Source organism: Nomascus leucogenys, chromosome 6 (assembly GCF_006542625.1).
Source record: "Nomascus leucogenys isolate Asia chromosome 6, Asia_NLE_v1, whole genome shotgun sequence".
NCBI classification, from domain to species: domain Eukaryota; kingdom Metazoa; phylum Chordata; class Mammalia; order Primates; family Hylobatidae; genus Nomascus; species Nomascus leucogenys.
This window is the reverse complement of record NC_044386.1, coordinates 92,704,160-92,774,240: the sequence shown is the minus strand read 5'-3', so window position 1 is coordinate 92,774,240 and position 70,081 is coordinate 92,704,160. Positions and strand designations below refer to the sequence as shown.

The 70,081-nt window shown below is 53.5% G+C and overlaps 1 protein-coding gene across 1 annotated transcript; it reads left to right on the top strand.

Moving 5' to 3' along the window:
- Window positions 1-17,069: 17,069 nt before the first annotated feature.
- On the top strand, window positions 17,070-63,995 carry HCN4 (hyperpolarization activated cyclic nucleotide gated potassium channel 4). Its single transcript, XM_030813827.1, has 8 exons — window positions 17,070-18,849; window positions 42,542-42,965; window positions 54,109-54,270; window positions 56,633-56,851; window positions 60,888-61,034; window positions 61,137-61,377; window positions 62,079-62,243; window positions 62,384-63,995. Exons 1-8 carry the CDS (start codon window positions 18,062-18,064, stop codon window positions 63,850-63,852), a joined length of 3,615 nt encoding a protein of 1,204 aa, XP_030669687.1. The 5' UTR covers window positions 17,070-18,061; the 3' UTR covers window positions 63,853-63,995.
- Window positions 63,996-70,081: the final 6,086 nt, after the last annotated feature.

Sequence of the window (70,081 nt, the reverse complement as noted above, 5' to 3'; positions counted from 1 at the left end):
CTTAACCTTGGCTAAATAAACCTTTACTCGATGGAAACCTGCCTCAGTCACTTTTGGTTTACACCTTCATCTCTCCCATTTGGCCTTGGGTACAGATGGGCTGAGGATAGTTGTGTGCAGAGTCAAGAGAAGGGGGAAAGTTTAACCGATGCCATCTGGATTGAAGTCGCCAGCTCAAAGGTGATCTACAGAGCCCCAGGTGGGGAATGCAGGGCAGCTCCCCCTGGAAGTGTCCCATGGGCTACGTGCATTGCTAAATTTGGCCACGTTGTTTTTCCCTTTGGTTTACACAGTCATGAGCTATACCTGCTGAGTGCAGCTGGGGAGAGTAACCCGGGCTCAGGCACTGGCTTCTCAACAGATTCCCCCTCCCAGCTCAGCTGGGGTCCCGTTACTGCTTGGCAATCCTTTGAAAAAATGACTTTGTTATTTAACTTACTAAAAAGCCATATAAGCACCTTGTAGAAAATAAAGGTAAGTCAAAAGAAAAATCACTCATAATTCTCATAATTCCACCACCCAGAAACAACCACTGCTAACTTGCATATATTCTTACAGACTTATATCTGTCTCTATATAGATATATTACATATTCTTTTCAAAAATCTGATATTTGTTCATACTAGTTGTTCTACAAATATTCCTGAATATTTTTTTCATGTAATCAAATGTTATTTTCCAACATATTTGAATGGCTGCATACCATTCTATTATACTGAAATTGGGTTATAAATTAGACTAATATTTCATATTAACCATTTGAGCCTGGCTGAAGTAACAAGAAATCCAGTGTCTCTCTCTTAGGGGCTTCCTCCACCCTGAACTGGAGGACTTCCTGAATCCGAAGGGCTGGTTCGTCCATCCAAAGCCAGGTGAGGAGAGCGCTGGAGCCCCCAACTCACTGCAGCTTCTGCTGTCACCCCAAGATGTCACAGTAGAAACTGGCCCTGCACAGTCTGAGCATCCTTGCCCACCGAGACAGTGATGTTCTCACTGGTCCAGATTTCTACAGGGATTGTGGTCCTTCTTCAATGGAGGAAGACCCCCAACGTGCCAAAGTGCCTAGGATGGGAGAGGCTTCCAGCCCAGATACACCAGCCAGAACCCTACCAGCTTAGAGCCTGGGCCTGGCACTGAGCTTAGGCCCTGGCCAGGTCCCCACCACCAATGGCTTTCATTCAGAATCATCTCAATCCATTAGAGGGAATCGAGCCGTGTTAATTACTGAAGGAAAGGGGTTAAAGGCTTCTACTCCTTTCCTTTGGGGGCTCTTTGCTCCAAAGAGATTGTCCACCTCCTTCTCAGCAGCCATTCCTGAGAAACTATTAGTTCTCTCAAATTCCCTTTTCTGCACCTCAACTTTCCTCTGTTTGCCATGCATTCTTCTATTTCCTCTCTTATCAGGAACTGTCCTCCTCTTCCAGGCTAACCCCATGTCCTCTATACACTGCTGATCTTGCCCTTGCCCTCCTGTATCTTCTCTCTTTGTTAATTATCCCTTCTATATCTTGCATCTTCTATCTCTCCCTTTTTACTAAGTCCTTGCCCTTCCCCAGACGGACAAATCCCTCAAGCCTAGAAAACAGACAAGCAAATATACCCACCCCTTTCAACCTTGATTCCCCTCCATCTACCACCAACTCTCTCCTTATATTTTGGGCCAAACTTCTACAAAGCACAGTGTACCATCAACCCACATAACCTAGGCACCTTGGCCATCCCTCCAACGAGACCACTTTCTCAGAGGTCACCACTAACTGGGGTTACCATGTGTCTCAGTTTTCCAGGAAGAATCCTGCTTTACCCCTGTTGTCCCAGAGTCTTCTCCAACAGTCCTAGTTTAAACACTAAATATTATAACCACCTCATCGCTAATCAGCCACGACCAACACAGCCCACAGCTCCATTGCAGTCATTCTCCACAACCGCCCTGCAACACGGCACTCTATTGACTATGCTGGTCTTGAGCTTTCCTCCTCCTCTGGCTTATTTGACACCCGTCTGCTGGTGTCTCACCTCTCCCCTCTGTGTGCTTTCTCTTATCCACATTCACAGCATTCACTTTCCCCACACATGCCAACGGTCTTCCACCTTCGGTTCCTCTTGTTTAGTATTTAATCTCCTTCTGAATTTCACCCACACCCACAGCTTCACCATCATCCCTGCCTTCACCCTCAATTCAGGGCAAATCTAAAGACTCTGGGAATCGCGCTGGCTAGGATGGTCTTGATCTCTTGACCTCGTGATCCGCCTGCTTCAGCCTCCCAAAGTGCTGAGATTACAGGCATGAGCCACCTTGCCCAGCCTATAATCTTTTAAAATATGATCAAATTATTTTAATAGATAGTTAATCTGGTAAGAAACCCAGGAAAGAATTCTAAATGAGGTAAGTATCACAGGAGAGAGACTCCTCTTATTATTTAAAGATAATAGTATGTTCCAGTAATTTGGGGGGGAGCGGTCAGAGTGGTATAGGAACAGGAATAGAGAATAAAATCAATGGAACAGAGATAGAATTCAGAAATATATAACCATGTATGCATAAAAATTTAGTATGTGAGGAAAGGAGGCATTGCTAATTAATGGGGGAAAGATGGATTATATATGTATATAAACATTTATTTATAGAAAGAAAATTTAAGTGAGTATTTCTTGAGATGGGGAAGAGCTCTTTAAGTGTGATATCTAAGTCAGAGATGGTAAAAGGAAAGTTGATATACTTTACTATCAAAAGGCATTGTTTGATGGTAAAAATAATTTTTTATGGCCAGGTGCAGTGGCTCAAGCCTGTAATCCCAGCACTTTGGGAGGCTGAGGTGGGCAGATCAGGAGGTCAGGAGATTGAGAACATCCTGGCTAACACGGTGAAACCCCGTCTCTACTAAAAATACAAAAAATTAGCGGGGGGGGTGGGGGGTGGGGGGTGGTGGTGGCAGGTGCCTGTAGTCCCAGCTACTATGGAGGCTGAGGCAGGAGAATGGTGTGAACCCGGGAGGCGGAGCTTGCAGTGGGCTGAGATTGCGCCACTGCACTCCAGCCTGGGCGACAGAGCGAGACTCTGTCTCAGAAATAAATAAATAAATAAAAAATCCTTTTTTACTTTTTAGTTTTATACTTTACTATAAAAAAGAAAACTTCTGCATGGCAAACACTGCACAACAAAAGTTAAAAGAAATAAGAAACTAGGCAAAATGGGCATTTGTAGCAATACGTGATAAAGAAGGGAATACTCTCCCCAGTATAGAAAGTGCTCCTTCAACTCAATAAGAAAAAGATGGAGACTGAATGAAAACAGGGAAAGGGGATGAAAGCATTTGGACATCGTTGTTTGCTTAATCAGCCACCTATGCGAAAAGGCAGTGGGGGAGTAGCCAGCTAGAGCAGCAACATCACACAAATGTTATCAGACCCTCCCAGTCTGTGGCTATAAATAAAGCTCCATTAACATCCATAACTCAAAGTTCCTGCTGTTTCTCTTCTTGCGCCTACAGGACCTCTGCCCTCTTCCTCCTCTGCCCAAGTATTTCTGGGAGTTCCAAAAAAGGGAGCACACATATGCTCAAGCATCGCTCTGTCAGCCACGATCCCCATATGGCTTCTCTAGAATCCTTCCTCTCTGCCCCAGCTCAACGCCTACTGCCAGCAAAGCCACTGGAAGTAGCCTGAGCATGTCACTCTGACAGTGACCCATGTGTGACTACTGCTCTGAGGAGGTGTCACCTTCCAGTGTTTCCAAAGCCACCATTCACTGGAACCAGAGGATGCCGGGCCCCAAGGAGAGGTGAGGACTATCTTCTCTACCACTCAGCACCCAGCTACCCTGCTTACCCACAGCTTAATCCAACTCAAGAGGAAGTGAGGAGTGACAGAGGGGGGGGTGGAAGGGGACTGTATTAGTTTCCTATTGCTGCTGTAACAAAGTGCCACAAACTTGGTGGCATAAAAGAACACACATTTATTCTCTTATAGTTCTGGAGGTTAGAAGCCTGAAATCAGTTTCACTGGGCTGAAATCAAGGTGTTGGCAGGGCCACGCTCCCTCCAGAGGCTCCTGTGCGGAATCTGTTTCCTTGTGTCTTCCCACTTCTAGATGTGTTCCTTTGCATTCCTTGGCTCATGGCCCCTTCCTCCATCTTCAAAGCCCTCAGCGCATCATCATGCTTTCGTGGGTACTTTGTCTTCTTGTTCTGGGTCAAATCTCCCTCTGTCTCCCTCTTATAAGGACACCAGTGATTGCATAGGGCCTACCCACATAATCCAGGATAATCTTCCCATCTCAAGATCCTTAATCACCTTGGCAAACTTTTATATATTTTTTTTGTCAGGCAAAGTAACATTCATAGGTTCCAGGAATTAGGACCTGGTTATCTTTGGGGCCCGTCATTCTGCCTACCACAGGGGCAGATCATGCCTTGTGATCATCCCCCAGACAGCTTATCTCCAGTCTTCCCAGCTCCCAGCTACCTTCCCCAGCTCAGGAAAACAGCCTCCATGCATATTCATAGATGCAAATAAATGCTGGTATTGGGGAGGGATGTTGTCTGTATCAGAAGTGTAAGGGCTCCAGCCTGGCAACCAAGTGCCCTGTGTTGGGGGTCAGACCATCAGCCCTGGGTATACAGAGAAAGTTGGTGAAGGTCAGCATTTCAGAGCCAAACCTCTGAGAAGGTCAAAGCAGCCCCATCAGCTGATCACTGCTGGACTCTGCAGGACTTGGAACTAGCACCATCCGGCTGGACCTCCCAGTGGCTCCTCTCCTAGGGTCCCCAGGCAACTTTGTCTGTCTCCCCAGTGAGTGCTGATAGCAGCAGGATCTTCATGTCTATCACCATCACTGTCCCATCACCAACATGCTGGGCTCAACTCAAGGCCAGAAAGAGATGAACGCTGGACATAGGTTCAGGCTGATAACCAAGAGTCAATGTGGGAGCTGGCCAGGGCCCCAGACAGAGGGCCCTAAAACAGCCCTGGGTGGAAGTGGGTCTGAGATGGGCATGCATAATTAATGCTGCAGGAAACAGGAGTGAGGAATATTTGTTGGATGAAGTCAGCCTCCAATGATCACCTTGAAAACGTGATGGGCAGTGGTTTAAAGTTACCACCATAATCACCAACAACTAACATCTGATCGCTTCCAAGCCATGAATGACATCGCCACCATCACCACCAGCAGAAAGCCCATGGACATGCATGAGCACACAGTGCAATGGTCAGGAGGGCACTGGTTGGAGGGAAGGCTGAGGGAGCAACAGCAGCCAGACCATCGAGCTGCTTATTTGCCAGTGGAGTTTGGATTTTATCCTAAGGCCAGTGATATTTATTAGTTTTAAGCAGATATGGCTAGATTTACATTTGAAATACCACTCTGGCAGCATCATGGATAATGGATTATAGTAGAGCCAGGCTGGAGGCAGGGAGGCCAGTTAGGAGGCTGTTGCCATAGCCTAGGCAAGAAATCATCTGAAGTTGTGTCAGTGCATATGGTAAGAAGTGGACATATTTGAGAGATATTTATGAAGGAGAAATAAGACTTTTGAACTGATGGGATGTTGGGGCAGAGGAAGGAGTCAGGAATAATGCCAGTGTTTCTGGCTTCAGCCACGGGATGATGGTGGTCTCATTCATTGAGCAGGAAGAGCAGGGGTCTTTGGAGAAGAGTGTGAATGTTTAGACATTTGCAGTGTGTGCTGCTTGTAACACATCCAAGAAGCCAAATAAGCAGGTCTGGAGCCCACAGGAGAGGTCTGGGCTGAAGGTATGAATGGTAACTGAAGCCAAGGGCCTGGTGTTCAGGGAGAGAGATCCCGTGGGGGAAAAAAATAGAGCATACAATAGAGTCAGGGATATCACCCACGTGTGAGGAGCCAGTAGAAGAGAATGGGACACAAAGGATCCTGAGAACTGGCCCGAGATGTAGAAAGAAAATTAGAAGAGTCTATGTCCCTGAAGTGAAGGGAAGCGGGTGTTTCAAGAAGGGGGAGGGGGTCAGCAGCATGGCATCGTGCTCCAAGGTCAATAAGGAAAGGAAAAAAAGGTGTACTTCATACTCAGGAGGACATTTGTGGCCTTGCTGAAGACACCATGGGTAGTGAAGCCTGACTACGTGGGCTGAGGAATGAGTGGGAGTTGAGAAAGGAAGGCAAATGAAGCCCACCCTCTTGAGAGGTTTAGATGTGATGGGAAGGAGAGAAAGGGACAGTGAAGTTCAAGAATGACACTTTTTTTTTTTTGGATAGCAGAGATTTGATCAGGAGGCTGAGATTTTGGGGAGGAGTGTTAACTGGTTGCTATTGTTTGAATGTGTCCCCCTAAAGTTTGTGTGTTGGAAACTTAATTGCCATTGTATTAAAAGGTGGGCCTTTAAGAGGTGATTAGGTCATAGGAGCCACTCCCTCATGAATGGATTAATGCCATTATTGCAGGAATGGGCTCCTAATATGTTTGGTCCCCTTCCTCTCTGTTTCACATGCTTGCCTTTGCCCTCCATCCCTCCACCACAGGATGACCCTTACCAGATGCTAGTGCCATGCTCTTGGACTTCCCAGCCCCCAGAACCATGAGCCAACTAAATCTCTTTTCTTTATAAATTACCCAGTCTGTGGTATTCTGTCATAGCAGCACTGTGCAGACTCAGACACTGATGGAACAGAATGAAGACATGGCAGATAAGGAAAACACAGTCAGATTGCCAGGCATAGAGGCACATCAGAGACAATGAACAAATCTGTGTGGCTATGTGATTTTCTCTGGCTGCCTCTCAGGCCTGCTGTAGCTGGTGTGCCTGCAGAGAAGGTCAGAGCTGGAGTTTCTAGGTTGACAGACAAAAAGAACCATGAGGCAAGGAAATTGAGGACACTGGCAAGATAAGGTTGTGGTGGTAGATGTTGAGATCTAAACTGGGAAGGGAAGAGACTGAAGACGGAAGGGGCAATGCACAGAACTTGCTATTGTCAAAGGTAAACAAACCTATATACTAGTTAAAATGGTAAGGACAGATTTTATTCAATGGTAACTATTACAATAGGGAAAAGGGTTCTGCATGAACTGAACTCAACTTCTTCAAAACAAAGACCAAGAGACTTTTTTTTAAAGTGGGATGAGCCAGGCAACAGACACTGAAGGGCAAAAACAGGAGTTTGCTCTATATGACCAGGCAAGCTAGGTTTGGTGACTGGCACTTATCAAAGTTAAGTGCCCTCCCACAGAGACTGGGAGACAGGGGCCCTCGACTGGAACAAACAATAAATTCTTTTGGCCAACTTGAGCTTTCCCAGGCAGGGACTTTAAAGGGCTGGAGTCATCATCTAGTGATGCTGCTTTGAGCTGTTAGAAACGATGCTAGTGTTTATTTAAGTCTCTGGGTGCAAGGGTTCAGATGGAGTCATTATGTGCTGAGAGTTCTTTTGCAGCTCTCACTGCCCTTGATGAGCAGGTGTAAAGGGAGGGCCCGGAGAGCAGGTGGAAGGAGCAGAGGCTGAGGTCAGCCTAAATTGTAGAGGTAGAGCATCTCTAGGTTGAGGCCATGGGAGTGGATGACCATGGGAGTGGATGGGGTGAGAAGAAGGCCACTGAAATCAGAAGCCAGGGCCGAGGTTCATGGGAAGCCCCCTCCATGAAGGCAGAAATTCAGTGGGAAAGATGCCTGGGTGACAGCCATGAGGGGACCAGCTGTGGGAGCCCCTGAGGAGCAGGTGGGTGAAGAGGGATTTTTTTGTTTGTTTGATTTTTTGAGACTGAGTCTCACTCTGTCCCCCAGGCTAGAGTGCAGTGGCCAGAGTGCAGTGGCTCACTGCAACCTCCGCCTCCCAGGTTCAAGTGATTCTCCTGCCTCAGCCTCCTGAGTAGCTGGGATTACAGGTGCCCACCACCATGCCCAGCTAATTTCTGTATTTTCAGTAGAGACAAGGTTTCCCCATGTTGGCCAGGCTGGTCTTGAAGTCCTGACCTTAGGTGATCCGCCTGCCTTGGCCTCCCAAAGTGCTGGAATTACAGGCATGAGCCACTGCGCCTGGCTGGGTGAGGAGTTTTATGGGAAGATAGAAGAGTGGTGGTCTGGGAAGAGCCATGGGGTCCCCACCTCACTTCCCAACCAAGGAGCATCTGGGAGAATGAAGATCCATCCCTCAAGGACAGCAGGGGGTGAGGGCCTTCTCTGCACAGCTCAAAGTAAGATCCTGACCACAAAGTACAAAAACAACCACAGTCCTTGAAATCGTTACAGCTATTCTGTGCTCTCTTAGGGCAGAAAATCATATCCTGCTTATCCCCAACTTAGTGCCTCAGGCAGGGGCAGAGAGAAGATAGAGTTCCAGAAATACCAGAAGTGCCCACGGACTGAAGGAACGCTTCCCTGTAGGTCCCAGCCAATTCAAGTGTGAAGACCCCTTTTTCAGTGAAAACATTTTTGACTTTGAACTTCAAGTGTATCTGACACAATAGCAGTTGTGATTGAGAGAGTTGCTCATGGTGAGTGAGGATAGGAGCCCAGAGTGGGTCAGACAGAAGCGTCTTCAAACCCTGGCTCTTCCTCTAGGCTTGGGAACTTGGGCAACTTGGTCAGCCTCTTTAAGCCTCAGTTTAATCATCTGTAAAATGGGGAAAATACCACTTACCTGACAGAGCTCTAGCGAGGATTACATGAGCTAATCCACGCTAAGCATTTGGCGTGGTACCTTGCACAGAGCAAGTGCTCCATAAATGTTAGTTACTATCATGACTACGAATTCTCTTACATTTTAAAACAAATTTGTGTTTCGTTCTTCACAAGAGCACTGCACACATGGGGTAGATGGTTGTTCATATCTGTGGGAGGCGCATTACGGATTCAATCAGCTGGCTGTGCCTGGGGAGACTCTGGAGATTCAGAGACCCCTGAGAGTAACTTGGGACCCTCGGTCAGTGCACGTTTGCACTTACCACACTCTAATCTGATCTGTCCCCACGGTAAGCACTATCAAGGAAACTGAGGCCCAGAGAGGGCCAGGAACTCGCCTGCGGACACACAGACATCCGAGGCAGAGCTGGGTGGGCGCCAGCCTCACTCACCTCCCTCTCGCTGTCTTCTCGTGGCAGCTTCAGCCTGCTGGCGTCCCCACAAATGCCTGGGCCTGGCTGGGCCTCTGTGTTTGCTGTGTTGCTGCTGTCACCGCCAACTGCTCTGTCGACCGTGGGAGTGTGGGCCCGGGCTCCAGGAACTGTTGTCCCAACTCTGATTGTGGTTCCAGATTTAGTCACATTTCTGTCCCAGTCCCCATCGCAGTGCCTGTCCCTGTCCCTGTCAGAGTCTCTGTCCCAGCCTCTTTCACAGCCTCTGTCAGAGCCCCTGTCACAATTCCTGTTACAGTCCCTGTCAGAGTCTCTGTCACAGCCCTTGTCACAGCCTGTCACAGCCTCTGTTACAGCCTCTATCACAGCCTCTGTCACAGCCTCTGTCACAGCCTCTATCACAGCCTCTGTCACAGCCTCTATCACAGCCTCTTCACAGCCTCCCTCTTCACAGCCTCTTCACAGCCTCTTCACGCCTCTGTCACAGCCTCTATCACAGCCTCTGTCACAGCCTCTGTCACAGCCTCTATCACAGCCTCTGTCACAGCCTCTGTCACAGCCTCTATCACAGCCTCTTCACAGCCTCTGTCACAGCCTCTATCACAGCCTCTGTCACAGCCTCTGTCACAGCCTCTATCACAGCCTCTGTCACAGCCTCTATCACAGCCTCTGTCACAGCCTCTGTCACAGCCTCTGTCACGTCACAGCCTCTGTCACAGCCTCTATCACAGCCTCTGTCACAGCCTCTGTCCACAGCCTCTGTCACAGCCTCTGTCACAGCCTCTATCACAGCCTCTGTCACAGCCTCTGTCACAGCCTCTATCACAGCCTCTGTCACAGCCTCTGTCACAGCCTCTATCACAGCCTCTATCACAGCCTCTGTCACAGCCTCTGTCACAGCCTCTATCACAGCCTCTGTCACAGCCTCTGTCACAGCCTCTCTCACAGCCTCTGTCACAGCCTCTGTCCACAGCCTCTATCACAGTCTCTATTACAGTCTCTATCACAGCTTGTCACAGTATCTATTACAGCCCCTGTCACAGCCTCTATCACAGCCTGTCACAGTATCTATCACAGTCTCTGTCACAGCCTCTGTCACAGTCTCTATCACAGTCTCTGTCACAGTCTCTATCACAGTCCCTGTCACAGTCTCTATCATGGCCTCTGTCATAGTCCCTGTCACAGTCTCTATCGCAGACCTTGTCACGGTGTGTATCACAGTCCACACCGCAGTCTCTGTCACAGCCTCCATGACAGCCCCTGTCACCACATCTGTCATAGCTTATGTGGCAGCCTCCATTGCCCTCTCCCTGGCTCTGCCTCTTCTCTGGATCCTGCAGGGTGGCCTGGGGCACAGCTCTCATTACACAGTGGAGCTGTGTCTTTCTGGAAGGCATCCAGCAGAAGGCTCATGTAATAGCAGGTTACCCTGATGCATGGGGCTTGTGGGAGGGAGGCTGGGCTGTGGGGCCTGTACAAAGATGTGCTTTGCAGGGAACCACAGAGACAGCAGCTCTCTCAAACTCCAGCCTGGCTGTTGCTCAGTCCCTGTCCCTGTAGCAGTCAGGGGTCCAGGCCCCTGCTTCTGGCAGGATGACTTGTTTCACAGCATTACTTTCATCTCCGCCACCCCACTGTGAGCTTCCAGGGGCAGGGACTGTGTCTTGTTCTTTTCTTGCTCACTCTGAGCAGAGCTGAGCACAGCGCTGGGCTCCCAGGGCACAACCCAATGGTCCTCCCCAAAGCCTGTCTCCAGTCGCCCTCAGCATTCCCCACGGCTTCCAGAGCCACCCACCCTCGTGTCCTCGCGTTCCCCACTCCTTCACCCCCGGAACTGCGGTCTCCCAGGGTGCTCACCCACTCCAGGGCAGGGGCTTCCCTTTGCTGCTCTTCTGCTCACACTGGGCCCTGCACCTGGCGTGCCCCACCTCCCTGCCTCCACTTCTACAAGTCACACCTGCTTGCTTCAAAACTACTTCAGACAGGAGCATCTCCCCTGCTCCCTCCTCACGCTTATCCTCCTCCCCCCTCGGCTCTCTAGCCTCTTGTCCACATCACGTGCTCCTCGTCCCTGGCTTCCTTATGTGAAGTCTTGAGTCTGTCTTATCCTTGCCATAGCCTGGAGGTGCCTGGAGATTAGGGACTGGATCATATAGCATCAGATAACGGGTACTCCACACGTTGAACAGAGAAAAGGGATCATGTGAAATTAGGGGAGGAGGAAAACGTAGACAAGTCGGGGAGAGGACTGAGGGCATGCCAGAGAGGACTGCCTGGGCAAGGCTGGGTGCAGTGGAGGAGCCCAGTGTTAGTGGGGGACTGAGCCGAGTCCAGTCCCTGGGCCATCTCGGGGTCCCAGGAAAAGCCCCAACTCTCCAGCTGTCCACCACCTCTCTTTCTACCACTGCACCCAGCCCCATTTGCAGAGTCTCTTCCCCCCTCTCCCAGTCCATTCTGTCTCTTCCTTCTTTCCCTTCCTGGCGCGTCTAGCCCAAGCTGTGAAACCACCCCCAGAGGCCCCTGTCTGAACCCACTTCGTCCCTGATATATCGTGAATTCCAGACTTCGAACAGAGGAGTCTGTGGTACTTATTTTTTGGCAGCTCTGCTCAGCTGGCACCTCAGGGCCTCCCCCTCCCAGTGCCTCCCTCTCCGGCCTGGCTCTGAGTCCAGGTGGCCCAGACGTCCTGGAGCCCCAGAAGGACACAGAGACACAGTCCAGACCTGGCTGAGCTGTCAGCACATCTTCCTCCAGGCTCCCCGGGGTGGGAGGGGGAAGAGGTCCCACCCGGTGCCCTGGCAGAGTCCCCTGGGAACAGTCGAGCGTCCGGGATGGTGTGGAGTAGAGAGATCAAGGGCAATGCAGCTGGGGCTGGCCTGGAGATGGAAGGGCTTTGGGCTCTGCTGGGGTCCAGGGGCTCACGGTGGAGTCCTGCACAGAGGCAGGGGATAGAGAAGAGGCCAATACAATAGCTCATGCTCCTAAATCCTAAAGAAACCAGGCAGAACTGAAGAGAAGGCAGATGGCAAGCCCAATAGGAAGTTGAGCCTGTAGGGGGTCTCTTGTTCACTAACACCTGGATGTGATGGGCATGTGGGCTCCCAGTGCTTTTTTACAGCAAGTGTCACCTACTGGGGTTGAGGGTGCTGGGAGGAGGGGGATCAGAAGGACTGAGTATAATACAGCAGGACTCTCTTAGGGCTAGCTTAGGGCAAAAGCTGTTGCAGGTGAATGGAACACCTGCCCCCAGCTCTATCCTTGATGACCCCACTGTGAGAATGCTGCAGGCCTTATCCATGCCAGGCTACTCCATTCACTCTTTCCTCCACAATAAGCATGCGTGCGTGCACACACACACACACACACACACACCACTTTCCATTTCCTCCAGGAAACCCACCTTGACTCTACTCAAGAGGATCATTGCCCTGAGCTTCTAAACCACTCCCTCTGACCCTTGATTACAAACCTCTGGGATGATCTTTTGCTGCTTTGACCAGACCAGGTACCGCCCAAGCTAGGGCATATCTCTGCCTTCTTGGCCTCCATCCATGTGTAGCTGTGCACAGGGTTGGGCACCCAGGGGCTTGGTCAACACTGGCTGGTTGGTTTGTTTCCCGGAACATCTATATCCAGTCTGGTTGCTCCCTGCACATGCCCCCTCCCCTTCCAGTTTCCTTTTTTTTTTTTTTTTTTTTTCCAACTTCTTTATCAGGAAGCCTCAGGACAGAAAACCTGAGGGTATGGTGCTGATTCCAGTATTCTTTCTTGGAGGCCTTGTCTCCAGGTTGGGACTCCCAGCGGGAAGTCTATATGTCCCTGATCCCTGTCCAGCCCTACAGAGCAGACCTGCCTTGGGGCAGAGCAGAAGTGCAGGACTGTATCTACACTGAGCAAAAAGATGAAGTGGCATGTATGTATGGATACCACTTGCCACCACCCCCCAGCCTTCTCAGAGGGTCTTGAGCACAGGGTCAAGGATGTGGCCTCTGAGTTAGCAGCTGTCTATACAGCAGGGGTGTCCAATCTTTTGGCTTCCCTGGGCCACACTGGAGGAAGAAGAATTGTCTTGGGCCACACACAAAATATACTAACATTAACAATAGCTGATGAGCTAAAAAAAAAATCACAAAAAAATCTCATAATGTTTTGAGAAAGTTTACAAGTTTGTGTTGGGCTGCATTCAAAGCTGTCCTGGGCTGCATGTGGTCCGTGGGCTGTGGGTTGAACAAGCTTGCTGTAGAGCTTGGGGCCACAGCAAGTTCCTGTCCCAGAGAGAAGGAAGTCTGTCTTCTGGAGACCCAGCCAGGGCTTGTCAGGGATGGAGAGTTCAAAGGAAGGAATCTTGTATAAAACATCCCTTTCATCCCAACAGAAAGTATTAAGATGACGATATGACCTAAATTGGATTCCAAAGGCCAGGAGCCTTCCTCTCCATTGGGTAATGCAGGTTTCATCCCATCATTTCATCACTCAGTGTTTACTGAGAACTTACTACAAATGAGATGCTATGCTAGGTGCATTCATTTTCTCATGTAGTCTTAGCAATAACTTTTGAGGTGCATATTATTAAACCCATTTTATACACGAGGAAGATTGAGGCATACACAGGCAGTAACTGACAGAGAAGTATTTAATTCTCCAGCTTTTGTTTTTCAGTTTCATGCTCTATTGTTTATAACAGGGGTTCCCAGACTTTTGGAACTTACAGACCAATAACATCTCAAAAATGATTTTTGGGAACAAACACAGAACCCAGTGCCAACTTTTTATTTAGCCAACGACATTGAAAAAACAGCATCTTCCAGCACCATGATTTCATAAAAGGGCATTTTAACACAGAGAATGCAGCAAGGATATAACCTCAGAATAAAGACAGCCTTCTAAGAAAGGACAGTTGGCAACCTTACCCTAAAATATCCTACATTGTTCTCTCTCTGTGTTTTTTTTTTTTTTTTTTTTTTTTTTTTTTTTTTTTTTTTTTTTTCCCATTTCGTTTCAAGCAGAACTGGCCAAAACTTTGGCATGGCAGGCTGTGGGAGCCACTGCCCTATCCCAGAGCTGCCTCTCCAAGCAAGAACAATGTCCTCTGCCCATAAGCAAATAAGCTTCCAGAATTTCCCATCCCCCTCTGCCCATCTAGGTCCCCACAAATAAGGTCTGAGGTTGATTTACACAATCAGCTACATTCTTCATTTCTACTCCCAGCAGTTCTTCTAACTTTCACTGATATTCAGTGTCCGTTCCAGGGAAGGAAACCCATCCTCCCCAGTCCCCTTCTCTCTTAGACTCAGATGTTTTCTACATTTGCATTCCAGGAATACCCAGGCCCGCTGCAGCCCTGCAGCAGCCCATTTGTCTCCAAAGTCCCCTAGTCCCCCACCCATGCTGAGAGCAGCAGGTCTTCTCCATATTTCAGTCCTGAGACAGGGCCTTCCCCTTGCTGGGGTACCCAGGGCCTGGCTACCATGTTATCAAAGGAACCAGAGCAGACCCCAGGCCTTCTAGGCAGTGCTGGAAAGGAGAGGGTGTGAGACCCAGGTGGAGCAATGGGGAGATTACAGAATGTGGGAGTCCTATTTATTCTCTCTCCATTCTTTACCTTCTCTCTCATTCTCCTTCCTCCATCTGTGCCTGCCCCCTACCCCACCTGCATGAGCAGATGGGCAGTAGAGCACAGCCTGCCCTGCGGGGCCCTTGAATTCTATCTTCACCATTTTCTTGCTATGGGGCATTTGGCAAGTCACTTAACCTCTCTGTGCTTTAGTTCTGCCTGCAAATGGGAGTAAGAATGTTAGGTTGACCCATGTGAAATTGCCAAAATTTGACAATATTGGGCTCACAAAAATCAAAATTTCATGTGGTTTAACAACAAAAGGGTGTAAACCGTAAAGTGTTGGATATATGTCTCTCATCAAGTCTGGCCCCCTCCTCCAGGAAACCCTCCCTAGCTACTCCAAGGCCAGCAATAGCTCCCTCTGAAATCTCTCATGGTTGGGGATATGATTTGGTATACATTTCTTTCCTGTCTTCAGTTTTCCTGCTCTATTTTCATGCCCGATTCCTGAGAATGAGTCTAGCTTCCTCACAACTTGAAGCCCGTCAAGGGCAAGACCTGGGGCTGCTCCTCCTCTGTCCCCTGGACTGTTGGTACACCACCAATGTCCTCCATTAGGGTTTCCACATAAAGGAGACAGGAGAAGCCAGATCTCATCAGGGTTTACCAAGGGCCTGATTTATCTAACAGTCATTGCTGCACCTAAAGTTGGTCCTAGATGGTCGTGAATGGGTGCCACTAACGAAATTGAGGGTGAGTGAGGTGCTGGAAGAGACCCTGACACCTGCCTGTGGCAGCAGTATCCCAGGAAGCAGAATTTTGGTCTTATCCTCCATCTCCTCCAAGCATCCCCTCCAATGCCATTAGCTAACTTCTAGGGTCCCTCACTCATTTGTAGAGTTGAAACTTATTAATCTGCTTTCTGTCCACCCTTGTGTTGGCGCAGAGAGATCCCTGAGATAAAGTGGACCTGCTCCACCCTCAGGGCACAGACTGCACTGTGTAGTCAGTGCTCAGGGTCACAGGAGCTAATGGGCCATGGGAACCAAAGGCAGGGACATGACCAAGGTTTTGGTGATTAGGAAAGGGTTCCCAGAGGAGGAGATGTCTCTCCATAGGTCATGGGGAAGCCTATATGGGCTGACTTCCTGAGTGGGGTTAAGGCAGACTAACTCCCAGCTAGACAAAGAAGCTCAAAGAAGTGTGTTAAATGGAGGTCTTCCCTCCTGTGGCTGGTAGACCAGGGCGGGCTGGGCTCACAGCTCTTTAAGAACACTTCTTCTCAAGGAGACCCAAGGACACTCAGGGATTAGGCTTCCAGCATCTGTGCAGAGAACTGTCAGCTCAGAGCTGCTCAAAAGTAAAAATGCCAGCTACCAGTGATGTCATCACCCTAGTCATTCCTCCCACTGTGGGAGGTCCTGTGGTCCAGTGGGTAGAGCAGAAGAGCCCCTGCTAGGCTGCCCGCCCCCATCCTGCCCTCCAAATTCCTACTCTGGATGGAGGGGGGGGAAAGTGGTCACATTGGGCTAAGAATGAGAGTAAAAAAATCATTTGAAGAAAAACTTGATGTTATTCCTCAGAGAGATGGCAGAGCCAGGGGACCTTTTTGCCTCCCTCCTGTGAGACTTTGCTATGTGTCCGCTCCAACATTAATCTCAGCTCCAGCCTTCTCTGGACAACCCCCCTCCCCTTAATGCCCAATCTGTCCCCCTCTCCATTTCTGAGCTAATCTGGGGTATAAGGCTGTCCAGGGTGTTGGAGAGGGGTAGGGCTATACCTTAGGCTGAGCTAGTGAAATCTGTCCATATGCCCGGACACTGTACACTGGGAGAGACTGGGAGAGAGGACACACAGTTGGATCCTTGGCGGGGGTTGGGGGGGAGGGGGCTGGGCTGCAGACTGGAAGGGAGTGGAGGCTGTGCAGCTGCTTGGGGGTGCAGGTAGGGGACTGGGTGGAACAGGAACTCACCCAGTGTGGGTCCACATAGGAGGTGTCATAATGTGGATAGGAACACAGGAAGAAGGGGCTCCAAAGCCAGTTCCAGAGTGCCGGGGCGTCCGAAGAGCCGGCCCAACAGCTCCCCGCTGCAGCCGGCTTGTCCCTCTCTCGGAACTACCGAGGGAGAGGCGCGTGCGGAGGTCGGCGTCCGGATCTCGCATCCGTCACTGTTGCCGGCGCATTTCCTCGAAGTCTTACCTCGAAGGGCTGGGTCCCACCCGCGCGCCCTGTGCGTGTCTCCCTGTTTCCCCACGCCCTCCTTGCCTGGCTGCTGCGAGGCTTTGCAGGGGAAAGACTGGCGCGGGGTTCGCCCCCTACCCATGTCACAGGAAAACCCTGGGTGCCTCCTCGACGCGGCGCATTTCCGGAAGCCCCCTCTCCAAGCGGGTTGCGGGAAGGCCGGAACTCCGCATCCAGACGAACCCGGTCGCCTCCCAAGAGGAGAGTCGGAGACCCAGCTGAGGGGCAAAAATGCCAGGGAAAGGCGAGCCCAGAGCTTGGTGATGGAGAAATTGGGAAGCCACCCCCCACCCTTCAATCTTGGGATGGGAATTCGCAACTGAAGCTGGAGCTCTAGACTTGGGGCGCGCTCCCAGCTTGGCCCAGGAAAGAGATTTAAGGGCGCAGCAGTGTGGACACCTCTCACCCTGGCCCCGAAGGTCTAGCGAGGGTCTAACCTGGGCCCCTCGCCAGGCCCGCCCCCCGCCCCTTCCCAGCCCCCGGCCGGTGCGCCGCTGCCCCTTTAAGAAGCCCAGGTAGGCAGGCCCGGCTGCGGGAGCCGCTCCTATGGCAACCCGCGAGCTGCGGCGACTTCATGAATATTCCGGGGCGCGGGAGCCCGAGCACTGCCGGAGGGCGCTCCGGGGGAGGCGACCGCTGATGTAAGCCCGGCGGGTCGCTGGGCTCCGCTCGGCTGCGGCGGGAGCCCCGGGACGGGCCGGACGGGCCGGGGCAGAGCAGGCGAGGCGAGCTCCCGGGTGGCCAGCCACAAAGCCCGGGCGGCGAGACAGACGGACAGCCAGCCCTCCCGCGGGACGCACGCCCGGGACCCGCGCGGGCCGTGCGCTCTGCACTCCGGAGCGGTTCCCCGAGCGCCGCGGCCGCAGAGCCTCTCCTGCCGGCGCCCATTGTTCCCCGCGGGGGCGGGGCGCCTGGAGCCGGGCCGCGCGCCGCGCCCCTGAACGCCAGAGGAAGGGAGGGAGGCGAGGAGGGAGCGCGGGGTCCCCGCGCCCAGCCGGGCCCAGGAGGAGGTGTAGCGCGGCGAGCCCGGGGACTCGGAGCGGGACTGGGAGCTTCCCCGCGGCGTGCAGCCTGCCCGAGCATGGGCGCCTGAGGCGGCCCCACGCCGGCGGCGAAGGACGCGTCCCCACGGGCGGACTGACCGGCGGGCGGACCTGGAGACGGTCCGCGGCGCCGCGCCCCTTCCCCTGGCCCGGTCCGATCCCGGCCCCTGGCGCCATGGACAAGCTGCCGCCGTCCATGCGCAAGCGGCTCTACAGCCTCCCGCAGCAGGTGGGGGCCAAGGCGTGGATCATGGACGAGGAAGAGGACGCCGAGGAGGAGGGGGCCGGGGGCCGCCAAGACCCCAGCCGCAGGAGCATCCGGCTGCGGCCACTGCCCTCGCCCTCGCCCTCGCCCTCGGCGGCCGCGGGTGGCACGGAGTCCCGAAGCTCGGCCCTCGGGGCAGCGGACAGCGAAGGGCCGGCCCGCGGCGCGGGCAAGTCCAGCACGAACGGCGACTGCAGGCGCTTCCGCGGGAGCCTGGCCTCGCTGGGCAGCCGGGGCGGCGGCGGCGGCACGGGGAGCGGCAGCAGTCACGGACACCTGCATGACTCCGCGGAGGAGCGGCGGCTCATCGCCGAGGGCGACGCGTCCCCCGGCGAGGACAGGACGCCCCCAGGCCTGGCGGCTGAGCCCGAGCGCCCTGGCGCCTCGGCGCAGCCCGCAGCCTCGCCGCCGCCGCCCCAGCAGCCACCGCAGCCGGCCTCCGCCTCCTGCGAGCAGCCCTCGGCGGACACCGCTATCAAAGTGGAGGGAGGCGCGGCCGCCGGCGACCAGATCCTCCCGGAGGCCGAGGTGCGCCTGGGCCAGGCCGGCTTCATGCAGCGCCAGTTCGGGGCCATGCTCCAACCCGGGGTCAACAAATTCTCCCTAAGGATGTTCGGCAGCCAGAAAGCCGTGGAGCGCGAGCAGGAGAGGGTCAAGTCGGCCGGATTTTGGATTATCCACCCCTACAGTGACTTCAGGTAAGGGGCCACAGCCATGATCCTGTGGGTACCCTGCGCGGTGGCAGGCATGCCTCCTCCTGACCCTGCCTCCCAGCCGGAGTTAACTTTCCTTCCTTGTGCTGGGAGCTCCAAGAGAAGCAGGGCGCCTCTAGGCTCCCAGACACCCCCAGGCCCCCTCCTGCACCGCGCTGGGGGAACTTTCCTCTGGTTTCAGTCACTGGTCTTCTCGGGTCTGGGCTGCATTCGAGACAGAATGAAAAGGTGTTCTGAGCCTTGCCTACCCCTGCCGGCAGCCAGGATAGGGCTCTGCCACCTTAAGCCACACATTCCTCCTCCCCCTTCAAGGCTGCAGAGTCAGGATGGCCATCCTAGAGGCAGCTCCGGGTCATTCAGCCTGCAGAGCAGGGCCATGAAGAGAGATAGACCTCTTAGCAACGGGCCAGCTCCTTGGGTACTGACAGCAGGCATTAATGTCTGCTTTCTGGTGCCCTGGGAAGCTGCGGCCGGGTCCCTGGAGGACCGAAGTCACTGGGGCCTCAGGTGGGGATGAAAACCCTCTGCACCCACCGTAACCCTGAGCTCAGCTCCTCATGCTGAGTGGTGGGCCAGGAGCAGGCACCCTGGGCAGCTGGCATCTGGAGCGGCAGGGCAGAATGACCTTGCTCGTAGTGATGGGTGAAGATGCCTGGTGTTCTGATTGATGAGCAGCTGTCCTGTGCCCCATGCTTGTCCAGTGGCCCATCCGAACCCCAGAGACCCAAGCTCCAGCATCTGCTTGGTCTCTCATGGGCCACTCGTGGGTCCCCAAACAAGGTATGACCGCCAGACAGGGAGAGGGACCCTGCCCCCTTCCACATCACCTGAGTCGGATGCCACTGAACAGCAGATACCACTGGGAGCTTGTGGGCATATTTGTACAAAAAGAGGGATTGTTGGTTGTCTCTAGGGTTGGGATCAGGGATACCTTTACCTAAGTCAAGGTCCTAAGATTCCCTAGTGCCCCTCTGGGCTTTCGTGATACATGAGATTGTGATGAAGGTCTGGGACACACTTTTCAAGCTGGGTTTAATTCTCTCATTCTCTTTCTCTGGGCCCTGCCACCTACTTATCTCCCTTCCTTGCCTACCTTGCTTGCCTGCCTATAAAAATGAGCATTTTGCCAACCCAGAGCCCTCTTCGCAAACTCCAGGGAAGCTGGGTTTGTAATGAGAGCAAAGCCGTTTTCCATCCAATGAGAGAGATTTCTCGCGCTGGGAATGACCAGCCAACACTCGGTGGCTTAAAATAGGTAGTGAACAGAGCCCCTCCCCCCTTTTTTCCTTTGAGAGACTGCTCTTCCTAACCCTAATCTCTCCAGGGTTCCCATTCCCAGAGGACTAGGGAGACCAGAGGGCAGGCTAAACAGACAGCCATAGTCATCAAATTGTGTGAGCAAATGTGGGACCCTCCCATCAGGAACGGTGTCTGAGTTCCCAGTGCCAGGTTCCTGAAGAGTGGACTTGCCTCTGGCCAGTACTGGGCCCTGAGGATCCCGGGCTGAGCTAGAGAGGAGTGAGCAGGAGCTATGTCTCCTCCACCCCCATGGGTGTCCTGGGTTTTTCCTCCTGTCTCTCAACTCTTCAGTGGTGGTGATAGGCAGTTCCAGTACCAACCGCTTGAGATTGCTGAAGGGCCCTCCCCTCCCTTGCCCAGGTCCCTGCTGTCTTTGTTGTCAGAAAGCATCTGTTTAGAGTTCTCATCACCAAGCCCATTGCCTGGGGAGCCTACAAGAGGCCAACCCCAGACATGCCCAGCCTCCCTCAGCAGCAAGCATTGGCTGGGGACCTTCTGGATGCTGGGCCTGGCCCTTCCTATCTCCCTTACCTTGGAAAGTGAAGAGTGAGGACTGGGTCGATTTCATCAGATAGGATCCTTTTCCCCTTCCTGGTCTTACCCCCTTCTGGTATGTCTGTCTGCAGTCCCCCTGCTGCAGAATCTCGCACTAACTGCAGGCTGCCTGGGACATGGCTGCAGGAGAGGGTGTGGGGATAGGGAAGCGGGGATACAGCAGAATTGTTAAATGGGCAACAGGAAAAGGGTCAGAGTGGGCTTTGAATTTGGGTTTGTGCAACAAGCAACAGGGACTGGTAGCTGCAAGTGGCACGTCCTCTTTGCACAGCCTTGTAGCTGCCTGGAACTGGGTGGGGTGTAAGGAAAGAAATCCAAGAAAGACCATCTGAGTGTGTCTGGTGGAGCGGTGGCTATGCCTTTCCTGCTTCTAGGCCAAAACAGCTAGTGTCATCCTTAGAAGGTCAAACAGGCAAGAGCCTAGCTAAGTCTTCTAAGCTTAGAAAACCCACCACTCAACCCCACCTAACCCACCCCACCCCGACCAGCACCCCCAGCCTTGTTCTCTAGAGTTTTAGCCATTGGCCTTGGGCCTCTATGTGTAGCCAATCGCCATTGCCCACCTCAGGCTTCACAAGAGCTTCTGCAAGCATTGCTCAGGCTAGTCGAGGATTTATTCATCATTTTGATGGACAGGAAGCATTGATCCAGCAGAATTGGTTTAATAAAGAATTGCCAGCAAACCATGATAGATTGAGTCTGCTGTTTGGAGTTCAGGGCTGGCTGTGATGGGCTGCTTCCAGCATCTCCCATTGCTGGGGGAGGAAGGCTAGGTGCCTTTTCCAGGGCAAGGGTGGGCTGTGCTTTGAGGGACCAGCATAACCTGGGCCATGGCTAATCATAGGCTTTTCTGGGCTACCTCTGCTTCTCATTACTCTACCTGCCCCCGATCCCACCCCCCAACAGAAAAGAAACCATGCCCTGGCCACCACCATGGCTTCCCCAGGCTCCCTGGGCTTTTCTGGCTTCCCTCCCCTCCAGCTCCCCATCTGCCTTTTGAAACTTGTATTTGTGGTGTGTTAAGGGAAGAGGCCAGGATGCTGCAGCCCCTCAGGACATGGCTCCCCGGGCTGCTCCCCGGGCTCCTCCCCGAGGCTGGCTGGGCTCTTGGGTCCTGGATGGGTCCTTCCTTCCACACAAGCTGTACCCTGGAGAACCTGGAACAACAGCAACAACAAAAAAACATAGTATCTGGATAATCTTGTTTTTCTAAGAGGAGAGAAAGGAAATGGAACCCCAAGTGCAGATGTAGCTGGTTGTGTTCCCAGAAGCTGGTCAGGCTCAGGGAGTCAGCCTGGGTGTGTGTATCTAGGTGTCTGTCTGAGTGGGTGTCTGGGGGCTGTGTGGGTGGATGTGGAAACTGGTGGGGAAGTCCCTATGTGGAATGTCAGTTCTGGGATTGCTGGTGTGCCCCCAAAGCTGGCTCAGCCTTAATAATGGAGGCAGGCAGAAGCTTGGCCCTTCTCATCCCCCTGTCCCTACCCTCTCCTAGACTGAGCCTCCTGAAGCCATGAGGAGGGGAAGGTGGGGGTGCTTAAAATGTCCCTTCCTTGGGGCAGAAAGAGCTGGGCTCCGAAATCTTGGAAACTGGGCCAGTGGCCTAGCAGGTCCCAGGGGTGTCCTGAGCTGACTTCCTGTTGCTGGTCACTGGCACCCCGTCACTGCCATTACTCACCTCCCATCACCTCCCCAACCCTGACTGCTGTGGAGCCCTGCATGGGTTATGAGCCTTGTTTGAGCCCCAGTTTTCCCATTTAGAAAATGGGAATCTTGTTGCCTGTTGCCATGTCAAGCACAAATTGTACAACTGTGGTCGCCCCGCTAAGGTGAGAAGCTGCAATGAGCTGTCAGAGGAGCTGTGATGCTGTTGTGAACCACACCTCCCCTGTCCTCACAACTTCCTTTCCTTGGTTTTGGGAAGATCACATGGGCCTCCGTCCTTGGCTCAAGCGGGGGTTCTGAACCTTCTTGGGGTCAGACATTTCACTCCATCCAGAAGGATACCTGGGTGTCCAGACACATAGAGTGTGGCACTTAATTTCTGGTGTCTGTGGCCCCCTAAGTGGAGGACCATCTGGGGGTTCAAGGTTGTGAACCCCTCTCTAGGCCATCCCAGAAGAGAGCCTGGGCCTGGTGAGAGGCAGGCACTCACCTTCTCTGGAGCCTGGCAGTGGGGGTCCCTTTGCAATCTGGGGCTTGGGCCTCCCATTGCCAGCGGGATGGAAACAAAAACAGGGCTCAGAGTTAGATGCCTGAGGGAGGAAAGGGGTTCTGCCTGGGTACTGGTTTCTTTTCTATTTCCTCAGTCCTACCCCCTCCCACCTCTCTCCCTTTGAGTCCTGGGAAGGACTGTTCCAGCAGGAGGTGGCAAGGAGGAAGAGGCAGCAGCCTGACTCTGGGTCTGGGGGTTCCGAGGCCCCCTCTTTGCTGGGCTTTCCTGGGGCCATTGCCCAGGAATGTTGTTACGACTCTCAGTGTGCAAAGCCAGGCGGAAAGGAGCCGCAGGCTGTGCTGGAGGGGGAAGGGTGCCTAGTTGCAGAGGGGAATTCCAAGGTGAGCTGCCTGGGCTGTGCTATCAGCTGGCATAGTGGGCAGCAGGGCTCTCTCTGGGGATGAGATGTGTCGCACCTGACAAGGCAGGGGCTGCTGGAGCTCAGGACCGAGGTGCTCCCAGGATGCTGGGTGCACAGAAACCCGATAGGAGCAGAGGGCCAGGACCCCCATACTGCCTGGCGAGAGAGGCCTCGGCTCCAGGTTCTCCCTGCTGCAAGGCTCAAGTTCCTGGTCTGGTGGCTACATGATAAGGATGGGGGTTACCTTCTCCCCTGCTTGGCCCTGCCACACCGGTTCCCTTAGCTGCTGTGAGCTTCAAGGCTTTTGGCCTGCCAGGTAGCTGCCCGCCTCACATAGGGAGTTTCCAACTGTGCTGACCTGTTTCCCTGTCCATCCACCCTCCTCTCCCATGCTTCAGGGCCCAGTGTCCCCAGGGCCTTGTGGGATGCCCTCTCAGGCCACTCTGGCCACCATCCATCTCTCCCTGGCTGACCACCTTGTGGCATTTGGACGGAGCTCTGTGTTTGTTACAATGCAGCTTGTCCTGCTGTAATGTCATCCGACTCACCCGGGGATCTTGTTCAATACAGATTCTGATTCAGTAGGTCTGGATGGGGCCTGAGATGCTGTATTTCTCATTAAGCGCCCAAAGAATGCTAATGTGGCTGCTGTCCAGACCAGGACCATGCTTGGAGTATTGAGGTTACTGTTCATGCGCTTGTTCCGTGCTTAGCCAAGCTCCCAAACTGAGCTCCCTGAGGGCAGAGCTCTGTTTTATCTCTTTGGCCTCAGAGCCTGTGGCCTCTATCCCCAGACTCAGCGTGGCAGGGTGAAGTCTGTGAACTGGGCTGAGGCGAGCCACAGAGGTCTGCCTGCCAGTGTGGGGATGTGGGATTCATAGTTTGCTCTTCCTCCTTTCCTGCACTGCTGCTTGGACCCTGCTGGTCCTGCATGCTGGCTTTTGGGATGGGTGTGAACAGGAAGAGAAGAAGCTGGGTGGCCAGAGGACCCTCATTAATCCATCCTGTCCCACCACTTTTGCAGCTTTTCTCCCATCCAAAGGGCCAGAGGGGTGGGCCTGGCTGGGGAGAAGGCGCAGGGTGTACTGTGACTGCTGCATTGCAATGAGATTTCTGGAAAGGAGCAGATGTCAGTATGAGCGCAGAGGTGACTGAGCAGGGGAGCCAGTGGCTCTGACAGGGGCCAGCTGAGAGGAGGACAGAGGCATCCAGGCCTTCTTCCCAATCTTATGTCCTCCTTCCCTGCCCCAGGCTATGCCCAGCAGCCTTCCCTGGGGGCTGGGCTTGCTTGTCACTTCTCCCTGCCCCCTCCTACCCTGAAAGGCATTAGCTTCCATACAAATGATGGGGCTGACAAGTGTCATAGCAGCCTGAGTGGCCCTTGTGCCTGCCACAACACTGACCACCACGGAGGAATTCACTCAGAGCAGAAGGTCCAGCCCCAGTCCCCTGGGGGCTTGTCATAGAATTGAGGAGGCAGCCGGCTCCTGCACACACTCACTTGGCTCAAGGGCTCTTACAAAGCTGCGACTGCCAGTTGCTAATTAATAGAAGGGCTACTGAGGCTGGCCAGACAGTCTTGCTTTCGCCCAGGGGATGCTGAGGAATCCACGTTTCCCAGACAGAGAGGGCCATGGGCGGGCAGGGGCATTGTGTTGGCTTTGGAGAGGATGTTCTCTGCCAGCTAGGCTTCTTTACTGAGGAGGCATTGCCAGGGCCCTAGAAGTCTGCAGTCCTAAGGGCTGGGAAGCCACTGGGAGACACTGTACCATCAGCACCCACTCGGATCTGAGGCGGGAGGCAGCACAGAGAGGTGGTGAGCTCCCCGTCACTGTGGGCGCTCAAGATAAGACTGAGCAGTACTTCGATCAGAGGTTGCCAAGCAGCATCCCTTGCACCAAATACAGCACCCAGATGTGCTCTGTTTGGCCAGCATAGTGTGTCATAACAAATCTGAGCCAATGTTTTTAAATGGAAAGCTATAACATGAAAATATGGCTCTCAGGCTTCTCTTGAAAAACTGGAAACCCTGGCAGCCCTGGCCCCACATTCCCACTCCACAGCGGGGAGCTGAAGGAGACACTAGAGGCTGCCTCCTTTACATTGGCTTTTGCTCTGCAGTTGTGCAGGTCCCCAGCTGTCGCTAAGGCCACTGTCTTACACCCAGCCATGTCATTCATGCCATTTAGCTGCCTGACCCCTGTAGGCTTCGGGGTTTACAGCCCTAGACTCAAATCAACAGAGACTAAAGCCAGGTGGGTTCACAGATCAGTAACCACCGTTCACAAAGCATCTACTGTGTGCCAGGCTGTGCTGGGAGCTCTATATCTCCCGTTTGGTTTATTCTTCACGATGGCCCCCAAATAGTTTTATATCCCCAATTTACAGATAAGCCTCCGACGAGGAAAGGAGAGAGAGAGAGGTCCCCCAAATCACGCAGCCATGAATATCAGAACTGGAATTTGACACTCCTCCTTCTTTTATGTTAGTGTTTAAAAAATTTAATTACACAAGTAGTTCAAGAAAACATTCTCCTGAGAATTAAAACATCGAGGAGGGGCTCAGAAAGGGATAGTCAGCAGGCACAGGAAATCGATCAGGTGTCAGAATATCAGATCTGGAGAGGCCTTAGCAAGCCCCTGGCCTGGAGCCTTTGTTTCATAGATGGGGAGCAGAGAAGCAAAGAGGGGGAGCAACTGGCTCAAGGTCACAGAGTATGCCAGAGGCGAAACCAGAGACCAAGTGGGTTGTGTAACGTCTGTCTGCAAAGGTCTTCAAGCTTAAGTTCACCCCCAGCTTCCCAGCCAGAGGGTTCACAGGGAAGGCTTTTCCTGCATGGTCCTGTCAGTTGGAGCTTTTTCTTGTCACTCTAGCTTCGTACCTGTCTTTCTGGGATGATAGGTATTTTCAGGATCCCATCATAATTTAGGCTGCTCCCATGAGAAGGGAGTCTTCCCCTTTCTAAGATGCAGAGTCTGGTGGCTGAGACATGCTGTCCTGACCCCAGATCTGGGGATGCTGTTTCTGAGGATGCTGGGCTGGGATGCTGGCTCACCTCCTCTTCCTGGGCAGGTCCTGACTGCTAGAGACCTTTGGGGTTTGAGGACCATATCTGGGTGCCATTAATGCCCCTGTTCCTGGATGGGGGTGATTGGGGTTCAGAGGAGAAGGGGCAAGTGTCCAGTGGTATCTTTCTCTGATCCACCAGAGAAATGGTCACGTGATCCATTCATGATAGACTTCAGAAAAGTCAGGAAGTGGAGTTGATCTGTGGTTTAGGACTCAGTGTGTGACCAGAATCAGGGCTCATTCTGTGACCATGGCTAGAACTCAGTTTCTGACAATGTTCAGGGCTCAGTGTGTAACCAGGATTTGGGTTCAGACCGTGGCTGGGGTCAGGGCTAAGTCTGTGGCCAAGGGAAGGGTTTGGTCTAAGGTCAGGAACTGGCATGCTTGTGCAAAGACTTTGAGCCAATTTCGGTGCCCTTCCTGAGGTACCAAGGCTCGGGACTCTACCTTTGTGCCCCGCCCCCCTTTAGGAAGCTCTCCCTAAGTTCCCTGAGCTCCTACACCTCTTAGTATCTGAGCCAGCTGCCTCTGGTCCTCTCTGGGAGGTAAAGTACAAATTATAAATAAACAACAGAGCCACCACTGCCGATGCCAGAGCCACCACATCTCACACGTGACAGCTCCCCACCCAACTCTGCTCTCTCATTGTTTGGGGCTGGTGTTTGGTGTTCTCAGCCAGGCAGCAAGCTCAGGCGCCCTCAGGGTCAGGGCTGGACCTCGAGCCATGCAGGCTGGATAGGGGGACTCCCTCCACCCACTGCTCCCCCAGCTCTGGGCTACCACAAATTGCAGAGCAAGCAGCAGGGCCTCCAGGTCTGATCACGGCAGCTGCGGGGGCCTGATAATTGGCTGCTGATGATTTTGTGTCTGTCTAAGCATTTATCTGTGTGGGTGGATGTGTTATGTCTGCGTGAACGAGGCTTTCAGAAATTAATACATAATGGGGGCTGGCTAGTACATTATCCTCTGGGCTTGGGGAGAGGCAAGCTAAGGGACTCATGCCCTCCAGAATACCAAATCACCCATTCCAAGACTGCTTTCACCATTAAGGGGGCTGGAGGTGGCAAAGTGGAGAGTAGGATTCCACTTCTGGTTTATGGGAGGGCAGGTGAGCAATAGATCAATATGGATTGATGGTCAGGGAAGGCATCCTGGAGGAAGTGACTCTGAGCTGGATCTGAAGGAAAGAGAGAACAATTCTGGGCACTTTCTTGGAAGCTTAAGCTAAGGGCCGCCTGGCTGGGGTGGGTGTTGGCAGGTGCTGGGGGCTGCTTATTCAGAACCTGCCTCCTTTAACCTGCACTACTTAGTCCCTGCCCTTCACCCTGGAGGACTCTGAGCGGGCTGCCTGTGCTGCCATCTGAGTACGTGTGGTGTGTTTGCCTGTGTGTGTGTGTGCACCCTGGTCCTAGCTGCACAGCCTTTGAGAAGACTCACTTCTCCTGCCGTACTAGGTCCAGAAGGCAGGTGTTGCCTGCAATAATGTCACTGAGCGTGTGGCCTGGAGCCCAGAAGTAATTACCCTGCAGTTCCCCGTTGGAGGCTAGAGCAGCCCCTGTTAATGATTAATGTGAGTCCCCAGCCACTGTATGCCAAAGTCAGCCATGGGTTTCTCCCACCTCCAGTATCCTCAGAGGATGTGAGGGCACTTGTTCCCTTCCCCAAAGACAGGAAAGACCCTCAGGTCCACAGGTCCCATTCATGTCATTAGCACCTTTTAGAAGAAACTTGGTCCAGCAGGGGAGACTCCCCCTGGGGCCTGGCTTCCTGCAGTGTTGGGGCTGGCCCGCCCCAGAGCCCTGGGTCCTCCATCTTGAGCCAGCCTGCCCAGAACTGCCCACCCCTCCCACCCTCAGTTTCCCCTCCTGACCCTCATCCTGTTCTGCTGGGTGACCTCAGCAAGCTCCTCTCCTCTCTCAGTGTCCATAGTCGGGGCTCAGTTTGAGGCTGAGAAGAGAGCAGAGCTAATTGGCCAAATAGGTATTGAGCCCTGACTCCTGACCCCATTAGCACAAATTGAGCCAGCAGGGCAGGGACAGCGCTGCCGACCAGTAGAGATTTTGAGAATCTCCCTCCCTCCTTCTGGCTCTGTCACCGAGGTCCAGCCAGTCATGATCCTAGAGTTCTGCAGTCCCTGGGGGCCAGGGACACGTGGAAGATCTCTTACCTAGGGGCCTTGTTTTGTGGAGGCTTTGCCGGCCCTTGTCCTGGGGAGGGGGGCTGGGGGTCTTCCTGGCACGTTGTGTCATATTGGTGAGGCCTCTTGAAGACCCTCCCTCCTTTAGGTCGCGGCCTCCGTGGATGGAGGCCAGGCTTTCTTTTCTTTGTTTCCGGGTCATCCTTCCCGGGAAGTGATGCAGCAGGAGCTTAATGAAAATGAACTGAAATGCCATCCTGGAAAGGGCCTCAACCATGCTGTCCTCCCAGCCTCCCCTCCTAGGGAGCAGTCCCCTCCTGGAAGCTCAGACCTGGCCTCAGAAGAGCTCAGAGTGTGAGGACCCATGCAGACCAAAGGGCACACTAGATGACTGTGGGTGGAGGGGCCCTGTGGGACAGGCCAGCGGGATCATCCACTCTGGGATTGGCAGAGGAAGGAAACAGGAAAAGCTGTTCAACGTGTCCCAGAGGCTCTGGGGCGTCATCATCCCATTGGGTTGCTCTGTAGCTCCTGGGGACAGAGTCTAGGGGACAAGCCTGTGAATCCGACCAGTAGAAGACTTGGCTCTGTGCCGCCCAGCTGTGTGGCCTTAACTGAGGCCTCACCTCTCTGAGTCTTGCTTTCCTCCTCTGAAAATGGGACCAGAGAGGGGTTGGGTGTTAGCAAGATCCCAAAGCCTAAATTGGCAGCCGCTGAAGAGTCATCTGGGTGCTTATGTGATCATGGATGCTTGGGCTCCCTGGGTGAGGCCAGGCAGGTACAGTTTTAGGAAGCACTCAGGTGATTCTGCTTCCATCACTTTGGGAGCCAGTGAGCTGGGCATCCCCAAGCCCCCATCTGCACTAACAGCCTGCAGTTCTCTGATGGCTCTGCATTTGCCTTAGTCCTGTGGTGGCTCCCCAGAGCTTGGGGTAAAATCCTGCCTTCTTAGCCCAACATCCAACCCCATTGGTAATAGGCCTCCCTCTCCAGGGAGCTTTTATACCCTTTTTTTCCTTGTGGGTTGTGAGGAGTCAAAATCATAAAATTCTGAGGCCAGAAGGGACCTCAGAGAACATGGCCCCACTCACCTTCCTTGTTAGACTGTGTTTTCCTGGAGAGAAGGCAGCACGTTCCCTCCAGCTCTGTGTCCCCAGATGCCCCAGAGAATCCTTGTTGTTTGGCCTCAAGCTCTATCCCATCAAAAAGGGGCAGTGTAGACCCTCACAGAGTCAGTATTTAGCTACTCTTTATAGGGAAGCCTTCCTATGGCCTTCTTGTTAGCCCCTTCCATGACCAATGCTGCCTGCCTTAAGAAGTTCTGCCCCAGGCCAGGCACTGTGGCTCACTACTGTAATCCCAGCATTTTTGGAGGCTGAGGCAGGAGGATCACTCGAGCCCAGGAGTTAAAGACCAGCCTGGGCAACATGTAAAGACCCTACCTCTCCAAAAAAAAAAAAAAGAAAAAGAAAAAGAAAAGAAAGAAAAAGAAAAATTAGCTGGGCATGGTAGTGTGTGCCTGTAGTCCCAGCCACTCCAGAGGCTCAAGCAGGAGTGTGGCTTGAGCCCAGGGAGGTCGAGGCTGCAGTGAGCCAAGATTGCACCACTACACTCCAGCCTGGGCTACAGAGTGAGACCCTATCTCAAAAAAAAAAAAAAAAAGCAAAAAACAAAGACGTTCTGCCCCAAATCCATTTCCAGTGCTTCATGTTGCCCCTCAAGCCTGTTTCCTCCCGCTGCTGGCAGTGCCTTCCTGTGGGAGCAGGTGGGCTCCCCCACCTAATTTCCCCAGAGGGTGTGCTCCCGTGCTACTCCACAACAATATTCTATTTTTGTTCCAATCTCCTGAGTGGGAGGACAGAAGGTTCCTGGGGGAGTGGTGTTGGAGCCTTCTTTGATTCTTGTAAGCTCGACTGAGAAGTTCTCCAACTGCTTGCTCCCTCCCCCATCTTCCCCGGTGGTCTTATCCACTGGGTGAAGCACCGAGAGGTTAGGCCCTGGCCTGAGAGAATATGCATCCGGGCACCTTGGAGCACTGCGGAGCAGATGTTCCCTGCTGTGCAGTTTGTGTGTGTGTGTGCGCATGTGCATGTACGTGTTCACTGGTGTGTTTCTGCATGTACAAACATAGGGTCTGCAGAGGAGGAATTAGCCCATCAGATAAACAATGGGTTTTCATCTCAGAGTATTTCTTTTGCCCAGGCCTGTTCTCACTGTGCTGTTGAGAAGGTGCGATTGCAGTCCCTTTCTCAAGGAATTCTCTTCCTCTATAACTTTCCCAGCCCCTCATGTACCCTGGAAGAGCCCTGAGTTCTCAAGCTGGCATTCAAGATGTCTTCCACATTCTCTTCAGAGCTGGGAGCTGAGGTGTCAGGGTTCCCTGAGATGCGCGTTCTTCCGTGAGTGAGCTGTCGATCTGGCCAGCTGCCCTTGGCTGACCTCTTTAGCCTCTGCACTGCAGAGATTCGTGGAACTCAGCTTATCTTTAGAGATGTCTAGCTCCATCCTGGTGTTGTGCCAATGGGGAAACTGAGGAAGAGGCAGTGAGAGGAAGGGACTTATTCAAGGTCACACAGCAAGTTAGAGACAGGGATGGGACTAGAACTTGAGAATCTCAGGCCCCTGACCCGGACACCTTCCATCGCATAGCATAGGCCTCCTTCCTGTAACCCCTGGGCTCTAGCCACAGTGCCGTCTCCTGACCAGTGGACCTACTTGGGCGCCTGCCTCCTCTTTGAGGCTTTAGTACCCAACAGGGCATGCTGCCCCCTGCTCCTTTCTGGAGCAAGCCTGGCTGAATTTCTCCTCCCCTCTGGCCATCCCCAGCCTAAGGGATACAGAGTCAGAGATTCTGCATCAACTCTCTTATTCCCTTCCCTTGGCTCATGGCCCCATCTGCCCATGGAGCTGGCCTGGATTTTCAGCTCCCCTGTTGGGTGGGTCTGTCCATCCTCTATACTGAGGGCTTCTTGAGGTGGGACCATTTGTGTCGCTCAGGATCCTCTTAGCTCTCAGGCCAGGACCTGCATCTTAATGGCCATAGAATGATGATGATGATGATGATGATGATGATGGGGATGATGGCCCACTTGAATTGAGTATTTATACCATATAGCATATTGTAAATATTATCTCATTTGATCTTCCTAGACTCCTATGAGGTGGGGATTAACATTCTCATCCTGCACATTAGAAAACAGGCTCAGAGAAGTTAAGTGATTTGCCCAAGGCCTCACAGCAGAGCACCTAGCCACCATACATCTATAATAGCCTGGCCACACAGAAATGTGATCCCTGCACCAGCAGTCTCAGCATCACCTGGGGGCTTGTTAACAGTGCAGATGTTGGCCCCACCCCACAGCCGACTGAAGTCCACCAAGTCTGCAGCTCAGAAAGTTCCCAGGTGATGTGTGTGCACACTCCAGTGTGAGGGGCACTGTGCTGTATGGCTGAAGGATCGCAGGCCAAGAAGAGAAGACTGGGTCAGCTGTCGTCCTCACACAGCTCACCTTCTCCTTGGGGAGAGGCTGAGGCCAGCTCTCATTGCATCCTGACAGGCAGGACCTCAGCCCAGGATGGGGAGGTACCTTAGAAGAGGCGGGGTAAAGGGTCATCATTGGGTTTTAAGAAAAACAAAACGAAACAAACTTTGTTCCTCAAATATTGATAAACATAGAAAAATTGGAAAATAAAGGCACACCCAAATCCAAACAACCCGCTTGTAAACCAAACCCCAGATGCCCTTGGCTCTAAATCGGACTGTGTCTGAGGCAGCCCTAGGCAGCCAAGGGAGCAGCTTACCTGGGAGCCCTGTGATTCTGAGTCAGAGATTTTGAGGTGGGTTAAAAATAGAGCCCTAGTGGCCAGGTGGGGGTGGGAGGAAGACAGCAATTTATCTATTGTGGTGAGGAGACCCTGGGGTTAGGGAAGAACAGCGAGGGGAGGTTGGGCAGGAAGGACGCAGTGCGTGGGGGTGTATTTCCCTCCAGAGACCTGAGTGAGCACCCAGCCTGGCTCAAGAAGGCCGTGGGAGGTGATTTCAACCCTGAGGGTACAGGGGGAGGCTAAGATGCCAGCCCCAGGACACAGGCAGGGAGGACTCCTGCTCACCCTGGACAAAACACTCCCCCACCACCAGAGAGGCAGCTCCTTCTAGGGTGTGGGATGGTGAAGGGGGTGACAGTGGCTCTGCCTCAGAGAATGGTAAAGAGGAGCTAGACAGGTAGGGGGTGCAGAGGGGGAGTAATAGGTGCTTTCAAACAGTTATCAAGGTATGGGGAGGGGAGGCAGGAAAGGCATCCTCATGCATGTCACGTATCTGTGTCGTGGGCTGACATGCGTGTGATGTTAAGCTATCCTCCTTTGCCTATTACACCTGCTCTTCAGACAACCGCCCTCTCTCCATCTTCATCATTGATCTCCAAAACATCTTCTCATCCTGACCTCCCGGGCACAGCAATGACTTTGCCACATATTTCTGCTGACCACTCAGGAGCTGTCTGGGGACCAGGGTCGTGTCTCTCCCCTGATACATGTTAGAGGACCCCTCACAGCACAGGGCGCTGGCCATTGTTTAAAGGTAGATGAATGTTTCTGATTATAAAGGTAATACCTGCCTGTTGTGGGGAAGGTGGAAAATGTAGAAAGGGGAAATGGAGAAACTCAGAGTCACGATATATTCCCACCCTTAGAAATCATCAATGTTAATGATTTAGTGAATTCTTTTTTCGTTTTATTTTTGGCCGTCTTTTCTTCTTCTGGCAACAGTCTTCCGTCCGTCCATCCATCCATCCATCCATCCATCCATCCATCCATCCATCCATCCATCTGTCCATCCATCCATTTAACAATAAGATAATGTTACTGAGACTCCTCCCCATCCCTTGCCCAACTGTGTGTTCCCATCTTGGAAAAGGAAGAGAAATCATTTCTGCCCTTGGGGAGCTCACAGTAGGGGGAGCCCTAAGACTCCTCCTGGGTCTGTCTGGTTGGGGAATGGGGGGATTCCGGGAGAGCAGTGGAGTTGCCTCCTTCATCCCTTCCTCAGGGCTCCTGAGTCTCGGTGCTAGGCCTATTTGGGAAGAAGGGAGAACTTCTAAAATCCCCTGTGGTGGAGGTGGGGTAGAGGAGGGCCAAGGGGGTGTACCCATAATGAGGAGGCTTATTATGGGTGGTTGGTTCTGCCCCCACCGCCTGCACAGCTCAGGCTGGAAATGCAGTCAGGGCCCTGGTTGCAGTCTTTATCCACAAGGTCCCCCGACCAGCTCTCTCTCATCCCGTCCTGTCGGAGACCCCAGGCCCCCTGTTTCTTCTGGCCCATGTCTGTTCACCTGCCTTCTCCCCCACTTTCAATGCCTCCACTCTTTCTCTGTCACTTTTCCACCATGATCCTCAGCACCGGGTGGGACCACCTGCCGAGGGCTGCTGCTGTGAGTCTTGGGGGTTTGGATGTGCTAAGTTCTTCCCTGATTGTCGGAGGCTTGTGGAAGCCTGGTGGGAAGGAGTCTGTTTCTGAGGGCTGCCCACGTCATGTGGCTTCTGCTGGGCTCCCTGCCACTCAGCCTTTGGCGTGCACTCCTGAGGCATGCATGGCATGCAGTCATCTGTTCACCCATCCCCCATCCACTCATTCGTATGTTTCCACCCATTCACGTATTTATGAGGACCTACCGCATAAAAGGTATTGTGCCGACTTCAGAGAGTCAGTGATGGCAAGTTAGACTGTCACACACACAGTTTCTTATAACATGATAAGTACTATGCCAGGGCAGCGCCCGTGAGGGGCAGTTAACCGGATTTCCTAGGATACAAAGAAGACTTCCCAGGAGAAGTGATGCCTCCTGTGAACCAAGGGGGATAGGTGGGCACAAGTGGGGAGAAGAGTTCCAGGCAGAGATGACAGCATGTAGGAAAGCCCAGAGGCAAAGAAAGCACCATGCGTTGGGGACACTGAAGGCTGCCGAGTCTGTCTGCAGCAGAGTGTGCAAGGAGAGGAACGGGGAGCATCAAAGCAGGAGAAGGAGGCAGAGTCCAGGCCAGGAAAGGCCTTGGGGACAACAGTGAGGAATTTGGATTTCACTTAAGAGGTGATGGGAAGCGCAGAAGGATTTGGGGCTTAGCAAAGTGTGGAGAGTGGATTGGAGGAGGGTGCTGGCCCCAGCCCTGACCCTGAGGCACGTGAGGTCCTGGACTGGCCAGGAGCTCAGCTGGGAAGCTGTTGGAGTAGTCCCTATGGTGGGTCGATGGGACACGTTGGATCCAACGTGATGAGGTGTTGGAAGGCAAGGGAGATAGAAGAGTTGAGGATAACTCTGAGGTTTCTGGGATATACATTTGGATGCCTGGTGGTACCATTTTCTGGGAGCACAAGAGTGTGGAGGAAGCTGTGAAGCCCTGTCTGAATATGGCAAAGGTGAGGTTCCCGTGGGACATCCAGTTGTAGACATGTAGTCAGCAAGTGGATGCATGGGTGTAGAGTTCAAGAGAGGGGTATGGTTTACAAGGCAGCAGAATAACAAGGCCATGGGAGTCGGTGAAATCACCTGGAAAGAGTGCATAGAGCGGGAAGAGATGAGGGCCCCAAGGAGCAAAAACATGGAAAGGTCATGCTGAGGGAAAGGAGGCCATTCAAGGGGAGGGAAAGGAGAGGCAGTGAGAACAGAGAAAAGCCAGTGGAGTGGGCCACCTTGGAAGCCAAGGAGGAGACTGTCTGCAGGGAATAATGGTCTACAGGGCCAGATGATGCTAAAGGCCAGGGAGGAAATGGACTGGAAAGTGACCATTGGATTTAGCAGCAGGGTGCATATTGGTGACGTGCTGAGGAGTGGAGAGCAGCATCGCTTCTCGGCCTTTTGGCTAAGATCAAGTGGAGTGGAGAGGAGCGCTGGGTGAGGGGCATGAAAGCGAGAGTGTGGGGACGGTGACACCTCCTTCAAGGAGCCTGGTAAGAGATAAGACAGCAGGGGTTCAGGGAGGGATTTTTTTTTAAGTTTAGAGAGCTTAAAAGGAAAAGCTGATGGGAAAGGATCAGTGGAGAGAGACAGATGGGAGAGAGAGAGGGAATCTTCTGTAGATTAAGGTCCCTGGGGAGGAAATGGGGATGGTTTCAAAAGGGCAGGTAGAAGAGCCGCTGATTCCCTTGTGACTGGGAAGAGGAGATGGGATTGGGGAGATGCTTCAAGGTGGCAGAAAGAGGAAGGGGACACTCTGGCAGCTTTGCTTTTCTCTGTGATGTAGAAAGTGGTGTTATCTGCTGACTCAGAGAAAAAGTGATAGTTTCAGAGCTTTGAGGAGACAGGAATTAATTTGAAATAGCAACTATGGGGAATGGGCAGGAAAGTTTACTAGGTTCTCCTGGAAGGATCAGGGGACAGAGATGAGGGCTGTGAATGAGGCCATGATGAGGACATTGAGGCATGAGGAGCCAAGAAACTTGGATATTTAGTAGGACTGGTCTGAGGTTGTGGGATTCTCTACACAGCTCCCATGTGAACGTGAAAAGGGTTGATGGTGGTCCTTGCCTGGGGCTGGGATTTCATGACAGTGCCAGGAGGAGGGGCATGGGAGTTAAAGGCGTTGGTTTTAGAGAGGCAAATGAGCTGGACCGTCGTGTCTGGGGTGAAGGGTGGTTGGGAGGATGCAGGAGGGTTCTGATGAGAGGATCAGAGGAGTCAGCAGACTGGATATTCCCAGGACTCTGAAAAACAGGTGTAGCGTAACTGAATAGAAGAGCCGTCAGGAAAGAAGGGCAGGGTGTACAAGAGGACTGCAGAGATGCAGCACCTGGAGGTGGTGACGTGGTCAAGGGTGCGCTTGGGAATGGACCATTGAGGTGGGATTGTTAGAGTCAGGGCGGCAAGCTACCAAGAGGCCAAGGTGTTGTCTGGGTCAATGATATGGAGTAGAAGTCACCCAGGACAATCACAGGATTTGGAGTGGAACAGGAGGTTGTGAACCAGGTGCCAGCATTGCCAAAGTCCTTGAGGATGGCAGATGGGTGCTGGAAGGATGGCCAGCAAATGACAAGAATACCCAAAAGATCTTGTAGACATTTCTGCCACAGGCGGGAGGTAGCAGCAGTAGGGAGAGGAGAGGATGCTGACTCACCCCTGACCCTGAGGTATGAGGGATTTGGAAGAGTGATGTCATTAGGACACAACTAGGGTTCACTTAAGCGGGGAGGCAGGGGGGTCTGGTTGTGAAGAAGTTAAGGATGCAGGTGCCACGGAAGAGAGCGCAGGAGAGAGAGCTGGGAGGGAGACCAGGAGCTTGGGGAGGCACAGAGTTTGGGAGTAATAAAATACCCCCAGCCAGATTGATATTTCTGTGGAGTGGTTAGAAAGTAGGCCTCTGGAGTCAGACTCTTTGGGTTTGAATACTTGGCCCACCATATATGGCAAATCTCTCAACTCCTTGTACCTCAGTCTCCTCATCTGTAAAATGGGCATAATCGTATCTACCTCATAGGGGTTTTTTAAATGAAGATTAAATAAAGTAGTCCAGATAAGGTACTCAGACTAGTGCCTAGTAAATGGTAAGTGTCCAAAAAGTATTGACTGCCATCCTCTTCCATTCTCACTGTCTTCAGTGTCAGGATCTTTGCTGGATCTGGAAAACCAAGGGAATGGGAAAGATAACCCAGAGGGCATATGAGTTGGAGAGAAGGAGAATGGAGGCTGGAGACCAGAAAGGAGGCAGGGCAAGGGTCCAGGTGAGAGACAGATGCAGAAGCTATCATGGAAGCAGCTAGACTAGACATGGTGACTGCTGGGAGTGTTGCTGTAGGGGTGGGTGGGAGGTAAGAGGCAGCAGTAAGGGATGGCTGGGAGGTTTTGAGCCTAGATTATTGAAATGCAAACTGTGCCATTCAGCTTTGAGGAGGATGATGCTGAGTTCAGCTCTGGAGTCATTGGCTGTAGGAGAAAGCAGGCCCTCCGGGTGGATGCATTTTGTAGGCAGGTAGGAATGCAGGTCTGGTGCTGCGACTGGCACTGAATGGGAGCTGTCTGCAAAGTTGGAGAGGGTAACAGATGGGGCATTGAGTGTGCTGCTCACCTGGGAGAAAGCATGGAGACCCACGGGCTACAGTCAGCACTGCAGGGACATGGGTGTCTGAGACAAGGCCCCTGTCCTCCATGAACCCATGGTGTTTTAGGAGCTAAAACCAAGACTCAGGCTGTGCAGAGGCTTCAGTGGTCAGAGTTGAAGAGCTAGCTTGAAAGGTGGAAAATATTTTAATGACAAAACAATGACATTCTTCTTCCAGCTGACAGGATTCCCAATGGATATCATTTGTGCCAAAATGTATGCAAGAAAGTATGCATGTGTAAAAATGGATGCATGTAGGAGGGCAAAAGGCAAGAGTGTGTTTACAAAAAATATATTCATGGTATTGCATGTGGGTGTGCATGTGTGTGTGCGTGTGTGCACGCATGTTCATGTCTGTGCATGTGCACATGTGCATGCATGTATATATGTGCATATGTCCTCAAAGGCAAGCATGGGTGTGTGTGGACAAGAAGAGGCTGAAGGAGGTCATCCCTAGCTGGGACCTCCACTTTTCCTACTTTCATTCTGTCACCCTTCCCATCCTCTTTGGCCTCCAGGGAAGGAGAGGGCCCTTAGTCTAGTCCTTGAGTCCCTGAGTTCAGGGTCAGCCACCTCCTATCATGTCTTCCTCAGCTCCCTTGAGGCTATGAACTTCCTCTCACACCAAAACATGAAATTTCCAGATATCGGTGTAATGGGCTGCTTGGCTTTTTGCCATCCCCCATTCTTTCTGCATATGGGACCTGCCCCTCCAGTGTCAGCCTATAGGTTGCCTCTTCCTGCTGAGAGGCCACCTGCCTGCCTGGGTGGACCCATTGGTCCAGGTAGGAAGTAAGGATTGAGATAAGACAGGTCTGGAAGCCTGGGGCTGCTGGGGCTTCCAGAGCCCAGTTGGTGTCTTGCTGGCCAGGACTCCTGTTAACTTAAAGGGCACTGGGCTGGAGGAGGGTCCTCTGGATTTGGAGAGACTAGGGCCCCTAATTCAGGCATGTGCCAACTCCAGGATATCTGAGCCTGACTGCCCCTTGCTTTCCTGTCAGAGCATTACACCCATCACCATGGATTCACACCCTGGATTGTGAGATTTATTCATGAGTGATTCTGGGGGTGGCCAGGTGATAAGGGAGCATTGGGCATCCAGCTTGAGGCTTTGGAAATGTTACTCGTCCTTCCTTTGTGAGCCTTCGTTTTCCCTTCTATAGGACGTGTGTGACCGTGACTGAATGATTGCTGATGGCCAGGGTGCCTTTAGCACTTGAGAGGTGTGCTACTTCCTCTACCTCAGACAGCCCTAGCATCAGGAGCATGGGCCCCCCAAATCCTCTTTGCAGTCTTCTCTTCTCTTTTGTCTCTGGGGCAGGGGCCACACCTGCTGTGGTAGGCTGCCTTTCCACTGTGATGTAAAGGTGTCAGAAAGGCATATATGCCTCCCACATCCCTCTCGGGTACCCACAACCCCAAGAACTCAAACTCTGGAGTCCCAGAGACTTCTCCTAATCTTGTGTCTGTCCCTCACTAGCTGTGTAGTCTAGGGCAGACACTTCTCTGTCAGCCTCAAGATCATCATCTGTAAAATAACAGCAGCCACAGTGCTGGTGTGAGGGATAAATGAAGTAATGCATGGAAAACCAAAGTAAGTGCTCTATACATGTGAAGTGTTTTGGGGTCTTTATGAATAAAGACTTTTCAGTCACCAAGGAGCCCCCAGTAAAAATGCCCAGAGATATTAAGGCATCACTTGAGATGCTTCGACCAGCAGGATTGGAAATGAAGAGGGGCCAGCAAGCTGAGGATGCCAGTGTAGAAGCTGTTGCCACCTTCCCCTGGCTAAATCCACTGAACGACGGGGCTGGCAGGTGTGCTGGGCGCTGTCCGTGGTGTTGAACGTCATATCTGGCTCTGGCAGGGCCTGGCTTTCGGACATCTGTGCAAGCATCTGGCAAGGAGTAAGGAAAGGTAGTCCAGAAGCCAAGGGCAGTTCCCAAAACCCAACTCCTGTCACCTCCTCCAGAAGCACTTTCCTGGCCTCACCCTTCTAGGCCACCGGGATCCCATTTTTATGGATACCTGGGCTTTTTACGGATACTCGGGCTCATTGGGATGGTTTCTTACACCATTGCCCAGTTGCCTTCTATCCAAGCCTTGTGCTCTGACCAGACCATGAGTCTCTGGAGGTGAGGGCATCTGTGTGCTGAGGCAATTAGGTCTGTCATCTGATTGCTGGGGGGACTCTGTAGCCCTTGCCTCCTGCTACTGGCTTTCCTGGGTCTATTACAGGCTCCTCTGTGATCCCACTCCCAGCAGATGTTTTGCTGTGGCTCTTCTCTGGGAGATTTGATCTTCCTCCCTCTTACCTCTTTCCTGCAAATTTATTGATTTTAATGATTTATTTACTCATTTCATAACGTAGCTGGGCATAGGTCAGAGCATTTGACAGAAATCAATTGATTTCCTCCTTATGACAGTGCTGCTAGTCAGGTACTGTGGTTATCCTCATTGAGCAGATAAGAAAACTGAGGTGTGGCATGGTAAAGTGACTTGCTCGTAAACCATGGAGCAGGAATCGAACCCTGACTTCAGGCCCATCTCTCCTCCCACCATATTATACTGTCTCTCCAGCAGCTCTGTGATGTTCCAGGGTAGTGGTTTGTGGGAAAGAATGATCCAGGATCCCGACCCCAGCCCAGATCGAGTGCTGGAAATATCCCTGAGCATCTGGAAGCTCAAGATTGAAACCATTAGTCAGAGTGCGAGGAAATGGGTGTTTTTGCCTTATGCAATTTAGTTTTATGAAGACCACTAAATGCAAACATTCTCCTGTTAATTACGCTCTCAAATTTGGACTGTAATTGAGGGAACTAGAACTGGGGAGAGTGTAGAAACCCGTTGGAGTGGCAGGCCCGCCCGAGTCAGCATTCCCAGCCGCCTTGCACCCGCTCTGTTAATTTTAGAAACTCCTCCAGCCTGGGTGTATTATTAGCTTTATGTACAGAGGGCCACATAGCCCTCAGTGGCCTTTCTATGCACAGTTAAAAAAATTTGTTTTCTTTTGTTTTTCCCAAGAGATTAAATGAAGAGGGATGACAGCAGAGTGTATAGAGGGGTGTTTGTGCACTGTGCGTGTGAATGGGGATACCTGCATGTGGCATCTAATGAGTGTACACAGCTGTCTTTGAGTGAGGTCTATGTGGCTGGGTAGAGCATGCACGGCTCTAGGGCACCCCATAGATGCTGAAACCATCCTCCTGGGGCCCGTGACTCATTAGCAGGTGTGCTGCATTCTTTGTAGTGAAGTGTGAAGCTGAGGATGGGTCCTCAGGCCTTAGTTGGGTTCTCTCAGCTGGCATATGGGTACTGGGGCCACAGAAAGGAGTGGTGGGTCATGGGGTAGAGAGGAGCTGAAGTTGGCCTCTTGGCATCCGGCCTTATCCCCCATAAGGCCCTGTCTTGAAGCCCTGAAGAGCTTGGCTTTCAAAGGAGCTGCAGAAAAGCTGACTCTCTGGAAACCGCCCTTTGCCACCCAGTGTGGTGTAGGACAGCCGTCTCACCCACCTTCAGCAAAACAGGCCCTATCCTCTCCTTGACTCACAGCCCCATTTTGAGTCTGGCAAACAAACAAACAATTTGCTATGAAGTAATTTCTTTGCAACCTGGGCCTCTGCAGGCAGGGGCACTTTGGTTTACAGTGAGACCCTCTGAAGACTGGAGGAAAGCTTATCTCTTTCTTTCCCACTTTCTTCCTCCTGGCTTCCCTGCAGTAAAGAATCAAAGATGGTGGAAAGGTTATTTCTCCTGGGAAAAGACATGCTTATTTCTGCCTGACTTAATACCTTTATCTGTTATTGTGTAAATGTCTAAATTAACAGCAGAGGGAAACAGCTCTGCAGTGCAAGTTTTCGGTCCTGGGGCCAGCCCTGGGATGGCTGGTACTTGGGCAGGGTCCCTGGGAATAATTGGCCATGCCTTCTGGATTGGGGTCTTGGCCACGTGTGTTGTTTCCACACTCCAGAAGGCCCCCTGCTTGGTGAGTTGGGAGAAACCCAGCGCGGACCTGTGAGTTGGCGTTGTGCCTCCTCCTCATGCTGCTCAACTTCTCCGAGGCTTTGCCCTGAGGCCTCCTCTACAAACGACTTGAAGGTGCCTGAGGCCTTAGGAGAAATGATTCTGGAAGGCCTGGGCTGGTCTCTTTCTATCACATTGATTGGTATCTCACTGGTGCCTGAAATCCCCCCATTTATTCTTCTTGTTTTGAAGCTATCTCTACCCCTCCACACCCTCATGTTAGGATGCAAACCTCTGAGGGAAGGAGATGGTCAGACATTTTCTGATTATAGGGGATGGACTAAAGGGGGATGCCAGAGAACCAGTGTGGGAGAGGGCCAGATCAGAATGATAGGACTCATTACACAGTGAGGGAACTGAGGCCCAGAGTAGGGAGGCCCTAGCGGATGTCACACAGCATGTTGATGACAAAGCTGGGGCTGGAGCCTGGGCCTCCTGCCTCCCAGGCGCCCGAGTCATGTCTGTGCCTCCCCTGCTCTTTGGTCATGGTCTGTGGAATATCTCCCTGACAGCCCGTCTCAAGCCACAGCTAACCCTCAGGGAGGATGGGGCAGCCTAGCCTGAGCCTGGGGTGGTGTGGGGTGAGCTGCTCCTTTTGCTAAAACAGCCTCTTGCTTCTCTCTGAGTGTCACTGATTTGCCTTTCAGCCTGACTCTCACTGTGGGCTGGGGATGGGAGGAGGAAGCTTGTTGGGGCTCGGGGGAATTCACAGAAGGGCAGCATGGAGGGTACCCTTAGTGAATGAAGAGCCTCTTACTGTGTCATTCCCTGTGCCAATCTCCACATCTTGCCCTGGTACCCACGTGCCTATCTTCCTGTCTCGGAACCTCCCAAGACTTCTGTCTCCCAGGTGCTGTCCCTCAGATCTTCCTCCCTTAGTCTGTAACTTGTCCTCTCTCTTCTCCTGGCAACTGACCCCTGTGTCTCTGGGCAGATTTTACTGGGACCTGACCATGCTGCTGCTGATGGTGGGAAACCTGATCATCATTCCTGTGGGCATCACCTTCTTCAAGGATGAGAACACCACACCCTGGATTGTCTTCAATGTGGTGTCAGACACATTCTTCCTCATCGACTTGGTCCTCAACTTCCGCACAGGGATCGTGGTGGAGGACAACACAGAGATCATCCTGGACCCGCAGCGGATTAAAATGAAGTACCTGAAAAGCTGGTTCATGGTAGATTTCATTTCCTCCATCCCTGTGGACTACATCTTCCTCATTGTGGAGACACGCATCGACTCGGAGGTCTACAAGACTGCCCGGGCCCTGCGCATCGTCCGCTTCACGAAGATCCTCAGCCTCTTACGCCTGTTACGCCTCTCCCGCCTCATTCGATATATCCACCAGTGGGAAGAGGTAAGTGGTCAGTGCAAACCTCTTGGGGGAAAGGCCACTCCCCACAGAGGGAGTGAGGAACTGGCAGGGAACCTCAGATAATTGAACATGGGCTGTCAGATCGTGGCAGGCACACCTGCTCCAAGAGGACAAATACTAGTAATTTCTTGACCTCTTATCATGTGCTGGATACTTTACATGCAGTATCTCAATGAAGACTGTAACAGCTATAGGGGGAACCATATAGGTACATGTATATACTCATTTTTCACATGAAGAAACAGAAAGATTAAGTGACTTATACAAGGTTACACAATTAGTAATTTGTGAACCTGGAATGTGAACTTAAGCCAATCACCTCTAGAGCCCACATTATTAACCACTGCGTTATGTTGTAGGGTTTATAAACCCATAAGCTTGTTGGGGACAGGCAGGGAATAGGGATGGGTGAAAAGGGCCAGCTGGGGGACAGTAGACAGTGTGGTGGATGAGAAGAATTAGAGAACATCTCCGTTATATTGGGTGGCCTCTATGCAGCTCCAGCTAATTTTTATCAAGTGGAAATGGGCCCAGGGTTGCTAGATCTATAGCATTATGAGAAATGGAAATCTGGATTTTTGTACAAATTTTGTTGGCAACTCTCTTAGTTTGGGTTCTTCCTGAGCAGAACCTGAGACAACGATTTGCATGAAAGGGATGTTTTGGGGATGCATTCCCAGGAAAATCTGGTAAGGGGATTGGGGAGAGGGACAGGGAAAGGCAGGAAGCCAAGCAATGGTTGGACATTGGAGGGTGTCCTGTGGAGGGCTGTTTGCCTCAGCTCTATGGGATCTGAGGATAGTGTGCGCCACACCTTGGAGTTGTCCCAGTCAGGGCAAGGGAGTTGGAATGTTTATATCCCCTTACCTGTCAGTCATTGGTTCAAGGCACTGCCAGCCCTCAGCACTCGCAGCCAAAGCAGTTTCCAGCAGCCCGGGCAGGCCTCTGACAAAAGGTGCGGCTGCTGGCTATAGAGAGTGAAATCACGCAGGCAGGCTGGAGTCTTGTGCTCAGAAACTGTAAAGGGATCCTAGGGGCTGTGAACACTGGCTACAGGAGGAAAATAAAACATTGAAAAAGAACTGGGCAGGCCAATTCCGTTGTGAACAAACCTCACTCATCCATGGGCTGAAGCAGTCGTCTGCAGCAGAGGAGCTAAGGGCTTTGCTGGGAGGAAGAACAACTGACCTTGCTAAGTGCTTCGGTCTGTGTCTGCCACCCACCCAAGTTACACGACTTGGCAGCAGCGGCAGGCAGGCCAGCCTGGAGGGCCTACTTTCTCTGTGAGACAGCCCACCTTGGGGTCATGCCACCTGTGGGCGGGACAAGCTTCCATGGAGGGCCATTTCCCGCTCCATCCCTGTGCTGTGTGGCTGACTTCCCAGCCTCTAGGACCCCTGCTTGCCTGGCAGAAGTTCCCATGTTCAGGACATGAAGCCCCCCACCCTCACCCCCAGCAGCAGCCTGGGCCTTGGCTGGCAGCACCTATGGCTGATGGTAGAGGCACAGGCAGATTCAGGTCAGAGGTGTCATGAACGCACGTGCCACAGGAGAAGTGTGTGCACCAGTTTGGCAGCGTCCCTCCATGGCAGAAATTCTCTTTGGCTTGGAAAATTCACATTACTTATGCTGACAGAGATGGGCTGTGACTCTCCCAAGGTCATGGAGTTAGACCTCTGGTAGAACTGGGACAGAATCTAGCTAGCTCTCTTGGCCCCCAGCACATAGTGTGGGCTGTCCCACCCTGGTGTAGTGAAATGGCACATTTAAGACCCAAGTTAAAATCCCGGCTCCACACTGCCTAGCATGTAGCTTTGGGTCCACTTTGCCTCTCTGTTCCTCAGTCTCTTTATCTGCAAAATGGGTATAAGTTGTACCTGATGTTTATAAAGCCTTAGCATGAAGCCTGGTGCAGAAGAACTGTTTAATATGTGTCCCTCCTGGCCAGGCGCGATGGCTCACGCCTGCAATCCTAGCACTTTGGGAGGCCGAGATGGGTGGATTGCTTGAGGCCAGGAGTTCAAAACCAGCCTGGCCAGTATGGTGAAACCCCGTCTCTACTAAAAATACAAAAAATTAGCCGGGCGTGGTGGTGGGCGCCTGTAATCCCAGCTACTTGGGAGGCTGAAATAAGAGAATTACTTGAACCCAGGAGGCAGAGGTTGCAGAGTGAGCGGAGATCGCACCACTGTACTCCAGCCTGGGCAACAAGAGTGAAACTCCGTCTCAAAAAAATAAATAAATAGATGTTATTTATATTTATTATATATATATATATATTTATACACACACACACACACACACACACACACACACACACACACACACACACACCCCTACCTCCCTCCCCACCAAGTTGTCTTAGTAACATTTCCTTGGTTCCTCATACTTAGCTGGCAAGAGAAACAGGGCAAGATTTATGATCCTCATGTGTCAAGTGAGGAAACTGAAGATCAGAAAGGCCAGCTGCCCCAGTGGTAGGGCTTTTGGCCTAGGCCTCCTATCTCCCGGTTCCATGCACTTCCCGCCTTCTCAGATGGAAAGGGAATGACTTTGAGTCTATGATTGTTTCCTTTCATGGCTGGGGTGCCTCCATGGGGGACTGGACTTCATTCAGTCCAGCAAGTGCTTGCCGGGCACCCACCTGTGCTGACCTAGGTGGGCGCTGGGATCAAAGGACTAGGACGACCGTTGGCAGAGAGTGGGAGGGCAGTGGCAGGGGAGGAGATCTGTGCAACAGGTTGAGTTGGAGGTGCCTGTGGGACAGAGATGTGCAGAGATGTGGCAGGTGGTCTGAGCTGAGGGCTGAGAGGGGACAGTGACTCTGGAGGGTGGCGGCTGGGTCCACTCTGAGGGACTGTGAAGGAAGGATGGAGGCATGTTTCCCCTCATGCTCTGACACACTTGTCTCCTGGTTTCTGTCCCAGGTGGAAATGTAGGACCAGGTTGGCTCCCTCAGACCCTGAGAAACCCCCAACCTTCTGCATGTCTTGGACCCACAGCTAGACTGTCATGAAAAGCAGAGACACGCCAGCTCTTTCCCTCCTCCAGCATCCATTCATGTCTCCAGGCCTCAGCCTCCCAGGGGCTGACCTTACTCCTCCAGGGCCTGGGGGATGTGGTCTTTTGTAGGAGTTGGCAGAGATGCCAGTGGCTGGACAGCGTGAGTCCTGGGTCGGAGCTAAGCTTGTCTTTCACGTCCGCACATTATGCATCCTGGTAGCTCAGGCCCAGGGCTCCTGTCCCCACTGCCACCCTGGCCTGGCCACCCTCTTGGGCACCCAGAACTGGTCAGGTGCTGGTCCTGGCCTTTCTCTGGGGGAGGCAGAGGCCCCAGGAGGCCTTGGGTCAGGCCTCTGAACTAGACGTGCCGCCCCATCTCGTGGGGAGGAAGGAGATCCCAGGAGGCCAGATGGATGACTCTCACCCTTCCACACACAAACCCTTCTCTCTCCTACCAGCTGGGGAGAAAATTGCTTTGAGCTAGTTTCTGCCGGGCACACCGGCCAGCCTGGGGCTCTCACTGGACCCCTGAGATTGGACTGGGGTTTCCCAGCTGGCCCCAGGAACCCGTCACCAGGACCATAGCAGGCCACTCCAGCCCAGGGGTTTCTCCCACCTCTGCTTGGCCCAGAGGCAGCAGCAGAAAGACCCTTTGAAGCCCTAGGTCCACATGACAGCTGAGGAGAGTATTTAGTACAGAAAACCCTGCCCTAGTCTCCTCTTTCAAGTCCCTCCATGAGGCTTTTTCCTCCTTCGGGCCTCAGTTTCCCCACTTGTCAGGTACATAATGATGTTCTCTGAAGCTGTGGCTCCCTGGGGCCCAGTCCCCACCTCCCATCTGCCTTGGCAAGGTTTATGTTAGCCGATTCTGGAGACCTTGTTGTAGCTCACGGAACGTGAAGGAGGATGCCCTGGGGTAGGGCTAGGGAGCTTGCCTCCCGCAGACTGGGGAAAGCTTGCCCCAGGCTGCCTGGTGAAGCTGCAAGAAGCTAGACTCCTGACCCCAGGTTTCTACTGCCTCCCCCAGCTGGGCCCAGACCAGGCCCCCAGGAGATCTCCTAAGTGTTGGTGGCAGTCAGGCAGTCTTGTGAGTCAGCGTAGGTGGACCACCATCTTGGAGGACGCAAGCCTCTTGCCTCCATCCTGGGCGATCTGGGTCAGCAGACTTCCTCCCGAGCCTCTGCAGCCATGCCTCCTCCCTCCCTCCGAGGTGTGAGCTTGTTCCAGGCATGGAGGCTATTGTTAGAAACCATGGTTACCCCTCTTTGGACGTTACCCTGCAAGGCTCAGCACTCCAGTGACCCATCCCAGAAGTCTCTCCTCTCCCTCGGCAGCCTGAAGTGGCCAAAGAGGGGCTGGAGGCAGAAGGCCAGTCGGGGCTGCTGTGTGGCCTCTGATGAGTCCCCTCGTCCTGTGGGCCTTGATTGCCTCATCTCAGAATCAGGTGCTTGGCATCTGCGAGAAGTGGAGATGACACGAGGAGAGGTCCTGGGGCGTGGGTACTGGCCCTGTCTCCTGCATCCAGGAAGGGACCCGGCATGACCCTCAGTGCAGCTGCCTTCAGGCTGCACCCAGAATGCATATGCAGCAGCCTGTTCTGCCAGGCCTGGGGTTGCTGTCTTCAATGCAGACACTTGTTCTTGAGACACAGGTGGAAGTTGTTCTTCCATGAGAAGAAAATGAATCCACAGGAGAGGATTCAATCAGGCCCCAGGAAGAGGCCTTGGTGGAAACAGCAGCAGCCAGACCTCCAATTTCTGGCCTCTCCTCGGGGCTGAGAAATCAACTCTTTGTTTGGAGGGCTGGGAAAGAGAGGGAAGGAAAGGAACCAACATGTCCTGAGTGCCTACCATGTGCCAGTGGTGGATATGATCTCACCTGACCCCCGTGATAGCCTTGAGAGCTGGCAATTACTGACCCATTCCACAGATGAGGAAACTGAGGCTCGGGGTGGAAAAGGCAGTGGCTCTGTCCTTGCACTGCAGTTGAGAAACTGCAGAAGGAGTGAGAGCAGGGCTTCCCCAAGTTCCATGTGTGGCAGAGTGAGCTGCCTGGACCGCCTGATGGGCAAGGCTTGCAGTGGCCTGGAAATGAAGGTGCTCAACCCCTGCAGTCAGAACCAACATCGTAAGAGGGAGTTCTAATGAAATATAAAGAGCAAGGCAAATATTTGCCTGGTGCAACTGACTCTCCGGTGGCCTGTGGCCCTAGCCAACAGTGGGGACACACCAGTGTTTAGCAGCCTCTCCCAGCAACGTCCAGCCTTGTTCTCAGCAACCACTTCCCAGGTGCTGGAGAGTGGTGCAGGCGAGGTGAGTGTCCTCAAATCTAGGGTACCCCCTAACCTGAATGGATGTGCCCCCACCAGCTCTTCCCAGGCAGCTCAGACTGTGCATTGTTGGTGCTCCAGCTTTGTGGTATCTAAAAACCATCTGAAACACACCTCTCCAGCCCTCCCACCTGCACCCACCACCCCAGTGCCCACAGTCCTCCTCACTGCAGTCCCAGGCTTCACCACCACCATGCTCTCAGTAGGACACGGAAGTCTGTGTCCCCTGCAGGAGAAGACACCTTGGTTCTTCCCACAGGGACAAGGGCAGGTTCCCTGTGGGCTGCGTCTGCCCAGAGCGGGTACCTTTTTGTTCTTCCACTGTCTACACTAGCAGAAGCCCTGCTGACCACCATTCTCATCACTGTCACCATCGCCTTCACCTTCATCACGAAGCCCTTCTCATTTCCTGAAACCTTACCACATGCTCTGTGCTGTGTTCATTGCTGAGATCACAATAAAGGCAAAATTAGACAAGTACCTGATCTTAGAAGAAAAGGAGTAATGAAAAGAAAAAGGTGATGCAGAAGGAAAGGAATTCATTGCAGGAAAACATGCCACCCTCGATGCTCGGTCTTTAAGGCCCAGCGTGATCTGACCAAAGGAGCAGTTACCATGGCCTGTGACAGTCTGGGACTCTTTCTAGCCATGCCCAGAGGCTTCCTTGAGCTCCCATATGGTACCCACTCATTCATTTAGATGTACGCACTTTTATTCAGGCAATCAGCAGATATTTTTGATGTCTGCTTGTGCTAAGCATGGAGGAACACAGAAGTGAGAAATAGAGAAGAGCCCTGCCTCGCGCAGCAGCACGCAAGTCAGTGAATGTCATTTCAGATGGTGAGAACTCCAGGAAGGAAATACATCAGGGCCAAGAGTCACAGTGAGAATGGGAAGGGAGGGCCCTTGGCTGTGTCACACACAGGGATCCAGTGTCCTTCCTTTCCATGGAAGTGGCTTTTGAGCCAAGACAGGATGACAAGAAGGAGCTGGAGGCAGCACGCAGGCAGATGGAAGAGCAAGCCCAGTACTGAGGGCCTGGGCCAAGCGCGAACTGGCCTGGGGCATTCAAGGACATGAAGGAAGGCCGCTGTGGCCAGAGATAGCCTTGGTAGGCTGGTTAGGGAGGCTGGTAGTTGGGAGCCAGGATGCCGAGGGCCACAGTCCGCAGTTGGAGTGTATTCACGGGTGCAGTGGGAAGTCATTGGAAGGTTTATAGTAAGAGAGTGACATGGTCTGATTTATGTCTCCAAGAGGTCTTTCTAGCTGCTTGGTTGAGCATGGCTTGGAGGGGTGGGGAGCCTCATCAAGAGGTTGGGGCTCTCATCTTGGGGGTGTTTAGATTGGGGTCATATTGGGATTGGAGGGAAATAAATGGCTTTGAGCTGTCCACTTAGGCAGTAGAGCCAAAACCACCTGGATTGATGGGATGTGGGGAGGTTTGAGAGACTCACTCATGGCTGGCTGGTGGGTTTTTGTTGCTCAGCCTCACCAACAGCAGCACCAGCTGTGAGATGGAAACAGGTTTTGGTTGTGTCCACGTAGAGATAGACCGAGACAGCTGGATATATGAGCCAATTTGTGTTACTCTTAGAGTTCATCTGTGTGTCTTAGGCATGACAGAAGCAAGGAACTGGGGGTATCCCAGGGCTTGAAAGAGGAGGAGCACAGGGAAGGTTGCCTCCATCAGAGGAGGAGCATTGCCGGTCTCCACAGCCCCTTGTGATGGGGGCAACACAGTTGCATCCTGGGGAGCCCTTTTGCCAGGGAGACCCCACTCAGGGTGCTTCCAGAGATGCCCTAGACTTTGATACCCTCCGCAACTAAAGAAACTTTCAGCAGAATTCCTGCTGCCTTGACAAGCCAGGGGTGGGAGGAGAACGGCATGCTTGTGGCTGTGGGCTCTGCTACCAGCCGTGCTGTCCAGCCACACAGCAACATCTGGGCTGGGGGTGCTCTGAGCCTGGACCAGCCTCTCTACTGACCTCCCCATGTGCCCTGCTTGCCTTCCTCTGTTGCTGGGTTTCTATATACATGTTCCCAAGTCCCTTTCCTGGGTACGGCTTCCTTCCCCAGCCAGACTATGAGCTCTGGGCAAGCAAGGGCAAGACTTTCCTCCCTGACCCCCATAGGGAGGGGGCCTTTCTTGGGCACTGACACAGGCTGACTTCCAGGGGACATGGCATAGACATTTGGGTCTTTCTGAGGGTACTGCCCCGAGACCCAGGAAAGAAGGACCCCACTGGCCCACACTCCGGAGGGCTCCCCTCCCCACAGTGAGGAGTCTGGGGGCTCTTTGCAACTCCTTCTTGACCACACTTGGATACCCAGCATTCCTGGCACAGACACCTCTAAGCTTGCTGTCAAGGCCTGTGCAGGGCCCTTCCCAGGCTGTGTCCTGAGGGGACCATCCTGCCTCTGTGCCCACCCCTTGACCCACTTACAAGTGGCTGTTTGCAGGAGTGGCATGGATGTGGCTTGGCTGTGGGCCAGGGTCCTCTGCTGGGGGGCATAGTCAGGAAAGAGAAGGGAGGTGGGCTGTGCTCTGGTGTGGTTTTCTAAGAGTTCTCATTTCAAGCCTGGCCCTCCAGGGCCTTATGATGGTGCCTTCTGTCAAGGTAGGAGAATAGAATATATTTTCTTTAACAGTTTGTTGGCTTGACTTACGACTTTAAATATCCAAATCTGTGGCTTGTAGAACTTGATTTGCCCCTTGTCCTGGACTCTCCAACCCTGGGGCAGGCCTGCCTCATTACCCCAGCTCAGCACTCGGCCATGTGCCTCGGGGAGGCTGCCGTCCTGCCCCCACGGGCTCCCGTCTGTGCCTCCAGTACCCTTGGCCTCCTGCGCATCTTTCCTGTCTGTGGCAGAGGGCTGGGTTCTGAAGGTTGGTGTCTCAGTCAGCTCAGGCTGCGACAACATAAACACCAAGAGGCTGGGGGGCTGAAATAACAAATACTACTTCCCACAGCTCTGGAGGCTGGCAGTCTGGGTTGAGAGTGCCAGCATGGGGGCTTCTGGTGAGGCCTTTTTTTTTCTGACTTATAGACAGCTGCCTTCTCCCTGTGCCCTCACAGGACAAAGAGAGATCGTCTCTGTCTGGTCTCTTTTTATAAGGGCACTCATCCCACTCATAAGGGTGCCAACTTCATGACCTGATGACCTTCCGAAGGCCTCATTTCCAAATGCCAGCACCTCGAGGGTTAGGAATTCAACATAGGAATTTGGGAGGGACACAAAGGTGCAGTGCCTAGCAGCTGGGAAGTGAAGGAGCTTAATAATAATGGCCCCACCCTTGCATCTCTGATGGGTGTGCAGAGAGCACTTTGCTAGCTAGTTTAATTCACAAGCAACCTTGTAAAACAGGGGGCAGATGTCTAGCTTGTTTGAGGGGGTGGCTGAGTTGTGGTGGTGGGGAGGCAGGTGCGGAGGATGGCCGGCTCTGAGACTGTGAATGGTGCTGTGTCACTCGCCCTCCCCAAACCCCTGGTGTCTTAGCTCAGACACCAGGGGGTTGGGTGAGCTGGGGAGCTAGTGGCATCCTGGTCAACCAAGACATAGAACGGTTAGGATTTGCCCAGGGTCACAGACATGTCACATTCACCTAAGTGTTAAGGAGGCAAAGGTGGGATCTTCCCCCCCGGCTGGTTCTGGGGGCTCTGGTGCTCAGGGATCTGCTGGGGAGAGCCTCACGGTCTCAGGATACAGGTGCCTGAACACGACCAGCCACAGAAAATGGACCAGAGACCCCAGATTCATAATCAGATCTGCTCTGCGTCCCAGACCCAGGCCCCAGCCCAGCCACAGACTGTCCTGCTCTCCAGGACCCACCATTCCTTCCAGGCCATGGCAGATGCTGAGCAGTGTCAGCTTAGCCAGGATCTCAAACGCTGACAGCCCCAGAGCTGGTCTGTGCCCCAGTGGTACTGGGCTGCAGGGCACACAGCATTGTCTACACCATCACAGTGTGCAGGGCCTGGGGAGGCGAGAAGCTGGCAAGTCCCGCCTGGCCTTGGACCCAGCTTGCTGTGTGAATCTGGGCATGTCATTCAGCCACTTTGGGTTTGAGTTGTTTTATCCACAAAATGGAACTACTGAGAGCTACCCTTTCCTCACTAGGTCAATCTGACAATCTAATATGGTGGCTACAGGCCTCAGAATCGGGCAGACCTGGCTACAACATCTGGCCTTGCCACTGCCACCATGACCTTGGGCAAGTTCCTGTACTTCTCTGAGCCTTGGTATAAAACAGATGAACAATATCTTCAGCAAAGGATTTTTGTGAGTTTAAATAGAGGATGGCTGTGGAATTTCATGTCCACAGTCAGGTGTGGCACTTTTGTTCCCTCTGTCACCAGGGCCCCAGGGAAATGATGGGACAAGCTTAAGCTACCAGACCCCATGAGCCTTTCACTGTCCACTTCATCCTGGAAAGACTCCGAGCTTTGTAGCTGGAACCTTCAGGGTCATTCCCTTGATGGGGGCCACAGGTGGGGGTGACTGCAGGTGATGAGCTGTGGACAAAAAGTGTTCATCTTTGGTCACTAGTATCAGAACATCCTGCCACTAGCTACAGGGCTGTAGCTGGAAGACCAGTAGACAGGGGCTGACATATCTAGGCTCTGCCTGTTTGGGCCTAGTTTCCACATCCGAAATGGGCTTAAACTAGGTCTCTGTGGCATTTGACCCAAACCCCCCTCCAAGAGGGGTGTCTTTGCCTGGGAATAGTATGGAGGGATGAGAATGGGGGCTGGGTGGCTAGACCCACTCCAAAGTCTCCCAGGCCACAGAAGCAAGGCCAGAGCTTCCAGAGACTTTCCTCTAGACTTGCCTCCACCTCTCCATCCCCCACTGCCCTGTCACCAAGGGGACCCCAGCATGGTAGCTTTGGGAAGAGGGGGAGCTGGGATATGCCCACCTTGGCCCTGTCCAGCTACACTGCAGCCCCCCACTCCGAGCTGCAGGAGTACAGAGGGGCTGGTGGCAGTGGGCTGGGGTCGAGGGTGCTGTAAAGGAGAACATTATCCCCAAATACATATTAACCAATCAGGAAGATTAATTATTAATAACAACTTATCAATTAATAATGGTTTGTAATTTATTGAACACTCCTCTACCCATTACTAAGCACTTTATATGTATAATTTAGACATTTTGACAACCCACTCAGATAAGAATTTTTATCACCATTTTCCAGATGAGAAAACATGATCAGAGAGGTACAAGGTTACACAGCTAGGAACTGGGTAGGACCTGGGCTTGGGATCAAGGTCTGCCTGAACTTGGGGCCTGTGAGCCTGTGCCGCTTCCTCTGCAGTTCCGTGGCTACCCTGTGTGAGTCTTGAGAATTTAGTGATAGATTTAGGGAAACACACCCCTGGCATGTCTGTAGACTTTTGGTTCCCTGAGGAGCCTCAGGCTGGCAGGCTTTTCTCCCTGGTATCCTCACACCCCAGGCAAGCTGAGAAAGTGGCTTCTCTGCCCACTTCTGGGCTGCATGGGGCTCTAGGTGTCCTTCCACATGTCCTGGATGGCTAGACCTTTCAGGAAGAACCCCCATCTGTGCAGATGCCAGGAGATGTCCCTCTGGGACCCTGCAGCCTATAGTCTTCCTCTTCCAAGGCCTAGACTGATGCTTTCCCATCCCACCCCCAGCCTGGACTTGCACCGAGTCGGTGCCCTGCAGAGTCAAGGCAGAGCAGTGCCCACCAGCAGCTCCAGGGCAGGGAAAGTGGCCGCTGGCCCTCCTGGCCGCTCACCTATCCCAGCCAGTTTCTCCTCCTCTGCTGGCAGATCTTCCACATGACCTACGACCTGGCCAGCGCCGTAGTGCGCATCGTGAACCTCATCGGCATGATGCTCCTGCTCTGCCACTGGGACGGCTGCCTGCAGTTCCTGGTACCCATGCTACAGGACTTCCCTGATGACTGCTGGGTGTCCATCAACAACATGGTGGTGAGTGCGCCCAGCCCGGTCCTCTCTCTGGGCCATAGGCAGGCTCTCCAGAGGTAGGGAGGCAAGATGTGGACTTGGAACTTCTGAGTTCCAGCATGTGGGACCCTGAGTGCTGCCCGGCACTGAGGGGCACATAGCTCTACCCAGTACAGGCCCAATCGCTTGCTGCCAGTCCAGGAATCCATTCACAGCTCTGAGTTGGGAGCTGGTACCTCCACCTTCTCACAGCCTCAATTGCAACTGGGAGCCTCAGTATTTCGTCTTGATTTTACCCAGGGAGACTAAGACCTGGGCGGCCTCGGGTTGTATCAGGTGTGGCAATGCTGGGCTGGCAGCTCCTGGCCTCCTGCCTCTGTCCCTTAGAAGCCAAGTCCTTAAAAGCTGAGCCTGAGGCTGGGTGCAGTGGTTCATACCAGTAATCCCAATGCTTTAGGAGGCCGAGGCAGGAGGATCCCTTCAGCCCAGGAATTGTAAACCAGCCTGAGCAGCATAGGGAGACCCCTGACTTCAACAAATAAATAAAATTGATTTTTAAAAAATTAGCCGGGTATAGTGGCAAGCACAGGTGTCCCGGCTATACAGGAGGATCCCTTGAGCTCGCTTGCACTTCAGCCTGGGTGACAGAGCAAGGTCCTGTCTCAAAATGAATAAATAAATAAAAATAAAAAACAAAAAGCTGAGCCCAAGAAAACAGACGCCTTCAAGGGTACTATTTGCAGCCCACGCAGACTCCCAGATCATACGTGGTCATTTTCTACTCCAACAGCAGAGCTGGGCTGCCCTGACCCCCCAACATATACTGATCCCAGGTGGAGTCCCAATAGGGAGGGCAGGCAGGATGGAGCCTGCCCCACCCTATCCCTCCAACCTTGCGAGTGGGTCAGGGTGGGTGAGAGAAGTTGAATTTGGGGCCTCGGAAGCCATAGGGCAGAGTTTCCAGTCCCCCTGTGGATGAAGTGGGCTCCAGGCAGGACAGAAGACACGCTGGATCTATGAGCCTTTCTGTGTCTCTGGTGAACCCCTGCCTCTCCCAGGCTCCCTCCCAGTTAGTTTGGTTTGTTCTGAAGGCAAATTCCCAGGACCCCAGGGGAGGAAAAATCAGCTTTGAAGAGGTGAAAGAGACCCTGAGGCATCTTTCAGCATCAAACAGGCCTTTACAAAACAGCCTTTTGATGAGCTAAGTGTAAATGAATCGGCCATATGGATTGAATTCCCTGTTCCCAGAGGCTCAGCAGTAAAGGCCGGAAGCCCTGATGACTGGAGGCCGCTGGGGGCCTGCCCCTGTTCCCCAAGGCTGGGAACCCAGGTCTCTTCCACACCTGGGGATGAGCCCTCCTGGTCCCCACTCCAGTCTAGACTGAGCCATCAGACCCAAGGAGCCAGCTCAGCTCTGTTCAGGGCAGTCTGGCTGACCTTGAGTATGGCTCGAGGCTCACGGGCTCCCGCGCCTTCCCCTGGGGGCTGGGCCTCTGGCAGGTGCTCTGTGGGCCTGGGTAGGTTTCTGCACTGTGGCTCATGCATCTGCCCTGTGAGCAGAAAGACACCAGGGAGGTGGCCGGTGCTGGCATTCGTCTGGTTCAACTGGCCCTCATCTGGGGCAATGTCCTCTCTATGTGAGGGTGGCAGGCCCACACATGCACTAAATTCAAGAGATGGCCCTTCCGATCCCAGTGTTCCCACGCTGAGCCTTCCTCGAGACACCTACCGGCTTCATAGACAAAAATAGCCAAGAGCTTCCCTCCTCCTGTCCCCACGCCTTGTGTGTTCCAGAGAGTCTGCCTTGGGGGTAGTGGGAGGAGAACTGGTGGCCGCAGCCCTAGCAGAGGTGGGCAGGGTTCATACAGGAGGCCCGTTAGCTCACAGCTTTAACTTTTGCTCATCCAAAATGAGGACAGTGTTTTTCGGCTCAGTCTGCCAGAGCTTGTCCCCCCAAGGGAAGCATATCTGGTTTTATAATTGAGGTCAGTGGGGAAATGGGCTTCACTTGGCAGCTGTTTAGGGGGTTGGAGGGGTGGAGCTGTTTTAGCGAGGGAAGGACAGTGAGGTGGCTCAGCCTGGGGCCTTTGCTACCCAGCCAGGAGGCTCCAAGCTGCCCCATGGGGGCTGGGCCATGCTGGCTCCCATACTTTTACTGGGGCTTCCAGTCTGATCCCTGCCCCCATTGCAAGAGGAAAGCACAAGAGGAGGGCTTGTGGAGGCACAGGCTGCCTCTCACCCAAGGCTTTCGGCCAACAGCAAGGTTAGGGAGCCCTGGGCCCAGCCACTGAGAAAGTTTGAGGTGAGGAGGTGGCAGGGCCTTTTCTTGCTAGTGAGAAGGGCCTTCCCTCTCATCCACTGTCCCCACCCATCCGTCTGTCCACAGAACAACTCCTGGGGGAAGCAGTACTCCTACGCGCTCTTCAAGGCCATGAGCCACATGCTGTGCATCGGCTACGGGCGGCAGGCGCCCGTGGGCATGTCCGACGTCTGGCTCACCATGCTCAGCATGATCGTGGGTGCCACCTGCTACGCCATGTTCATCGGCCACGCCACTGCCCTCATCCAGTCCCTGGACTCCTCCCGGCGCCAGTACCAGGAAAAGGTAGGTCTACCCAGGGAGGACCCGCACATTGGTCCCTCCCAAGAGGGAGCACAGGCCACCAGCCAGTGGGCCCCCAGCAGGAACCGCCCCCTGCTCCCACCCCACAGGATCAGAACTCCCAGTGTGAGGGAAGAGCAGGAGGAGGGGGACACTTCTGAGACGAGAAGAGTTTCAGCTCCCTGGCCTGGCACCTCCACATGTCTTTTTATCTGTGCCCACCTTCCCTGTCTCCGGTGTCACTGGGGCCTGTGGCTCCTGGCTGAGGCCCTGTGCCCTCCATGCTGCTCCAGTAGGCATTTGACAGTCACCACACCCTTCCTGGCTGCTCACTCGTTCTCCAGGACCGCACTCTCACGGTGTTCCTCCTGCCCCTCTGGCCAGTCCCCCGCCCCCCTTTGCTGGCTTCTCTTCCCAGTCACTGCCACTGGAGTCCCCAGCAGCCCGGGCCTCGCCCCTGACCCTCCCTCTGTCTGGGGCCCCAGTGCTGTGGTTTCACCACCCAGGCCCACAGGCTCTGTGCCCATCTTTGCATAGTGGGGCCTGCACAGCATCAGCAGCCCCACCTCATCTGTCAGCTCCAGGTGGTTTATTTCATCCCTCTCTGGACACCCCACGCCCCTCATGTCTGTAATGAGAAGTCTGCCCTTTCTTCTCTATTCCAAGCCTCTGCTCTTCCCAGATGCCCAGGCCAGCGACTAGGAGCCATCCCTGACCTCTCTCTGTCATCAATGCCTACCTCAAAGCCGCAGCTCCTTCTCTGCATCCCAACCACCCTCCCCCATCACCAGCTTCATCTCTCCCTGGGGTCTCAACAGCAGCCCCCTCACCACAGAGAATGAGTCCTGTGGCCTGGAGTCAGGCCACCTGGGTCCTACCCCAGCTTCTCTGCTGCTGAGCTCTGTTTGAGCGTGGGCCTGTGCCTCCACAGCGTGAGGCCCCGTTTCCTCATCTGCAGGGTGGGGGTGGTACTGGGCGTCAGGCCGTGGGGGTTGCAAGTAAGATCCCCTGTGTTTATCAGCTAAGCAGGTTCTGCCCTGGCACCTTCCACTGCACGCGTCACACAGCAGTTGGAGCGGCATCTAAAGCACATCAAGCCTCATGCTCTGCTTAAAACTCTTCAGGGACTTCACGTTGCTCTGAAGATGTAGATTAACTCCTAAGCATGTTTTCCCAGCCCGGCATTTGAGGAGCATAACCAGGGCTCTGCCCTCATGCTCAGCTCCTGCCCTGGGCCTCGCACCCTTTATTTCAGCCTGACCAGACTTCTCTCCCCACGCCTGCTCCTGCCACGGGGCCCAGACACGGGCTTTCACCCTCAACTCTCCTCCCCGCTCTCCACCTGACACCCTCTCCATGTCCAGCTTCAGCACTTGGAGAAGCCTTCTATGACGTGGCCAGCCCCGCACCCGTCATGCGACCCCATGGCACCCTCTCCTCCTCTCCTCCTTCACCACACTCGGCGCTCTGGTGATGATTTAATTAACCATAGGCAGCCATCTGTTTAACAAATCCACCTTCCCTCTCCAGGCCACGGCTCCATGAGAGGAGGACCCAGTATGTCGTTTTCCGTTTTATGCCCCATGCCTGGCACACAGTAGGGTCAGCATTTGTGGATTCATTGCCTGCCTGCCTGTCCCAGGCACTGTCCTTTGGTGGGATGACTGACAGGTGGTGGCCACCCAGGTGTGGAGGTCCAGGTCCCATGATGCCAAGAAGAGAGCTCAGGAGAGCCTGCAGAGCTGGGAGGGAAGGAGAGCTCACCCTGGGGAGGCAGAGGAAGGAGAAGGTGGAAGAGAATTCCAGGCCAGGCATCAGGATGAGGATGAGCATAGGGGTGGTGGCAGAGAAATTAGCCTGGCTAGAACACAGGGTCCTAGGTTAGAAGGGAGCAGACGGGAAGGGAGGTAGAGAAGGCATCGAGCTACAAAGATCAGGGCTTAGTCCAGGCCCAGGTGAGGGATCGTTCTGGAGCCAGCACCAGGGCCCAGCCTGTGACTGGGGTGGGGCTCAGCATGTGAGTGGGGTCCAAGGGCTCAGTGTGTGACCAAGGCTAGGGTTTAGTCTGGAGTCAAGATCAGGGATTAGTTTTAAAAAAGCATCTGGGGATGGGCGCTGTGGCTCACGCCTGTAATCCCAGCACTTTGGGAGGCCGAGGCGGGCAGATCACCTGAGGTCAAGAGTCCATGACCAGCCTGGCCAACATGGTGAAACTTCATCTCTACTAAAAGTAAAAAAAAAATTAGCTGGGCGTGGTGGTGCACACCTGTAGTCCCAGCTACTCAGGGAGGCTGAGGCAGGAGAATCGCCTGAACCCAGGAGGCGGAGGTTGCAGCGAGCCAAGATTGCACCACTGCACTCCAGCCTGGGCAACAGAGGGAGACTCCATCTCAAAAAAAAAAAAAAAAAAGAAAGAAAAAGAAAAAGCGTCTGGGAGGCTGGGCATGATGGCTCATGCCTGCAATCCCAGCACTTTGAGAGGCTGAGGCAAGCTGATTTCTTGAGCCCAGGAGTTCAAGACCAGCCTGGGCAACATAGCAAAATCCTGTCTGTACTAAAAATACAAAAACTAGCCAGGCGTGGTGGCATGTGCCTATAGTGCCAGCTGTTGAGGAGGCTGAGATGGGAGAATCGCTTGAGCCCAGGAGGTTGAGGCTGCAGTGAGCTGTGTTCACATCACTGCACTCCAGTCTAGGCGACACAACGAGACCCTGTCTTAACAAAAAAATAAATAAATAAATAAAAAGAAAAAAAGAAAAGAAAATGCATCAGAGTTTATTTTAGGGCCAGAGTCAAGGCATCTGTGGCTTTTCATTTGAGACCTTAAAATGTTTATCCTTTGGCTAATATCTAAGTCTGCCCAATAAATTTCTCTTAAATGTCTTCCCTCCTCTCCATCCCCACGTCTGTCTCTCACCTGGACAACTTCAGCCTTTTAACTCCTGCCCCATGTCCAGACCCTGCCTCCCCACCCCTACCTGTTCTCTAGGGGTCAGGGGAGGGACTCTCTAAAACACAGCTCCAGGTATTCCAGCTGCCTCCGCCCCTGTAACCAGCCAGGAAGTCACCGTCCCCTGGGACTTTGCATAACTTGGAGCAGTCAGAGGCCAGGGTGGCTGGAAGTTTAGGAAATGTCATTTCTCAGCCCTCATTTGCCCGTGGGTGTTTCTGTGCAGCAGTTGTGCGTTCCCACCTCTTTGGAGCACACATAGATGCAAACAGGCTGCCCCATTTCTGATTGCTGCTGGGGTGATAGGGACTTCTTCTACTTCCCATCCAGGAGGAGTCTGTTGTTGCCTAATCAATACCTCCCATCCCTCGTCCTGCTCTTGAGAATCCCACTGTCCACCCACAATCTAGGATGGTGGGAGCAACGTCCACTCCTCTCAGCGAGGGTAGGCAGGATCGTTTCTTATTTGTTTGAGCCCCAGGGTCTGAGGCTCACAAATCTTTTGTACCCGAGCCTCTATTTGAAGGTCCCCTCAAATTAGTCTACCCTGCTTTTCCCTTGCCTGGAGTTGCTCTCAATGAAATGACCCGGGGTCTCAGCTGAGGCCATGTTTGGATTCATAGCATCAAGCAGCCAGGCATCCTTGCTTCTGCCTCTGAGCATTCTGATCCATTGCAGCCTCACCTCCTGACTGTGCCAGTTGTCACTGCTGGGAGGAAACAGCTTCTTTCCCCAAAGAGTCGGTGAGGCCTCCCTGTCCCCAGTGTAACATTCCAAGGAAACATGATCGACTTCCCTGGAGATACAGTTGATGTCCTGTCACTGGGCTTTGGACATTCCCTGCTGCCCTCACCCACCTCCTTAGTATTGAACACAGTGAGTGCTGTGGGGGCCTCTCCTCCATGCCAAGCAGCTGGGAGCCCGGGCAGTTGTTCTGAGCACAGTGAGGTCATTTCCACACTGTAGACCTGAGATCTCAAAGAAACAAGTTTAGCCAGGAAATCCCCCAGGGTGGGTGCCCGGATGTGGTGCCTGCTGAGGTGGTGGGGCTGGCTGCGTGGAGCTGACGCCCCCTTCTCCCGGCCTCAGTATAAGCAGGTGGAGCAGTACATGTCCTTCCACAAGCTCCCGCCTGACACCCGGCAGCGCATCCACGACTACTACGAGCACCGCTACCAGGGCAAGATGTTCGACGAGGAGAGCATCCTGGGCGAGCTGAGCGAGCCCTTGCGGGAGGTGAGCTGTGCGGCGGCCCGGCGGGGAGGGGAGCCAGGCCTTCCTGGCAGCCAGCTCCCCTCACCTCCTCCTTCCCGTGTCCCAATCCACCCCGTCCGGCAGGAGATCATCAACTTTAACTGCCGGAAGCTGGTGGCCTCCATGCCACTGTTTGCCAACGCGGACCCTAACTTCGTGACATCCATGCTGACCAAGCTGCGTTTCGAGGTCTTCCAGCCTGGGGACTACATCATCCGGGAAGGCACCATTGGCAAGAAGATGTACTTCATCCAGCACGGCGTGGTCAGCGTGCTCACCAAGGGCAACAAGGAGACCAAGCTGGCCGACGGCTCCTACTTTGGAGGTGAGGCAGCCCTGGGCCCTGGGGGACAGGGCAGCTGCTCCCAGGGGCTGGGCTGGGGAGACACTAATGGGACAGAGGCAGTGAGCACCCTTCATGGCCACAGCCTGGAGGGAGGTGTCTGTGAGCCCAGGGTAAGGGTGTCTTAGTCAGTCTGGGCTCTTGTAACAAAAGTGCCATAGACTGGGTGGCTTGTAAACCACAGGAATGTATGTGTCATGGTTCTGGAGGCTGGCCATCTGAGCTGAGGGGGCCAGCATGGTCGGGGCTGGTGAGGGCCCTCTTCTGGGCTGCACTGCTGACTTCTCGCTGTGTCCTCACGTGGCAGAAGGAGGATGAGCCAGCTCCCCGGCCTCCTCCTGAAAGGGCACTAATTCCATCCACAAGGGCTCCACCCTCGTGATCTAATCACTTCCCTAGGCCTCACCTCCGAATACCATCATGCTGGGATTAGGGGTTCAACATACACATTTTGGGGGAACACATTCAGTCCAGAGCAGAGGGTATGTTCCAAAGATGGGGAAGACTGTCCAGCCCCCATTTGGTGGGGAAGAGGCATCCAATGTGGCCACAGTCTGGGGGCAGGGCCTTGTGAGCCTGCCAAGGCTTCTGTGCCAGGCAGTCAGGGCCAAGGTCAGGGTGGGCAGTTCCCGTGGCCCGGGCGGGCAGTGCGTGCCTCGCTCTGAGTCCTGATGCTCTGGCAGAGATCTGCCTGCTGACCCGGGGCCGGCGCACAGCCAGCGTAAGGGCTGACACCTACTGCCGCCTCTACTCGCTGAGCGTGGACAACTTCAATGAGGTGCTGGAGGAGTACCCCATGATGCGAAGGGCCTTCGAGACCGTGGCGCTGGACCGCCTGGACCGCATCGGTGAGGGGGAGGGGCCACAGGCGGGGCAGGTAGGGGGCGTCGGGGGGAGGAGGGCAGGGCTCCTCTATGCCCAAGCCAGGTCTGCACCTGATCTCCTTCCCCGCTCTGCCCTGAGTGCCTGCTCTTGTTCTGTGGCCCAGGCAAGAAGAACTCCATCCTCCTCCACAAAGTCCAGCACGATCTCAACTCTGGCGTCTTCAACTACCAGGAGAATGAGATCATCCAGCAGATTGTGCAGCATGACCGGGAGATGGCCCACTGCGCGCACCGCGTCCAGGCTGCTGCCTCTGCCACCCCAACCCCCACGCCCGTCATCTGGACCCCACTGATCCAGGCACCACTGCAGGCTGCGGCTGCCACCACTTCTGTGGCCATAGCCCTCACCCACCACCCTCGCCTGCCTGCTGCCATCTTCCGCCCTCCCCCAGGATCTGGGCTGGGCAACCTCGGCGCCGGGCAGACGCCAAGGCACCTGAAACGGCTGCAGTCCCTGATCCCTTCTGCGCTGGGCTCCGCCTCGCCCGCCAGCAGCCCGTCCCAGGTGGACACGCCGTCTTCATCCTCCTTCCACATCCAACAGCTGGCTGGATTCTCTGCCCCCGCCGGACTGAGCCCACTCCTGCCCTCATCCAGCTCTTCCCCACCCCCCGGGGCCTGTGGCTCCCCCTCGGCTCCCACACCATCAGCCGGCACAGCTGCCACCACCATAGCCGGGTTTGGCCACTTCCACAAGGCGCTGGGTGGCTCCCTGTCCTCCTCCGACTCTCCCCTGCTCACCCCGCTGCAGCCAGGCGCCCGCTCCCCGCAGGCTGCCCAGCCACCTCCCCCGCCACCCGGGGCCCGGGGAGGCCTGGGACTCCCGGAGCACTTCCTGCCACCCCCACCCTCATCCAGATCCCCGTCATCTAGCCCCGGGCAGCTGGGCCAGCCTCCTGGGGAGTTGTCCCTAGGTCTGGCCACTGGCCCACCAAGCACGCCAGAGACACCCCCACGGCAGCCTGAGCCGCCATCCCTTGTGGCAGGGGCCTCTGGGGGGGCTTCCCCTGTAGGCTTTACTCCCCGAGGAGGTCTCAGCCCCCCTGGCCACAGCCCAGGCCCCCCAAGAACCTTCCCAAGTGCCCCGCCCCGGGCCTCTGGCTCCCACGGATCCTTACTCCTGCCACCTGCATCCAGCCCCCCACCGCCCCAGGTCCCCCAGCGCCGGGGCACGCCCCCCCTCACCCCCGGCCGCCTCACCCAGGACCTCAAGCTCATCTCCGCGTCTCAGCCAGCCCTGCCTCAGGACGGGGCGCAGACTCTCCGCAGAGCCTCCCCGCACTCCTCAGGGGAGTCCATGGCTGCCTTCCCGCTCTTCCCCAGGGCTGGGGGTGGCAGCGGGGGCAGTGGGAGCAGCGGAGGCCTTGGTCCCCCTGGGAGGCCCTATGGTGCCATCCCCGGCCAGCACGTCACTCTGCCTCGGAAGACATCCTCAGGTTCTTTGCCACCCCCTCTGTCTTTGTTTGGGGCAAGAGCCACCTCTTCTGGGGGGCCCCCTCTGACTGCTGGACCCCAGAGGGAACCTGGGGCCAGGCCTGAGCCAGTGCGCTCCAAACTGCCGTCCAATCTATGAGCTGGGCCCTTCCTTCCCTCTTCTTTCTTCTTTTCTCTCCCTTCCTTCTTCCTTCAGGTTTAACTGTGATTAGGAGATATACCAATAACAGTAATAATTATTTAAAAAACCACACACACCAGAAAAACAAAAGACAGCAGAAAATAACCAGGTATTCTTAGAGCTATAGATTTTTGGTCACTTGCTTTTATAGACTATTTTAATACTCAGCACTAGAGGGAGGGAGCGGGAGGGAGGAGGGAGCAGGCAGGTCCCAAATGCAAAAGCCAGAGAAAGGCAGATGGGGTCTCCGGGGCTGGGTAGGGGTGGGGGTGGCCAGTGTTGGCGGTTCTTAGAGCAGATGTGTCATTGTGTTCATTTAGAGAAACAGCTGCCATCAGCCCCTTAGCTGTAACTTGGAGCTCCACTCTGCCCCCAGAAAGGGGCTGCCCTGGGGTGTGCCCTGGGGAGCCTCAGATGCCTGCGACCTTGGGAGAAAAGTAGCAAGATCTGTATATGAATATGTATATGTATATGTATGTAAGATGTGTATATGTATAGCTATGTAGCGCTCTGTAGAGCCATGTAGATAGCCACTCACATGTGCGCACACGTGTGCGGTCTAGTTTAATCCCGTGTTGCCAGGATGCCCAGGTCACCTTACACCCAGCAACCCACCTTGGCCTGCAGGCTGTGCACTGCATGGTCTAGGGATGTTCTCTCTCCAGTCCTCCAGGACTTCGCAGCAGGCCCCCTCTCTCCCCATCTCTGGTCTCAAATCCAGTCCCAGCCTGACCTCTCACCACAGGGAAGTGGAAGACTCTCCTTTCCTAGGGCCTCAAGCACACCCCGCCACCTCTGAGGCCGTCAGTTTGCCCATCTGTACAGTGGGAGGTGAGGGTTCTGTTTATTGAGTCTGCTCTGTGCCAAGCACTGGTTTCGCACTTTACACACATTAACTCCTTCAGTTTCACAAAGACCATGGGGTGGGTACTTTGATTTTCCCCATTTAGCAGATAAAGAAACAGTTTTGGGTAATTTTTCCAGAATCATGTAACTAGGAGTGGCAGAGTGGGGACTGATTTGAGGTTCAAATCCACGCCTGCTTGAGGCCCAAGTCTGTGTTCCTTCCATCAGAAAACTGTGTTGAGGGAGTCTGAGGTGGATGGTCCCCAAGCATGGTGCAGGAGGAAGACATCAGATTTTGGCAGCAGTCAGGCCTGGGTTTGAATCCCAGCCCTGCCACTTCTTAGCTGTATGATCTTGGGCAAGTTATCTGACCTTTCTGTCACCTCATTTGTAAAATGGGAATAATTATGGTACCGCCTCACAAGGACCTATGAGGACCAGATGAAAAAAATCTATATGTGAAATGCCCAGCCCAGCGCCTGGCACATACCATGGTAGGTGCTCAATAAATCACATTTCTTCTGCCCCTCATATGCCCAGCCTATTGCTCCAGCAAACTATGTGAGAGCCCAGGGAGCTTTGGCTGAGGGCTCCAAGACTTAAAATCTCAGGACTCAGGAGGTGGCTGGGCCTCCCTAAGGGCCCAAGGAAGGTGTGTGGCCAGAGGTGGGTGGGAGCCAGGCCTTGAGAAGTGAGAAGACTTCAACAGGGAGAGAGGGAGGGAATGGTGGGTGGGATGGAGTGTATAGTGGGGAGATTCCTGAGGTGGATGTGGAGTGGTGGATCAGGGCTTTGGGAGGGGATCCCCAGGCTGAGGGGTCAGAGGGATGGCCTTGGGTGATAGGCTAAGGGATTGACTGGGCTTGGTCCTGGCAACTAGGAGCCATAAGCAGGTTCCAGATTGCGGGAACGAGAAAGCAGCTCAGATGCCTTTGGAGGCACCATCCTCCCTCCTCCCAGATGGGATCCTGCCAGAGCCAAGGTCAGGGGTCTGCCCCTGCCTATAGGGCCAGAGCAGGTATGGCTGCAATCCCCAAATAATGAGAAGGGCTGGTCCCACATTATCCATCCACAACCTTCCATGCTCCAAGCCAGAATGTTGGCAAGATCGGGTTTTGCCTTGAGCTATCCTGGGATGTGAGACAAACCGATTTCTCCATAGATGGGCTGCACGGAGTGGGAGGCAGTACTCCAGGAGAGAAGTGGGTGAAGGTTCCTGGGATCTTAGGTAAAGACTAGACGCTGCCCGGTACTGGTCTCTACTGTGCTGGCTCAGGAGTTTTGAGAACTGGAAGGACAGCCTCAACCTGAGTTCTGCACACACCCCTTCCCCTTAAGGAAGGCAGCTCTGAGAGGCAGCAGGACTTGATCCAAACCCACAGTCTTGTCCTGGAGGCAGCAGGGGTGAAGGTGGAGGGTCCAGGGCCATGAGGAGCCCCCTTGCCATCAGAGCCTGGCCTAACCACCCTCTTCTCTACTTGCACACACATGCATTTTATAACAGCTCTGACCCAACCTGGCCACTCTGCAGAGACTGGGACAGACAGGTGCAGGCAATGGGCCCTCCCACACCCAGTCACCTACAAGGAATTTTCAAATCCACTTTTAAAACAGAAACCGGTAAATGCGCCGTATTGTATATTTTATTTAAATAAAAAAATTCCAGCAGATGCCACCTTCTTCTAGGGGCCAGGGATGGGGGTGGCGGTGAGGTCATTGGGAAATCCTGGCGTCTTGGGAACTCGGGTGTGGAAGGCAGGGGACATGGCCCAGAGGGCACATGTGGGCACTTGTGTATGTGCAAACCTATGCCTGCAAGATCATGGAGCTGTGTTCTGTGCATAGAGATGTGCATGGCGGATGTGCAAGGCCTGGCTATGGACACAGGTGTGCACGTGCTTATGGACTGGTGAGAATCATTAAGGAGGACGGTGAGAGCGAGTGGGCATGTGTCCTTTGCTAGTGGAGGGGAGAAACGCAGGAGTGGGGGAAGGGTGAGACCCTTCCCACCCCCCACTGCTAGGACTGGCTGAGGAGGAGGGTGGTGAATGTGCACCTGGGCTCCATCCAGCTAGATACTGAAGAGGGGGATGGCATCTTAGGTAAGCTCTCAGAAGTGGGAGGGTGGCTGGAGACACAAGGTGACTGGGCAAGGGGGAGGGCATCAGAGGGTGGCTGAGGGGTGGGGGCACAGCGCTGGGCTCCTGTGTGGGTTGATGGGGGCCTGAGGGCAGAGGCAGCATCTGGGGCCTCTGGAAGGAGGCAGGGCACGGACTCCCCACTGCTGTGCCTGTTCGAGGGGCTAGGCCTGGTCCCCGGGTGGCCCCCTTCCCCACCCCTGTCTCCAGAGGGTTCCTCCAGGCCCTGGGACTTCGCGGGGTCGGGCAGAGGCCCCCTCCTGGGGCGGCGACGGGCGACTGGAAAAACCAAGTCTCCGCGGCTTCCGCCGGTATAGGGAGTGCCGTGTCTGCTGCCCTAGGAGGGGAAAGTCCTCGGAAAAGGGCAAGAAACCCAGCCGTTCCTCATCACCACTTGCCAGGGGATGCTGTTTCCATGGCAACTGGCCGGGGAGTCCCGTTGCTAAGGAGGCGGCTCAGCGGGCCCTGGCGTCCCCATGACAACTGCCCCCTGGGGCCAGGCGTTGGCGCTTCCTTGGGGACCCCGGGGGCGGCAGAGGCAGGGCGCGGCCCTGGGCTGCGATCACCTCCCCCTCGTCTGAATGGCTCAGGTCTGGCCTCTGGGGCTGTGGGGAAGCAGTGGGGACAGGCCCCGCTGAGAGGAAGCCTGCGCGGGTGGGGCATTCGCTGCGGGGCCCTCAGTCACTGTCTCCTCTGTTCCCTGATGGGGGAAGGACACCTAGTAAGTACCTCCTGTGCGCTAGGCCCTGGGTCTTTCCTCTGCTGTCATCCGCCCAACCACCCCAGAGGTCAGAATTTCCCTCAGTTACAGTGAGCCAAAGGGAAAGGGGCTCAGAGAGGTAGGAATTTGCCAGCCCCGTCAGCTAGAAGAAAGGAGCGGTGCTGCACACCCAGGTGCCAGGGACTGGTCTCTTCCCACTAGAGTCTTAGCAAGGGCTGGCGGTAGGAGCTGTCTGTCCCTGGTGCAGGCAACAAAGGGTGCGTTAACTGTAGAGAATTTTAAAAAGACAGTAAAAGTGACTAAATGTCAGTTTGCTTCCTCTGATCACCATGTACCAGCAATTCAGTGTCAGTGATAGAATGCTCCCAGCACATGGGCAGACAGCTCCACCACCCCCACCACGAGCACCCTATGCGTCAGCCCCATGGGACACCTGCTGTGCTCATGCTGCTGGCAATGTGGGAAGGCCTGGAAGGCACCTTTTCTCCCTAGTGGGGCTAAACCAGACGGATTTTAAAGAGACAATTGAAAGAGATGCATAAGATGCCTACCTGGACTCCACGTCTCTTCCCAGCCGTTACTCTTCACTCTTCCCACTGGAGAGCTGTGTCCCCTCCCTGTCCTCATTTCCTCCTCCACCGCATAGCTCTGACAATTTCTGATGAATTCACCTGCCCACATTGTGAAATCCAGGGCCTCCTTCCCAGCCGGTGTCCTGCTCTCCTCTTAACAGGGTGTGGCCTCCTCCACCAGGCCCTCCTCAGCGCGTGGGACCCCATCCTGTGCTCACTGCTTCACCTTTCTCAAGCTCAGCCTCAGCTTGAAGGGCTCTTCTTTCTCCCAAAAGGTTGGTGCTCCCTGGGCCTCTGGCCTTGGCCCCCATCTTCTCACTCCAGATGCACTTCCTGGGGTTAACCTCACCTAGTCCTGTGGCTTCCCCAGCCTGGAAGCAAAAGCTTCCCAGAGTTCCCCTACCCCAATTCAGGCCCCCGCATGCCCTGAGCCTCAGCCTGGGCTGCTGCTCCAGGGTCCCTCATTCTCTTCTGACCGACCACGGCCCTTTTATTCTTTCTTGGGTTTGCAGCTTCCGGTGCACTACAAAGCATGCCTTCTCCTCCACCTGCCCCCATTGTTGATTTTGCTGCTTTAATTTTCTTTCTCTTGAGGATGGAATATTTTGTACCTACTGAAGAGATACATTATGTAAATCACATATAAAAAATAATATCAACAGCCATGTACCAATCACTCAGTTTAAGGAATGGAACATAAGGAATGGGGCAAAAGGAATATCTTTGAAGGCATCTATGCTGTTGCCCAAGTGTGTCCCTCTCCCTCCCTCCAAGGAAAACCTCTCACCTGAATTTTATCATTACTTTTCATGATACTCTTTCTATAGAAATAAATGACTCTAAAGAATGTATTCAGTTGCACACCAAGGTGGGGAGTGGAGATTGGAAGTAGCTGCCTTTGTGGCAAGAATTTTTATCAATAATGTTGTCCAGAATTGCTGATGTATGGTGACAATAAAAATCAGATTTTGGTCAGTTTTATTATTGTTTTCTTTACAAACAATGGGCCTTTTTATTACCTGCATTAGGGGTGGGCCATACCCACCATCTTCATACACCACTGAATATATTTGTAATTTTAAAACTTTGCATAAATGGTATGCTGCATGCATTCTTTAATAATTTGGGTTTTTTTAATTCAATACTGTAATTTTGAGATCCTGTCGATGCATGGATAGTTCGTTTTCATTGCTGTATAGCATTCCAGTATATGAATAGTCCACCATTTACATATGTGTTCTTCCGAACATAGACATTTCAGTCAATTTTCATTCTTGTGATTAACAGGACTGCTGCTACAAACGTTCTTGTTTGTGGCTCCTGAAAAAGATGGTAAGAGGATCTCTAGGCTCTATATCTAGGAGTGGAATAACTGACTCACGGAGTAAATTAATCTTCACTTTACAAGATAATGCCAAGCTGTTTTAAGTAGTTCTAACAATTTCCACTGCCACCTGCAGAGTATGAGAATTGCTTTTGCTTCATATTCTTGCCAATAATTGGAATCATCAGGTTTTCTTATTTTTCCCAATCTAGTCATATCTACTTGTCTTTTAATGTGCAAATCTCCAATTACCAGTAAGGTTGGATGCTTGTTTGCATATTCATTTGCTGTTTGTGTTTCCTTTTCTGAGAAATATTTATTCACATATTTTGACCGATTTTCTGTTGTCTTTTTATTGATTTGTTGGAATTTTACACATCTTTTTGAAAAACTAAATCCTTTGTCCACTATATTTATTGCAAATATCTGTTTATGGTTTGTATTTTCGCTTTTTTTGGAGGGGCGTTCCTTGATAAACAGAAGCTTTACACTTTAATGAGGTCAATTTTGGCTATATATAAATATATATATAAATATGTAAAAAATATATAAATATATAAAAATACATATATAAATATATAATAAA

What these genes read in the sequence shown, in the direction of transcription:
- HCN4 (XM_030813827.1), top strand. Translation starts at nt 18,062, where the DNA reads ATGGACAAGCTGCCGCCGTCCATGCGCAAGCGGCTCTACAGCCTCCCG. An exon ending in TGTCCATCAACAACATGGTG is followed by an intron (nt 54,271 to 56,632) that starts GTGAGTGCGCCC and finishes GTCTGTCCACAG; the next exon opens with AACAACTCCTGGGGGAAGCA. An exon ending in GGCGCCAGTACCAGGAAAAG is followed by an intron (nt 56,852 to 60,887) that starts GTAGGTCTACCC and finishes TCCCGGCCTCAG; the next exon opens with TATAAGCAGGTGGAGCAGTA.